Source organism: Typopeltis vanoorti, chromosome 9 (genome assembly GCF_054136105.1).
Source record: "Typopeltis vanoorti isolate ZY-2024b chromosome 9, IOZ_Tvanoo_1.0, whole genome shotgun sequence".
Lineage (NCBI taxonomy): Eukaryota > Metazoa > Arthropoda > Arachnida > Uropygi > Thelyphonidae > Typopeltis > Typopeltis vanoorti.
The window spans coordinates 101,318,308-101,390,396 of NC_143557.1; the positions used below are offsets into that span (position 1 = coordinate 101,318,308).

Below are 72,089 nucleotides of genomic sequence, written 5' to 3' on the forward strand. Positions count from 1 at the left end.
TATGCATGATATAGCACTGCCACACACATTGAACGTTCAGTACAGCGCCTTTTACGTCAGCATTTCAGTAAAAGAGAGTTATCAGTCAGTGTTTTCCGATGGCGTGGGCTCCCGATCCCCGAACATCCTTCCATGTGACTTTTGGCTGTGGGGGTATTTGAAATCCTTTGTGTATGTTGGTGGCGTTCGCAAACTTGCATGTCTTGAAAGAGAACATAAAACGGGTTGTTATGAACATCTAATCCGACTCCTTACGCTCAGCTGTAGAGCATGCCGCACACCGGATGCAATTTGTTGTACACAAGAAAGGTGAGCACATTGAAAATCGTGTATGTGGTCCAGGGGACCCTGATTCTGATGAATAAAACATTATTTACTGTGAGTTCAATCACTACATTAATTTCTGTGTCTCTCGCAAGTTGCTGTTTTAGTTTAATTATTATTATTATTATTATTATTATTATCATTCTAACGCGCCATATATCCAGCTGGAATGAATGACGCGGCTGTCGCCTACACCATCGAAATGTTATTATTCCATTTTATCTGCGTTTAATGCAATTATCCGCTTGTTTTTCGGCTCCGCCAGCGCCAAAATTTACTCTGTCGGCGATTTTGGTGCTAAATCTTTTTTTTCGCGGAAATCATCTCCTCATGCATTCAAAAGTCTCAATATAAAATTTGGCCTCATTCCGTTTATTGGTTTTTGCTACAGATGCCTCCAAAGACGGAAAGTTATTTTATGGCCACCCTGTACAAATATCATTCAAGAAAAAATGATATTTTGAAAAAAAAATTGAAAACAAAATGAATTCAAACTTGCAGTTTGAATGCAGTAATCACACTTTATAGACTCTGTGGCAGACTTTGAAGACAACATTAATTTTTTATGTCTGCTCTTCACATGAGAAATCTCGTGACCAATAACACGAGAGTGCTGTACGTGGTTATGTGATTAGGAAGAAAACAAATTAATGGGGTTGACGAAATAGGAATTTTATTCGGTTGGAAAGTGGATGGAAGAAATGGAGAGGAAGGGAGGTTGGTTCGTTAAGTATGAAGAACTGTACATGGATATTGATCAGCAATTGCCTTCGTTCATATGAGGATTCGAGTAAAGTGCAATGATATGTAGTTCAGTGAAGCAGAGTTCATATAAATACCTATAGGAAAGACATAAAATAGATACAGAGCGTCCATGGTAAAGGAATGAGACGAAATCAGTGAAAGAGGGATAAATCTATTACACGAATCTGAGTGCCACATTCCACAAAATTTAGAGTGCTATAGCAAATGTCAGCATGTACTGCTAGGAAAGAAGTGAACAAACAGCCATAATACTCACTTAATAAGATGTAAGAACTCCTTTCACTGAGACGAATTTGAATCAATCCAACGGGGCATACTTTCCACAAGAGTACGATATCGATCAATGGGTATTTTTAACCATTCTTCCTGCAATCATGTAATGAGGTCCTGGACTATTGTGGGGCAGACGTTCCTTGATATCACCCAGCGCTGCAATTCCTTCCACAGATGTTCAATAGGGTGAGATCAGAGATCTGTGGAAGCCAGTTTTCAAGTGTGGTAATGTTCATGTCCACAAAGCACGCATTTACAGCAGCAGCGTTATGACGCAGTGCATTTTCTTGATGAAAGAGACAATGGTCAGTTTCGTAGAAACGCCATCAAGTAGGAAGAATTCTATTGTCCAGAATGTTCAGATACCTCTCGGAGTTCAATATTCGTGACACCACAAACAGAACTTCCAGGCCAAACCAAGAACCTCCTAATTTCAAAATTTCAAAATTGGGGTTACACATTGTGGTGTGAGAGAGAGTCACCAGGCATCCACCACACACACACACACACACACACACACACACACACACACACACACACACACACACACACACACACACACACCTTTCCATCTACTCGGTAGAATGGGACAGCGTGATTCGTCGCTCCACACAGCATTCTATGCTTCCAAGTGCCACCAGGGCCGCGCCAACCCGAGCGACACCCAAGCAACACTGAACCCGGGCGATAACATGTATAGGGCGTCATTTTATGTAGCTAATATCTAATTTGGATTATACAATCTAGTAAGGTCACATTCAGTGATGAGTGTGGTGGGTCGTCCACTGTGGATAGCACTTGCAGTTGACTCTCTGCGCTTTCATCACAGTGTGGTGTCACTGATTGCCGTCCTCGGATGGCCATATTTGTCACAATTTTCCGAATACATAGGCTTGCAAGATGGTATCCTCTCACAACGCCAATTTCAAACTCCTTCAGTTCCATTCTCGCAGTCATTTCACCCGGACACAATTGAAGTGACTTATGATCATCCTATGCCTCCAATTTTTAGCGGTTACAAACACAGAACTCGCTACATGGAACGAAGCACCTTGCCCAATGGTATATCCGTTGACTTCTTTTCAAGCAGTGTATATTCTAAGTTGGTAGATATGGAATAAAGAAACTGTTAGCAATTGAGGCTGAAGGGTATATTGACGTGATATGTTTATGCCACGATAGGCTACATAAAAGTTCAGCCCAAGAAGAGGAAACTGATCTTAGGTGGTGAGGAGTGTTGTATCAAATGCGAGGGAAAGTGAAGCATAGCCTTTCTTCTGGAAAATAAGCCAAGATTGTCTTTTGATTAAAGTTTACTAAAGGTAGTTAAAGGTTTATTAAAATGTTAATTAAAAGGTTACTAAAAATGTTACTAAAATTTACTAAAAGATTATTAAAGCTTAATAAGTAATATTCGTTCTGGGTGAAAATAGCTAGAAGATTGACGTTTAAGACGCTGATCAAGATCACGAAGATCAATTGGTCTGAGTACCACAAGGGTTTGTGAATAAACGAAGAGGAACAGGGTATATTATCATCAGCAAAACTACGATCTTCCCGAAAGAAGATCGTTGACGTACAGGAAAAACCACATACGAGTACACAAATTCGGCATTAATTGAAAAATCAAATCAGAAAGGAATTCTGCACCATGAAGCGCAATATTAAGAAAGTAATTTGGCGATTCACTTGCAAAGGGCATGGACACCGTAGGATGGTATATTCGTAAGACGGCTAAGCTTTCAAATTCGATTAAATTCAGTACAAATATCAAGAATGAAGACACGAGACTTTTCAAATTCTTAACGGCCAGTGTCCGAAGGTGAGGAAGTTTAACTAGGAAGTCTCTTGTAGAAAGAAAATGACTTCTTCGTTGTAGTGAAGAAGCTTATTGTTGACGACCGTCTTCATCACTTTTGAGAGTATTGGAATAAGAACAATGGGATGATAGTTTGATCACTTTCATCTTCCTTTTAATGAACAAGTTGGATAAGAGATTGTTTGTATGGTGTTGAATAGATGCCAGATGAGTTGTACTTGAAAAAGTGATACAGTGTGGATGTCAGTGCTGGAGCCGAAGTTCGTTGCAACAGGAGTGATATTATCTGGACCAGAGGATTTATTAGTCTGAAGGCTATCGAATATTTTTCTGATATCCTTCTGTCGAAAGATCAGAGAAAGCATAAGCAGGCGGTTTATGAAATAATAAGATATGCCTCGATCGTGCACAGAAGAGTTGGAGGAGAAGATTGGTGCTAAGAGCCCTGCCTTAACGTTTTGAGATGTGATGTTACCATTGTTCCATCTAGATGAGAGAGAGAGAGAGAGAGAGAGAGAGAGAGAGAGAGAGAAAGAGAGAGAGAGAGAGAGAGAGAGAGAGAGAGAAATGGAAAGACGTTAGGGCAGAAATTTCGCCAAATATCCTTAGCAGAGATAAAAAAAAAAGTCGATTACCATTTGAGCAAAAATTCCAAGTAATGCATTTAACTCTTAAAGGCTGCTTTAGATGTCATGATAATTTTTTGCATTTGCTTCAGATTGACGAAAGCTGAGTAAGCAGCTGCAGTCTTTTTCTTGAGCCACTGAGTATATTCTAAATGATTAGCATTGAAAGAAGATATGACCCATTAACCCATTTATTAGAAATCGCTCTTGGATGAGGTTGGAGACGTTGAATGAATTGGGTAATACTTTATGGGGAGCATGCAACAGAATAATTTAATTTATTAGATTGGATCACGTGCTTCGATTAGCTGAGCAAAAGCAGTAATCGGACTATGGACAGAGATATATAAATCCCAATAGCTCGCTAGTAGAAGAATAATCTTCGGACTCGAGAGGAGAGCTAAGGTCAGTGGTGTATTAGGCGAAAGAGCTGGTTAAAAAAAAAAGGTGCAAGTTATTGAGAGAATGATGAGGATTATTGACGTAGACTCTTACAGCAAGAAAATGCCCAAGTTCGCATTGTACAAGGATGGTTTGAAGAGCATTCAATAATTCCGTGGGTTCCTTTGTGTGCCTGATTTTTTTAAATCTCATCAAGCATTTGTGGGATCATATGGAATGTAACATCTGCCCGTCGATGCCAGTACCTCGCTCGGTTGATAACCTCCAGTATGTTATACTGCCTAATTGGTCCAAAATAGCTCAGGACAATTTCGGTCTAGTGAAGTCATTGCCAAGATGGATTCAAGTGTTTATATCTGACAGATCATGGACAAGTATTAAAACATTCCCTGCTAGGTAGGAGGTTATAATTTGGCTTATGAATATATTTACTTTTCATATAACATGGACAAAGTTACGAACATAATTTCTTATAAATTATAAGACAATCTTAATTAAAAAGAATATTTTTCCATTCCTCTAATATGGATTATTGTGCTCAAATCCTCGTGTCAAGGATTTGGAAATGATGAAGAGGGAGTACAAGAGGATGCAGAGACGGTTGATGAAAATTATTTCGGACAGTCAAATGTTAAAGGTACGAAGTTGGATTGAAGGCTTATCTGCTGGATTTGGCTGATGGAAGACGAAGAGTTATATGTGTGAGATGTTGAGAGGTATTTACCTAATGACAGAGCAAGAGAGAGACAGGGACAAGGACCACAGGCGATTCGTGGAAGTTATAGAATGTAGCAGCGAATAAGAGTGTGTTTTTTTTTTGTTTTTTTTTTGCGTGTAGAGTTGAGCAAGTGGAATAACATAAATCGAAATTATTGTGAACGCTGAGTGAGAAATGAAGGATCAATAAAATAGATCGCTATATTCTAATGAATTAACTAGTATTGTATTAAAATTCTTCGTTTTAGATAACTTCTTCTGAACATTGAGTTCAAAAGAACTTTTTCATAATATAATAATAATACACCATTTTCTATTACGTATAAAAATAATTTAAATTTTCTGGTTCAGAAATTTGTATACTGCCCGACAACAGATGCGGTAGTTTCCAACTGTTGTACAAGCAAAATAGTTACTACTTAATAAACTAGAATTTTCATATAAAAAAAGTCAATTTTCCTGAGTATAATAATAAACACTCATCATTGATTAACCTATTATCAGAATATATTCGTATTCTTCTGCCATACGCAGAAGTGTCGAGGAATCGCGTATCTGTGGTTGAACAATACCCTGTACAATCAGGCATTATGATTGCAGTGATGGATCGCCTTAATATCTTTACAATGCTGTAGTTTCCAAGTTCAAATTATACCTGGAAGTGATTCCCAAGAAGTAAGCGAAATGAGGTAGAAAATTGATGAAATGCATGCCTAACAATAAATCAAGAGGTAGGATGTAAGTCTTTTGCATATAAGACTTTACAATCTCCCCAATCATTGGGAAACCTAAAACAGCCATAATTCATTAAGTTTGGTGTAAATTTTAAAGCGGACGGAGACTTTTACGAATATGGTAAACAACTGTTCTTATTTAGAAATAGCAATGGATTTCAGAAAACTGTAAATAAATCACACGAAATTCACAAATCTATGTTGAATGCAGTGATGTACACGGGGAAGTAAGTTCGCATTCACGCAGGAATATACATCTTTGTAAAGAACTCCATACACTAAAATAATAGTACATACATTCATGTGTCAGTCTTTTCTGAGGATTTCACCGAATTAATTGTTTCTTTACTTGATTGATGCCATAATGATTTATAGATTGTATCCAATATTATTTTAAAAAAATAAGTACCCTTTAAGAACCTCCTGCATATACCTCTGAACTGATGTCGAACATCAGGTGAAAAAATACTCATATTAAGGTCTTCTATAAAGAATCAAGTAAGGAAATGACAAGACATAATAGTTTTCAGAAAAACAACAGAGTTTGTCAGATAGATAAATAAAATTCATATCCCTGCTGATCAATTTAGATGTTAAAATACACTGCTTGGAAAGAAGCCCACGGACATCCCACGAGAGGGGAATATATGTTCTCAAGTCAGTTCAACTGTGTCCGGGTTAATTCGCTGTCAGAAGGGGAACTGAAGGAGTTTGAAAGAGGCGTTGTGACAGGATACCGTTTCGCAGGCCTATGTGTTCTGCAAATTGTTGAAAAATCGGGCCATCCCAGGTCAAGAATCAGCGCCATACTGAGATGGAAGCGCAGGGAGTCAACTGCAAGTCCTACCCAGAGTGGACGAACTACCACACTCATCGAACGTATCCATAGGATGCTACGAAGAATAATATGTAAAAACCACCTTCATCGGCCGACGTTGAATGCGGAGTTCCGGACATCGACTGGAACACGAATCTACATAAAAACATTCAGAACCAAGGCTCGCAACATGGGTTCCATGATAGAGCAATTGATTTCATTCCACAGCAATATGCAAACCCTGCATTACCAGAACCAACATGCAGAGTCATCTTCAGTGGTGCAAAGAATACGTATGTACAGTGGAACGTGGAAGCTGGGAAAGCTGTGTTATTCGTCGCTATGAAGCGACAAATCACGCTACATCCTCTACCAAGCAGATGGTAGAGAGAGAGAGTGAGTGTAGCGGATGCCTGATGAAGATCTCTTACCAGAATGCGTAACTCCAATTATGAAATTCGGAGGTGGCGGTGTGATGATACGGTTCTGTTTCTCCTGGGACTTCTGTGTGTGTGGTGCCACGAACATTGAACTCAGAAAGGTATCTGAACATTGTAGACAATGCATGCTTCCTACTTTGTAACCACGCAGTTGCTTTGTAACCTCCACAAAGCCCTGATCTGAACCCTATTGAACATTTGTGGATGAACTGGCGCGTCGTGTTCCCGACGCCCCAATTCATCCAAAATATTATTATATACGAAAATATAACAAAATAGAACAAAATATTATTATTATTAATATTAATATTATTATTATTAAATATTATTATTAAAAATATAACTACGACATACCATTGTAAAGTAAGATTTGGAAAAATAATCCACTGGCAAGAGACAGCAAAATACCTAGGAGTACACCTGGACAGGAAACTAAACTTAAAGACACACACACACACACACACACACACACACACACACACACACACACACACACACACACACACACACACACACACACACACACACACACACACACACACACACACACACACACACACACACACACACACACACACACACACACACACACACACACACACCGACTATGTCACCACCAAGGCCAACCAGACCATAGCACAGCTGTACCCACTCCTAAATGGAAAGAGTCCCCTAAACCAAAACAACAAAATCCTCATATACAAAACAGTAATAAGACCCCCAACTAATCTATACCTCACCAGGGGGGACAGAAAGAAAGAAACATATAAAACGCCAGAAAGAAACATAAAAGAATTGCAAACAACTCAAAACAAATGCCTCAGAACGGCACTAAATGTTGCCGTTTGTCAGAAGCACTCAACTTAATTGCGATATTAAACTACCAAACATCAAGACACTCATGAAAAATGTCGCAGAAAAATTCTTCGCAATAACAGAAAACCACCAGAATCAATTACAAGATAGGCATTTGTTTTGAGGGTTGTCATCAAACGACAGCCCAACAGATCACTTCAAACACAGAAGACTGAAAACCATCTTAAAGTAAAAACCAATACAAAAGCTCACAAAGAGCGGGTGTAATACCCACACAACAACTTCAACCTCAAGTAAAATAGAGATAAAGGGATAAAGAGCGAAGGGCTCATTCCATCTGCCACAGAAGTTAACAGTTAACAGTTGTAAAGTAAAAATTGTTAAATAATGATAATTTTCTGTCAAATTGTGTGTTTGTTGTTCGGATTTGTTAACACAAGGTTTCATTTTTTCAATGATTAGTCGTCGTGTGTCTTACTAATGTCTACGTGAATTTGAATTATGTTTGTTCAACTGTTGTGTAAGCAATGTATTAGGTCAGCGATAGATTATGTTGTAAATTTTAAGTTTCTAACCAATCTCCAGCCAGATCTCGAATTTTAGAACTATTTAATTTAATCAAACAGCAGTTGCAAACTCTATTCACTTGCAGAAATGATCATCCTTATCAATATGGGAAAAATATAACTTTCAACTTGGTGATAAAATAACTGCTTCGTTTGGTAATTTATCATTTTAATTTATAGAAGTAGTTTGCCAACAATTGATAACTTAAAGAAAATTGACAAATTACGCTTCATAAGTAGAACTGTGGACAATAGCACAAGTATAAACATTTCTTTGTAAGAGCTTCGGTCTTCAGATACAATGAAACATTTCCTTTTAGATATAGGTTTTAATAGGTTCCATGAGCTGAATGAGATTAATTTATTAACCTCCGATATCAAAAATTTGCAAAGAAGCTTCTATGAATTCAAGATGTGGCATGTGAAATATGATATCTGGCTAAGAAGGTTAACAACTAAACGTGTTTTAAACCTTATTTAAAAGATACATATAATTTTCATATACATTATAATATAAATTAATTATTTATATTAATTTAATATAAAACACTAAACATATTCTCAGATAATTCTTTCTAATTCTAAAATTACTTTATATATATCAAAATATATTAATACACCATTTTTTATTTTGTATACAATATTTAAAAATAAGTTGTTTTTCTCATTTTTTCAGTAATTCGATACGATACGATATGATATGTTGGAAATTTTTGGCGACTCTTGTATATAACCGAAACGAAATGATTTCTAAATTTATCCTATGATTTATGCATCGACCCCCATTTTACTAAAATTCTGTGTGGCACAGCAACAAATCATCTAATTGTGCCCATTATTAGAAGTAGAGCGTGGTTTGAAATTAAACTTGAGCGAGGTTATTATCATATGTAACTATATCAAGCATCAGATCGTGCGACAGCAACACGATTAATGCTTGCGAAATCAAAGGTGACTTTGTTAAATTTCTGAAAAGTAATTGGCAAAATAAACAGTCACGTAGATGACATAAAGTGTAAAGGTGAAGAATGGTGTCGAAATACTTTGTATATTATTCCCAATGCGTGTTAGTGGACTTTCCTCAACCACTTTAAAGTGTCCACAGATATAATATTATGTCATAATATCACGTGCTGGATGTTTGTAATTATTTTTAAGCGAACGATAATTTCATCTGTCGGTGTGAGACTACCCTCCTGCTTACTGGATTGCTGAGGTGGCTGGAAAAGTTCCATGTTTGGTTTCCAGAGCAGGTTATCAGGATGATGTATTAATAAATAAAACATATATAAAAATTACTTAAATATAAAGAGCTAATAAGCTTCATTTCGGCGATGTAAACATTATTTAAATTAAGGGGATATCAAATCCCACTGATGAAGCCTCAAAAAAGGCTGAAACCGGTCTGGGTAGTGACCTCACCACCATAATGTAATAACAGCATACATTTCCTAGGAAATGTGTTTTTACATTATGGAAAATACCTAAGAATAGCGATCAGAACTTTACCACCTTTGCTACGAGTTGTCCGGTATTGTACTACGTACTAGGGTCACTTGCATTAGCTCAAGCTAGTGGTCGCCGATACTTTATAGTTTACTATATTCAGCATGAAACTCTCTGATTCCAATCCTTTAGTTTCTTATTCGGTTTTAAAACAATGTGGGATTTAATATCCCCTTAATTTAAATTATATATAAAAATAATAACAAAAAACAAAAATAATAACAACCTTCCTACAGTGATAATGCATTGTAGATTTGCAGGCTTTTGTGGGTGGGAGTCATATAAACTCCCCAACTACAGTTAGCATGGAAACAGTGCTGTTTTAAAGTCAGATATGAACTCCACACTATACTCGATTAAAGACTCGCATACTGCACGACCTTCCTGACTAGACAGGGGAATGTCAAATAGTTATGGTATGATGTGTTAGAATGCCAAACAGTTACGGTATGAAATGTCACTCTTGGAAGTGTTTAGAGATGGCGACTGCCATTGGACCACTGGTAACTAGAGTCTATCATTCTAAAAAGGATGATACATTCTCGTTAAATCATCATGAGACCACAGCTATTATTTACTAACTGTAGTCGCAGTGGCTTTAGTTACAGTGTATGGATGCTTATCCTGTTTTCAACTAGGATCATTTGTTATGGTATCAGAGTGGGGGGGGGGGGGAATATCATTCTAGACAAAGGTGGCAATTTTGTGTTTCCTAAATTGTGTTTTTTTATAATAACGACTCAATTGAGTAACAACAGGATAATGTTTCATATCATACTCTATGAGCTGCGTCGACATTAATGAAAAACTTCACTTGAAAGCGAAAACAAACATGGCCTAATTTCAGTATAGAAGTCATTACTATTTTGTTTGGTGAGAATGAGTCGAAATGGTTAAGAGCTAGACTACCTGAAAATCCTTAAAAATCACTTTGTTTTTCTCTCTTTCTTTCCTCTGGTTCTGTCACTGAACTCCCTTGTTATATATATATATATGTGTGTGTGTGTGTGTGTGTGTGTGTGTGTGTGTGTGTGTGTGTGTGTGTGTGTGTGTGTGTGTGTGTGTGTGTGTGTGTGTGTGTGTGTGTGTGTGTGTGTGTGTGTGTGTGTGTTAAAGATACCAAGCTATTTTAAACCTGGTTTTACTCCATTTCCCAAGTAAGCAAACCGACAAGTAAGTTTGCGCCTGCAAGTATTGCAAGTCTAGGTGACCCCATATGCAGTGCAAGTCGAGAAAATTCGTGGTAAAGGTGGATAAGCTCTGATCACTATTCTTAATATTTACCCCTAATGCAAAGCACATCACCTGGAGAAGATGTATGAAGCTATATATTAAAGGCAAGGGACCACTACCCAGACAGGTTTCGACCTTTATTGAGGTCTCATCAGTGGGAGCCAGGCTAGAAATACCAAGATTTTCCTTATAATCCTTATAAGGACTGGGGTAAAGGGGCGAAGCAAGAAAGTTTTTCATCTTAGCCGTTATCTGATGTGGACAGTGTATGGATAAGGTGTTATTGAGCTATTAAAGCTCTGATTATGGCAGGAGGGTAGCAGCAATAGCCAAGACTCAGTTAGAATTTCATTGGTTACAGCATTGCCATCCATTACCCTCCAATGGTATACAGCATTGCCATCCATTACCCTCCAATAGTATTAATCGACCGCATCTCACGGTCGATTAACTCGCTTTATGCTTCTGCCAAGCTATCTCTCATGGTCGATTGATTCTTCAACCTCCTAAAATCTGTCAAGATATTCTTAAAGTTCTTAAAAGAACTGGGAGATGGACTGAGTCCTTGACTCTTAATCCCGTCATCTGAATGAAGAAAATCTGTGTGGATGAGGTGTTATTGAGCTAAAGCTCTAGTCATGGCTGGGTAACTGCAATGGCCAAGCCTTAGTTAAAGCTTCATTGACTACAGCATTGCCATTCGTTACCCTGGAAGTCCTAAAAAGGAATTTTCTTTCTCTGCCCACCCCTGCCAACATATTAGTAATACAGAACTCATAAATATTTTACCAGAACAAGTTACCATAAGGTGTTTTAACCTTATTAAATAAAAATCTCAGGATGAGAGAAAGATGTAGAAAGTATTTTACCTTGGGTATAATAAATGTTAAAGATACCAAGCTATTTTAAACCTGGTTTTACTCCATTTCCCAAGTAAGCAAACAGACAAGTAAGTCAAGTTTGCGCCTGCAACTATTGCAAGTCTAGGTGACCCCATGTGTAGTGCAAGTTAAGGTAACTCGTGGTAAATGTGGATAAGCTCTTATCACTATTCTTAATATTTACCACTTAATGCAAAGCACATCTCCTGGAGGAGATGTATGATGCCATGTGTTAAAGGCAAGGGACTACTACCCAGACCGGTTTTGATCTTTATTGAGGTCTCATCAGTGCCAGGCTAGAAATACTAAGATTTTAGTAATACAGAGCTTATGAGTATTTTACCAGAACAAGTTACCATAAGGTGTTTTAATCCTATTAAATAAAAATCTCAGGATGAGTTGCCTTGACTTGCACTACGTGTGGGTCACCTAGACTTGCAATACTTGCATGCGCTAAATTTACTTACTTGTCGGGAAATGGAGTAAAAACAGGTTTAAAATAGCTTGGTATCTTTAACATTTATTATACCCAAGGTAAAATACTATATATATATATATATATATACATATATATTTGTACATATGCATATATATATATTTGTACTCTCTTCCCTTGTAGTACGTAAAATTATTAACATGAACTATGCAGAGCAACAACAAGTATATTTGCTGCAATACACATATTGTAAATACATATTGTAAATGTTAAACAAACACATGTTAATGAATACACCAAACAAAAGTATTAATATTTTTTGCTAATAATATGTAAATATTTTAACTGCATTGTATTTTCTGTCATTGAGGAGTTATTTTGCTTGTGGAGATCCTAAATTTAGCCGGACGGATCTTCATCTGGGTTTCAAAAAGGGAATACGTGTGTCCTTTCCATTCCAACCAGTCCACTCCATCACCAAATTTGGAGTGATTTCCCTTCAAATATAACCCATTGAGATTGGAATAATGGCAAGTAAAAAACCACCAACCACCATGATATGCCTGAGCACAGTGTACAGTCTTGTGACTATCATTCTCTCTGTCTTTTGTGGAGAATTTGGACCCACTATGAGCACTGAAGGAATCACCTGTAAAAATAATATTTAAAATAATTTAGTCGGTTTTATTAAATTTAGTTAATTTTTAATTAAAACATTAACTTATTAAATTAATAAAAAATAGTGTTCATTAACATGTGTTTGTTTCATGATTTTCAGGACTTAAACTAGTCTAATCTGACATTCAAGCTCACACTCACCACAGATGCTTAATATGAAAACATGACATTCTAGCGTGTATAATTCAAACAAATAAAATAAATTAATAAGTGGAATTAACTATTCTTATCTAAAGAAGTTTATGTTGTAGATTAGAAAAGTCGTAATAACCTACATGGTTTCGATCCTTTTTTCGATGTTATACAAAAATTTAAATTAAAACAAAAGAGAATTTTTTTTCTTTTGTATTCAGAAATATTGAACACCGTAATACATAAACAGAATGAAATAAAAAATATATTTTTCAGTAAACTTTGCTCATGTAAAGTTAAAATAAAAATTATGACTACCTTATTTTAGTTATATAATTATATATAAATTATTATATTTATGTCATTTCATATAAGTTCTTTCTGATATGCTGAGAATAGGTTGCCATACTGCGGTACAGTTTAATCAAACTAACTTGAGACCATGCTACGGCTTGATATATTTTATCAGAGATTCTGTTAAAATTGGCAAAATATTCTGCATAAAACGTTTATAAGATTCCAATGTTTGCTTTTATTACAGACCTTCTTTATGAAACGACCACATTAACGTGATTTTTTTTCAATTTTTATTATCGACCATTTCGAGAAACTGTGATATCATTTTCTGCTCCTACAAAAATAAATTACCACCTGTTTCCGATGGACATTCGCCAGAAAGACATTGGAATCATCCTGAATCCTTTGTGGGTCCTAATAATATCTCGCTACTTCAATTTCTTCTCAATATTTATGCTAGAGAATTGACATAATCCTTCGTCGTTTTCACAGTCTTCACACTTGTCTAGCATTTGTTCTACAGCACGAAATCAAGTTGATATTCAGCTCATCATACACGCCTTCCATTCACGCAACTGTCATTGTTCTGGAGTCATTTTAATTTTAGTCCTCGATGAGTGTGTCTTCAATGTGTTTAATATATATATAATACGTAATCATATAAGGTTAACTGAATGCTTACCAGCGTTTCCTTTATAAAAACGAGTGTGTAGCATATAAGAATTTTCTTCGCTATCAATCCAAAATTCATCATACTCAGCGAACCTCGAATTTCCTTCAAAGTCCTTCAGTTCAAATCGAATAGAATTCTCTCTTTGATTTGTTAATGCGAATATGTTGTCATTTCCTAATAAAGAAACGGAAGCAGATAAAATATCATAAATCTACGCATTCTTTAGATTATGTGAAACATTAAAATTTGTTGTTGCTAATAACGTGCTTTAGAATGTATTTTTATAATAGTCTTCAAAAATAATACATTTTGCATTATTTCTATATGGTATGTATTTATTTTGCAAATTTTTATTCCATTTCTTCGTCTTAATTATTCAAAACATAAAAGAAGACTAAAAACAAGCAATAGCAGATTTATTCCACTGGCCGTATAGTCTTTGTTTCATTGGTATAACCTAAACAAAGAAATGTACAAATCTTAATCTTAGCCTTTCATTTTCTTACTAACGCTGCATACATCCACGAACATGTGTTGATTGTTGAAGTGTCAAATGACTGGATTTGCTGCTCATATTAAGCTACCGATTAATTTAAAACATTTGGAAAAGTCAATAGGCAGAGATAAATTTCCGAAGTGAGACCACCGTCCCATTAACGAATCCGGAAGTAGCTTGAAAAAGTTTTGTGTCTGGAGTTTCCGGAGTATGTAAAATAAATACGATACAAGAAAATGTAATAAAAAGTCTCTGTAACTCGCTCGATATCGACGATGCCTTTTCTATGAAACTTGGTTTCCAATTCGTTCTAGGATGCAAAGAATTTTTATTAGGACTTTTCAAGTGAATGTGGGTTTTATTTTACAACGTCGGAAAATGCAGAGAAATCGTTGATACTTTACAGCGCACCAAAAAACGTCATAACATTTGAGTATTAACTCCACTGCCAGTGCGAATTTCTGAACTTTTTCAGTTGTTCATATTACTATAAATTTATATAAAAAACGAAATGATTTTTAAACGTTGTTCACGTATTTTTTTAAAAATTACAGAATTTTACTAAAAGTACTTAAAAATCCATTATTTGTTTAATTTATTATTCTAATGTTATACATTCGTCCGCGCGGTTAGCCTAGTGGCTTTGCGCTTCGCAACCATATGCCTGGGGAAGGAGTGTCCTAGGTTCGATTCTCGTCGGAGACGTGAGGAGCTGAAGGATCTTCCTCAGCCATAGCCAAGTTAGCCGGTCTTAGGCGCGGGCAGTAGGGTTTTTTCCGCCAGTTTATCTGGTGGTTTTCATCCCGCAAGCAGCCAAACCTTCCCCTGAACACACAGGGATACAGCCAAGAATACCTTGAGGCATAGGAGTGACCATTCTATCCTCGTATTTCGGTTACGAAATCCAAGCATGCTTGGAAGGTTGTGGGCCTTAAAGGCCTGTTAAAGCCATTGGGATAGATAGAATGTTATACATTCAGTATAAATATTTCATAATATAAATGTTAGAAATTAATTTTGTATAATATATTTATTCAAATATTATCCAAACTTGAGTAATACAAACGTACATTCATATAATTATTGTCGTTTTATTTCAACTTTCCATTAGATTAAATTATTTCGATAATTAACAAGTTTGACACATTACCTAACCAGAAATCAAAAGTGATGTCTCCGAAACCTTCTTTGTACGAATTCCAATCTTGATAGAAATAATTCTCACCTGCTCCCCAATCTCCTCGTCTTTGAATAACCTACAAGAGAATCGTTCAAAATTCAGGAGGACTTATCAGAGAAGTGAACACATAAGCTACTTCGTAAACATTTGTGTTTGCAGTTATATATTCTAACGTACAATTAAAACATCGGAACTTACAGCTAAAATGTTATTATCTTGTATTATAAAAGGAAGATTTCATTGAACACTGTAATGATCACTGAAGTTCTTAACTATTCTGTCTGTTCCAACATCATTTATATTTAAAAACCATATTAAAAGTACAAACCGTCCATCCTCCACCGTCTGTTGTCATATCACAAAATACATCGATGCTGTCCCTCACCACTCGATTTCTTGGCCATATCTTGTATATTCCACTGTCACGGTGTCCTGCCTGAAGCAAATCAGCACAATCCATTGGTTTAAAATTCAAGTCGTGGTAGTCTGTTCAAAGAACATAATTTTATAGACATTAAGGTGCAAAAAATTAGGAATACATTTCATGAAATTAAATAATTCATAGATTAAAAGTATTGAATAAAAATTTGATAAAATAAAGGGAAAGATAATTTAACGTAAATCATGTAAAATGGTAGGATTTTATACAGAATATACTATTAATAAAGCTGCATATGCTTCACATATCCATCGTAAACAATTTTTGGAATGTTGCCAAAATTTATTATCAATATGCAAAAAGTGTACAGGCATCGATAGTGAATTTTGCCATTACTGGGGCAAATAATGTCGTAAAATAATACCAGATAATGTCGCTATAACATTGGGGGAATTCTAGTTCTCTTCAAGTAAAATCCGTGGCCTCAACTTTAATCTCAACAGCATCCACTACCACCTGCAACCCACGAAACTCCACCTACTCTTTTTAACCAAAACTCAAATCTCACCCGCCCCCCATCACTATTCATCTCAACCTTCCTAACTATACACTATTTAACTCCTTTCGACCTAAGGGTGGCGACTGTGCATATATCCGCTCTGACATACCCTGCCAGAGAACAACTAACTTGGAATCGCCTGACTTCGACCTTCTTTGGCTGAAGATATCCCTCCCCCACTCAGTCAAATTCATCTGCTAACTCTATCGCTCTCCTAATACGACCAATCACTCAGAGCTCTTTCCATTCCTCTCCGTAAAAGTTGATTTTCTCCAGTCCCACTCCCCAAACAGCAAAATTATCCTCCTGGGTGAAGTCAACGTCCATAACACCAGTTGGTTTTCCTCTTCCAGTCATACAGATCCTGCATGACTGGAAGAGGAAAGCGCGTGAGGTCATTATTGACTGCAAATGTACAGCATCTGACCAGAATACCAGATAACCCAAACCACTCCCCAAATACCCTAGATCTCTTCCTTACTAATGACCCTCCAAATATGCAGTGAATGTAATAAGCCACCTGGGTAATTCAGACTACAACTTAGTGCTCATCTCCTACCCCATGTAACAACGCCTACACGGTTACTTCCACACAAGAATAGTTTGGCATTATAATAGTGCCAAATGGGACAGTCTTCGAGACTACAATGCTTCATTCCCATGGTTAGACTATTGTTTCTGGTCTTCCAGTCCAGACATATGCACGGAACGCATCACCAAAGTGATCCTCGGGGGCATGAAAGCATATATTCCCCAGACTACTCAGACCTGCCTTCCCCTAACTGAACCCTGGTCCAAAAAATGTGCCAAGGCTGTACAAATGAAAAATCAGGCATACCACAACTGGCTCAAATCAAGAATCCCATCCTCATTCAATGCCTACACTGATGCCCGAAACAAATGCAAGAAAACTATCAATACTTCTAAAACAGATTTTGAACGGGCAAAAAGCAGAAAGCTTGTAACCTGTTCAAACAGCATCAGTGTATTTTGGTCCCTTGCCAAGGCAATTGGCTGTAACATTTGCCCTTCACTATTCCCACCTCTATCATACCCAGATGGCTCATTTGCAACATCATCCATAGAAAAGCTAATCTCCTGGCATCACACTTTGCCTCCAATGCACACATAACTGTCAATGGCAAATAGCTTTCAGTCATTCCAACTGCCTAACATACAATGCCCCCTGTATCTTTTTGCCAAAAAGACATCACAATCCTGCAGTCTAAATTAGACAAAAAAAGTCTCCTGGCCCTGACGGAATTCCTCCAATTATCCTGAAGGTCTGTGCATCTGAACTGACTCCTATCCTATGTCACATGTACACACTCTCTTACTCCACTGGTATATATCCCAAAACCTGGAAACTGGCCTATATCCAACCCATTCCTAAAATGAGTGAAAATCACTGCCATCTAACGACCGCCCTATCTCACTCACTTCATCTAACTATCTAATTATCTATCTAACTGATATCTAACTAATAACTTGATGGAGAAAATCATCAACTCTCAACTCCTAATCTACCTTGAAGGTACCCGGCTATTACGGGACCACCAGTACGGATTCCGCCAAAGCCGTTCAAAAGGCGATCTGCTCTCATACATCACCCATCACTGGACGAACGCTATGGAGAAATTCGGCCGATTCCAAGTAGTTGCACTTGATATCTCCAAAGCCTTTGACCGAGTCTGGCACAAAGGCTTACTAAGCAAACTCCCATCATTTGGACTGCCTCAGGACTTCTGCAGATGGATTGCCAGCTTCCTATCTGGAAGCACACTATGTGTGATGATAGACGGCTCCCTATCCTCTCACCATCCAACTAATGCCGGGTCCCTCAAGGCTCAGTTCTCTCACCGACCCTCTTCCTTTTATATATCAATGACCTACTTCAGTTGACCTCTAACCCAATACACAGTTTTTCAGATCACGGCGCACTACATTCCTCCCTTTCATTTGACAAACCCTACCCTACACAACTCACTTCAACCCACAGAACATCAACCACCACTGCCCTTAATTCCGACCTCCAAGCCATCCTCCGATGGGGCTCAGACAACCTTGTCAACTTCAACGTTAGTAAAACCCAGTTCTGTCTTATATCTCACAAAAAAGAACCATTTTCCCCCAGCATTATATTCGATAACACTCAAATTCACAGACAAGACGAAATTTCTCTTCCCGGAATTACCTTGACATCAAGCCTCTCCGCATAAACACATCACAACCATTGCATCCTCTGCTTCCAAACAATTTGGTTTTCTCTTTCACTCAAGACGCTACTTCACCTCTAAAGCTGTTAACACTATACGTCACAAATCCGCCCAGCTCTCTAATACTGCTCTCACATCTGTAGTGGGACTCCAAAAAGCTCCCTCAAAATGCTTGACTCAATACAGAGGAGAACAATTAGACTAATAAATGACCCATCCCTCACCAACTCGCTCTCCCCCACTTTCACATAGACGCTTGGTCTCTGCAATCTGTATATTCTAGAAATATTTCCACGGGAAGTGTTCATCTGAAACAGCATCAATAATTCCCCCACCCTGTACTAAGCCCATTGGAACACGTACAGCTGCCGCCTAACATCCTTTTACAGTACACCTCGAAACCCACAGAACAAGTTTTTTCTCCTCCTCATTCATCTCTGCTACTGCAGTACTGTGGAATAGTCTTTCCCCAGACGTATTTCCCAAGGAATACAATATATAGGCGTTCAAATCAAATGTAAACAAGTTTCTTTTTTCACAACCCATCACCCATATACGGTACTAACGTACTATAGGTTGACCAGCCAACCTCCTGTATATGGGCCTAACATAAAAAATAAATAAAATAAAATAAAAAAAGCAAGTGTATAAACGATATCCTGCATATCCAACGATTATTACATTCATATACATCGTATATTACTCAGTAATCGTGTCCATATATAGTTATGCATTTCGGGATAAACAGATTACAAGCCATGTATCACATTGATGGCACTATATTCCAGGAAATAGATGAAGCTAGAAATTTAGAGGGATGGTGGTAGACAGAGAGTTAAAGTTTAGAGGCTAAAGAGGAACAACAACTTCTTTATCTCTACATATTGCTGAGGTAGACCATAGGATTTCTTGACTATTGAAGAACACGCTAACATGTAGAGATAGAGAAGTTGTTATTCCTCTTTATAAGACCTTGATACACCCACATTTGGATTACTGTGCTCAAGTCTGGTCTCCTGGGTTTCTTGGGGATGAGGAAGCAATGGAGAAGATTCAGAGGCGAGCGATCAAGACGGTGAGGGGTTTGTGGAATGTTCTCTGTGAGGATAGCTTGAGGGTGTGTGGATTGCAGAAGTTGGAAGTTGGTTGACAGGAGAAAAGAGGAGATATGATAGAAACATTTAAGTTACTTAAAGGATTTTGTAGGATTGATGCATGGGAAATGTTTCAGCACTTGGCTTGAGGATCCAGAACAAGAGGTCATCACTGGAAGTTGAATAAAGGTATGGTCAGTAGGGGTGCTAGATTTTTTGCTCGGAGAGTTGTGAATGAATGGAATGGGTTGTTAGAGTTGGTTGTGAGTACTTTTTCTGTTAATCGGTTCAAGGAGAGGTATGATGAGAGTGTGTAGATAGTTGATGACTCCCGCGATGAGTCTTCGGACTGCTCGCAGGTGTCCTTACAACAACAACAAGAATAACAAATGTCCTTTGGTTATTTCAGATGTCTTGGTTCCTTTATGTCGTTTTTATGTACTTTACTATTTTCATATATAGACCGTAGAGTGGCTTTAATAACTTTATAAGTAAATCATAGGTTTTAGTCAAGCAAATAATTTACGTTAGTCTTGTCAAAAGTTTTTTTTTTAGTTTTAAATCTCCAAATGTTAGGCACATTTCAAAGAGTAATATTGGCCAATGAAGAACTTAATTTTCTCAATTCATTCTGTTCTTGATTACTTTTTTTTTTGTTTTGTTTTTCAATATTTTAATATATAAATCCGTTCTAATAAATGTATTCCTTTGTGGTTTTCGTAGTTATCCTCCTTTTACATTGGACTCGTATTTGCATCATTCCTGTCACTGGATATATGAGGTGGGAGGGGGAGTGAAAAGTTGTTATAAACAACTAGAATAAAAAATTGTATCAAATCAACTGATATAACCACAAGAAAGAATATATTAAAACTCTTTAACCCCATGTTTCATCAAATTATAATAATTTGTTCTTTTTTCAGGATATATAAGAACAGTTGCTATAATATCCTTGTTGTTCTAGGTGTTTATCAGAACTTTTGGCCTCCTCCCTCCCTCATATTACCGGGAATGGTTGATTAAATAAATAAGAAATTAACGAAACAAACAAACAAATAAAGAAAAATTCGATACAATTTCATCTAACTTGCTGAGGCATTTGTAAATTGATTCTTTCTTTATTTATTTTTTATGTGGTGCTTTCTGATTGCATCTGCATGTGTTCTCTAGTAGAGTGGGAGATTTTCGTTGATCATCCGGAAGATAATTCTCTTCTCCTAGACTGAAGCTTATTCATTTATATATTATTATTACTTTGCTTTGCAGTCACAATAGCAGATAGTAACAGATTTTTTTTATAGTAATTTTTTTTATGGTAACAGAAATTTGTCAAGTTAATCTTATATACTAAATTTATATATGAAATTTGTGGGTGCATTAAATTCTCTTTCTAAACTGCTGCAATAGATTATAAAAGAACGTTTAGATATTAAGGAATCCTTCGAATAGCAGCGATTTCCAACTTTTCATAGATTTATAATCCTTATAACACTCTCTGTACACTAGAAACCTTTTTATTATGTTTTGTACGAATGATGAAACACTTCTTCAGTGTTATCCTTAAATAAGGACTGTAAGTGATATTTTTCCTAATTACAAAATAGAATCCAAAATTCATAAGAAATGTATAAGAAATAATAAATAAATTATGTTTTACCTTTAGATAAAACATCCGTTATAGTTTTTAGAGAAACTTCAATGTTTTGTTTAGCCTGTATTAATCCACACCTTTTATCAAATGATTCTTGTGAGGCACTTATAAGGAGTAAAGGAAAAATTATAATATGCAATATAATATGCAATACAGTTGATTTATGCGCCATCTGAAATAAGAAATATTTTTTTCAATCACTTATTTACTTTAGAATGAAATACATTAAAGTAGTACAATAAATAATAATACTTTACCTGTTCATCTGGGAAATAAAAGAAAGAGTGAACGACAACAATGATATATATAATAAAAAATATATATTTTATTATTGATAAATATTATATTTATAAATATATATTTATAAATATATATTTATAATATATATATATATATATATATATATATATATATATATATATATATATATATATATATATATATATATATATATATATATATATATATATATATTAGGGGTGGAAGGGGTGGTGAAGCGCAATACATAGCCTCTCTCACTCAAATGTCAACCTCACCTTCCCGTGGTCCATCCTGTTCTAAAAGTACAAACGAGGCACTGGCGACCGAGTATGGGCGGTATAACCTTAACACCCTAACAGAGTAAATGCTGTTAGATCTGCCTGTCCAGAGGCGTTAGGTAGCAGCCCTACCACTGGACTTACCCAGCGACAGTTTAGTAACCTGCCCTGGGGAAATTCAAAATACTTTCAAGTTTCATGCAAAGAAAAGCCGGACGGACTGTCAGGGAAAAGACCACAACCCAGGAAACGGTAAACGAAATTGGAAAAAGGAACACATAATGAAGATTGCAACATGGAATGTGAGAAGCATTGCACACAAAGAAGAAGAACTTGATAAACAACTAAACCATGCTAACATAAAAATATGTATAGTAACAGAAACAAAGAAAAAACAAAAAGGTACAAAAGAAACAAACAACTATATACAAATCTACAGTGGGGTAAAAAAAGAAGAAAGAGCAAAAGCAGGTATAATGATTATGGTACATAAATCCCTAAAGAACAATATTGTATATTACAACTATTTGAATGAAAGACTAATAGAAATTAGACTCAAGACATTAAGAGGCCACATAACAATAATTGGTGCATATGCACCAGAAGAGGGAAAAGAAGAAGACAGTAATATATTTTATAAAGAATTACAGAATGCCATAGATAAAACAAACAAAACTGACTATTTACTGCTAGCAGGAGATTTAAATGCCAGAATAGGAAACAAAAAATACAAAACAAACATAGGTAAATTTGGCGAAGATACATGTAATCAAAATGGTCGCAGATTGCGCGATTTTGTCATTTATAATAATATGAGAATAATGAATTTAATGTTTAAACACAAGGAAATACATAAATATACTTGGTCAGCCAGAGGATACAAATCAGTAATCGACTACGTTATCACAAATTTTAAATTAGCGCAGTTAATTTTAGACGTAAGAGCATATCGAGGCTTTGAATTAAACTCTGATCATTATATCAGCAAAAATTCGTTTTAAACCAAAGTGGCTAAAAACACATAGAATTGAAAATTCTTACCAGCCAAGCTACAAAATTTCTTCATTACAGGATCCTCTAGTTAGACTACAATATCAGAAATGCACAAACTTAAAAACAGAAACCACACATGAATCAAGGGACATAGAAGATGAATGGGAAAATTTGAAACAAATTCTCACAAAAGCAGCAACAGAAACCTTAGGAATAAAGCACAAATGGATTAGAAAAAGAGGACTACGAGACTGGAACAAAGAAATAGAAAATATAATAAAAACCAAAAAGGACAGTTACCAGAAATGGCTAAATTCCAAAACAATAGAAGCAGAAATAGAGTATAAAAGAAATAGTGCAATTGCAAAACGAGAAGTAAGGAAAAAACATAGAGAAAGATGGAACAATTTCGTAACAGAACTAGAAAAGGATTTATTTAAGCCACAACCCAAAACCTATAAAGTAATAAAATGCATGAATAAAGAAATAAAAGAAAAGATAAAAATCCAAACAATAGATTTAGAAAAATGGGTGACCTATTTCCAAAATCTCTGGACAGATGAGAACAATGAATTAAAATTTTATAAGACAAAGAATGACCTAATAGAAAATATCACAATGTTAGAACTGAAAAATATAATAAAGAAGATGAAAAATAGGAAAACGCCAGGAGAAGACAATATAAATATAGAACTCTACAAAAATGCAGGTGAAAAATTTAATGAAAGACTTTTGAAAATTTTTAATATGGTTTGGATGTCCGGAAAAACCCCTAACTCTTGGAAAAAAGCACTGGTCATCCCAATCTATAAAAAAGGAAATAAAGACAATTGCAATAATTATAGGGGAATTAGCCTGCTGAATACAGGATATAAAATATATGCAGGAATATTAAAAGAGAAACTAAGCAGCATTGTAGAAAACAAATTACTAGAAGAACAAAATGGCTTCCGAAAAGGCCGATCCTGCATAGATACAATTTTTACTTTAAAATTATTAATTGAAAAGAGAAGAGAATTTCAAAAAGAAACACATGTGGCGTTTATTGATTATGAAAAAGCTTTTGACAAAATTAGTCGACAAAAATTGTTTAAAATATTAACCAATTTAAACATACCAAACCAACTTTTACAATCTATTCAAGAAATATATACAGGAAATAAAATAGCAGTTAAATTAGAACACACCTCAGAATGGAAAGATATATCAAGAGGAGTACGACAAGGATGTACCCTCTCACCTCTGCTTTTCAATATATATATAAATGAAATATTAACAATCTAATAACCCATTTGGTATACAAATGACCCCGCAAATGAAGATAGATACACTACTATTTGCAGATGAGCAAATAGTATTAGCTACATCAGAAGATGACTTACAAAGATCATTAAAATCATTAAATGATATCTCAAAGCAATATAATATGACAATATCCAAAGAAAAAACAAAAATAATGGCATTCAAAGGAGAAAACCCAATAAGAAGTAAAATAGTGATAGATAATAAAATACTAGAACAAGTAAACACTTTCAGATACTTGGGATGTGATCTATCATACGAAGAAGAAAAAGACATAGACACTAAAATATCAAACTTTGTCAAAGTAAATGGCATAATAAACAGTATATTTAAGCCATCCCTGGTACAAAAACACACTAGAATCAGACTATATAATGTCTTGTCAAAACCAACTCTACTATACGGAAGCGAAACATGGACCATGAAAAGGAAAGATGAAAAACGAATTCAAACAGCAGAAATGAAGTTCCTCAGAAAAACAGCTGGATATACCAAGTGGGACCACAAAACAAATGAAGAAATCTTACAATCCCTAAAAATCAAACCAATTAATTACTACATAAGACAGTATAAACAAAAATGGCTAGAATATTTAAATCGAATGGACAACAGCAGACTACCAAAAATATTATACAGATACAAAATAAGTGGAAAAAGAAGAATCGGAAGACCAAGAAAGAGATGGCATGAGACCGGAACAGGCCACATGGCCTATATTCCATGTTAGGAAGAAGAAGAAGAAGATTTATAAATATTATAAATATTTTATTATTTATAATATATATATATATGTTTAAAAATTATATGCTTTATAACGTATTGCGAATAGGAAATTGGTAAAAACTAACAAAGCAGGAGTTAAATGCTTAACTTAAGAGGTCAGTGATTAGAATCAGGAATGAAAAACTACAGTGCGTTGGAGAAAAACCTTCATCGTCTGTATGAGACCGGCTAATATTTACATTCACTTGAAAAGCCTTTAGAAATGTTCTTCTCCCGGAAATTCTTGTTGCCTCACCGCAAATCAGAACAATAGACTGTAGATCTCACACTGTCAGTCAGCCATGCCGTTTAGGGTTCGTAACGCTAGATGGCTTAAATGGTTTGCATGACTTAGTGCAGTGTTTCTCAAACTTTTTTTCGACTACGGAACACTTCACAAATCCTGAAATTTTCACGGAACATCTTGGTTATTTTGTGATGTATAAATTAATAATTAATTGATAATTTAGCTGATTTTTTTATTATTAATCAATAATTGATTAATCATTAATTAATAATTAATTAAACATCAATTAAACCATCATTAAATTAATTTGTGCTGACAAATTTATTTAAAAATGACAAATTCCAGAACTTCTCGGGGAACACCTATTCATCTTCAGCGGAACACCAGTGTTCCGGGGAACACCGGTTAAGAACCACTGACTTAGTGTAAGAGTGAAATATTGGTTACGCCTAAAGGTGGAAACTGGCTGCAGACCAATTCCCAGAATTTAGTTAAAGGTAAAAGATTTTTTAATTTTTTCCTTCTTCTACTTTGGTAATAGCAGGAAAGCAGGAAGGAATTTAATTCTTTTATTTTTGATATTGGAATAATAATCTAACTGTGTGGACATAAAGAAATATACAAATATAAATGATCGGCTCAAAAATATAAATCACTTCTTGATTAAACAATTGCAAATATTGAACTATCTGAAGTAATCCTAGATTACTTCAGATAGCTTACTGATAGCTCTTTGAATCCTAGATAACTTATTGAGGTTTCGGATTAAATCCAAATCATATAATAGCAAAAATCGGAATTAAAATCAGTATGTCCAATAATAGAAAATGGCAATTCACAATTGTGATATTAATCGGCCCGAATCAACAAAGCCGACGAAATAGGATGGTTAATAAAAATATGAAAAGCAACTGGCTAGGAATTGCTAAATTTCATTTCAAGAAAGGCATAATACTGTTGCAAAATAAATAAATAAAAAATAATGATAATAACAGTGTCGGTAATAGAAATAAAAAGGTTATAACGGAATCACAACTGAAACCTCAGAAAATGAAATTCAAAAAAAAAAAAATAAAATAAAATAACAATAATGTAAAAATTCAAGCAAAGTGACTCAGAAAAGTGGATAAAATATTTTCAGAATCGGCAAATTTCGGTAAATTTAAATCAGAATTTCGGTTAATTTTCTAAATTAACCGAAATTCTAAATTAACTAAATTAACTAAAGTGCATCATTGTCAAAACCAGGTTAATCGGAAGGTCAAATCTCATATGATCGCTACAGTTCTAATCGTACTAATTTATTAAAAAGAAAAGATTAAACAATACGAACATTTTACAGGGATTTTCTTAATGTGCTACTAAATCTTTTATGACTGTTCTTCAGAAAAGGGTTAAAATTGAGAGAAAAATCTAGTGATGAAAAGTGCGTTTTGCCAGACAGATGTTGCCAAAACCAGATTACCTTCAAATATCAATTTGTCTACAAATTCCACGAACTCTCACTTGATATCCAAACTTTTTATTAGAAATTATGGGAATGTAATACTCCGTTTGATCTCGAGAAAACTTACAATGTGATGCCAAGGAAAAAGGTTGAAAATACCAAATCTTTATGGTTGGAATGGAGTCATATATACATAGCGATGGACAGCAATAGAATGCTTGTACTGACCATCAGGCCTTTTTTCCTAAAAAAAAGGCCTGCTTGCTCGTTTGAGAAAAAAATGTTTCTCTGTTAAGACAAGTATAGTCCGAGTAAATGGTTCCAGAAGTCCACACAGCAGATTTATGGAATTTATTTCAACTGTTGCTTGTGTATTTTCGCCAGTTCCATAAATGTCCTCGTGACAGGTATTTATTCGGTCCATCTCAAGTGAGCACCAGGATTTGAGCATCCGACGACAAAAATTCGTTCGCAGCTTATAACCAATTTCGAGGTACCATATTTCGTGACAATGGAATGCAAACGTTCTTTTACTTGAAACGACTTTGAAAAAGTCGTTTCAAACAATCTAAGACATGAGGTTATTCTCATGGTATTTGTTGTAGGACTACGTTGTACTCTTCTGAGGACGCTATTTTTAACTTGGTGGTTAACTTCGCATTCATATACAATTTCAAATGATTTAGTTTTCGCTGGACGCTGTAGTCCATAAATAAAAAGTCATTGTAAGTTATTAGTGAGTTCACCAAAAGCTTTCAAAAAAAGTTGAAAAATTGTAGTTACACCAGTGAGTGGCTAACAGGATTTAGTTTTAATAACGACGATTGGAAATTGCTTATATTAAGTTTTTAGCATGAATTGGATTCTCCTTTTGGTTACGATCTGTAACTGTGGCGAAGGAAGAGAAACAATGTAGGAGGAGGAAGAGATAGAACCTAAAAGTCATTTAAGGACCATTCCATAACCTACACTGAGACAAAATGACATGGTTTCAATTACAAATTAAAATATTACCCAGGATTTAGTAGGCCGTTGCAGTTTCACATTATTCTTGTTTTATATATCGAAGTGTGAATCGACAGTATTATTTCAATAAACTAAAAAAGTGTATTATTTTAACGCAATATTAATTTTTGGACTGCACTTATCGATTATTAATTTTAATTTATTCCAACCTTTAATTTTTTTAAAAAAAAACTCCAATTAAACAGTAATCTTTTTTTTAATTAACTAATATAGTATTACGACTAAAATAATAAATTTTAATTTTTTCTAAAAAAACCAGTTGTCTTCCAATATTCAATTATCAATACAAAGATACAAGCCTACCTTCATATAAAGATCCCTGCAATAAAATGAATAGCTTTTGACGAACTTAAAACATATTCTGTAACCGGAATGACATCACTTCGACGATTATTTTTTAAATTTTACACTCCCTGATCCCAGTGGAATGCAGTCGCGTGAGTTTCGAAGGAAGTGGCGACTGCTGTGGCAAAATCTCATCGAACACGCCTCGCTAAATGTCAACCAGGAAGAATGATTAGCACATATCTTCTTTCAATCACAGTTGCTCGCAAAGCAACCCACGGTCCAATAACAGAACTTGACCTTTCTGCAAGAATTTTAAAACCCTTTCTTTAGAGGCTAGCCAAAGTTTTCTTTCTTATATATGTTGAAAGTTTTTTACCTTGGATATAATAGATCATAGATGCCAAACTATTTTAAAACTTAGCTTTACTCCATTTCCCAAAGTAAGTAAACAGACAAATTAATCAAGTTTACATGCAGGCGCAAACTTGACTTATTTGTCTGTTTGCTTACTTAGGAAATGGAGTAAAACTAGGTTTAAAATAGTTTGACATCTTTAACATATATATATATATATACATATTTAATCGACTTGATAATTTTTAAATTTTCTAAAACAAAAAAAAAAAAAAGAACGAGTGGAAGAAAGAAAGAATAAACTCTATAACATAACTGCCCTTGGAAGCGATTAATATTCATAAAATAGTTTCGACAAGATTTTACGTATATTTAAATATATTTATTAACAACTAAAAAATTATTTGGCCTGTATTACTAGTTAATCATTTCCCTGGTGATGAGTAAGCCGATCTCATATATATATATATATATATATATATATATATATATATATATATATATATATATATATATATATATATATATATATTTGACCACTGATATCAAGTCGAGACTAAAAAAAAAAAAAAAAAAAAAAAAAAAAAAAACAGAAGAAATATAATTCACACAATAATAGGCTAACATTGACGAAAATAATAATAATAATAATTTCACTAGAAGGCCTTCTAAAAACAACAACAACAGAAACAAATCCGATTTATTTACTCGAATATACTGTATCTCGCGTTCGCGTATATCTCGCACCCCTGATTTTACTTAATGGAAAAATAAATTAAAACGTTTAGCATATACCTCGCACACGAAAAAACTTTAAAACTTTAGGGGGAAAAAAGTTTAAAACTTTAAAACAGATAATGCATATTGTTATGATAATTTCAGATATTTTGGAATTCGGTTGATGAGAATCAGTATTTCAACTCAACAATCGTTGGCTTGTCAACCAATAGAGGGAACGTGTGAATGAGGTGAGGTTACGGAGGAGGTGATTTCGCCACAAAAAAATGTCAAGAGTTTTTTTAAAAACCGCCATATCTAATGCCCTGGATGAGAGAGAAGATGATGCTATTTCGGTAGATGACTGTTTGCTTTAATTTAATTACAGAAGCATTGTCGCTGAAGATTCAAATATATCGCGTGAAGAAGATGAGCGGTCGATCCCGTAAATAACGTTGATAATTAAAATTTAAATGTATTCATTTCATAAACTAAGTGAGCAATTATAAATTGTAATGAATACTGAGGATTTAATTATAAATGTCTATTTAGTTGTTGTTGTTTTTTTTTGGAAAACTTTAGTTTCCGAAGATCCCCGCATATATCGCGAACCACGGGTTTTTAATTTTAATCTTCGGGGAAAAAAAGTGCGAGTTACATTCGAGTAAATACGGTACAAAAAGGAACAGCAAAATACCGATATGTGCGCTGGAAATATAAACCCTTGCATGACCAATTTCTTCGAAATACTGAAGAAAAAATTGATTTAAACAAGACGTGGCAATTGCTACAATGTGGATATATTACGAAAGAAACAGAAGGATTTATTCTATCAGCTCAAGAACATGCATTACAAACTAATGCAATGAAAGAAAAAATTTTGAACATCAATAATAACAGCAAATGCAGATTATGCGATCAGAAAGATGAGACTGCAGAACATCTAATCAGCAAAATAGCTAATTATACAGCATGTTCTACAGCAAAAATAGCTCAAACTGACTATAAATACCATCATGACCAAGTGGTCAAAATAATTCATTGGCATCTATTTAAAAATAAGGCTTTCCCATTTCTAATAACTGGTGGCAGCATAAAATAGAGACAGTATTGGAAATCAAAACAGCAAAAATTCTCTGAGACCTTAGAATATAAACTGATCGGCATTTGGATGTTTATATCGAACAATTTATCGAACATCGACAAGTTTGGATTATTGATATTGCAGTACCCACTGATAACACCAACAAAAAAAAAGCAAAAAAAAAAAAACAACTAAATATCGATGTCGGCCTACTGTGGCTTAAACACACTAAAGCCATCCCAATAGTGCAATTTCAAAGAAACTGTCAAACTACTCGTATTTGCAAAAATTAATTATCAACGATCTGATCTACCAAAACGGCATTACTTGAAACAGTCCAAAATTTTAAGGCGCTGGCCTCCGTAACTCAGTCGACATCGACGAAACCCTGTAGTCGGAAAGACATGGGTTCGATTCCCGTCCATGACAAGGGGAACCTTTATCTGGTTTCTTTCTACTAAAGGTGAGATAAGCAGCGGTCTCTCATACGCAGGTAGAGAGTTTTTCGTCCCTCAAAACAGACAAAACGGCCCAGTAACCATTCACGTCTTCAGTCATAAAATATTAACTGGACATGGAAGGCAACCGAAAACCACCTTGTTCCAAAATCACTTTTCTTTCTAAGTAACATACTGCTACCCTACCAACCAATAGATTGATAAAGACAACACACACACACACACACACTGATAGACTATTCTTAGATTCTTGGGTAGAAAATCTACATTGCTCTGTATTGCCAATTTGTTGTTTGAATGATATTTTGTTTAGACTGTGTTTCAGTTGCGTGAATAATAATAATAATAATAATAATAATAATAATAATAATAATAATAATAATAATAATAATAATAATAATAATAATAATAATAATAATAATGTAAATCAGAATCAGCTACTGGTACTACCGAAAACTTAGAACTTGAAATAGAGAAAGTGAGGCAATTTAAATATTCGTCAGTAACAATTACAAGACAACCAAATAATGAAATGGTAGGAATGCCAATTCGAATAAAGAAGGGATATCACGCTTTCTATTCAATCTCATTTTCTTTTATCCCTTCTTATTCAGCTCAAAAGACATCATTGGAAAAACAAAGATTCGAATAGCCAATTCGAGAGTTCGTCCAATTTTACCTATGAATGTCAAACTTGGATGTTTTTTGTGAGGGTAAAGGATTTTATTTCATCTGTTAAAAGGAAAAGTTTAAAATATTTGGTTCAATGGATGGAGATGTTCTGTGGAAGATCTAGTAATATTAACTCTATGAAGAATGTACAATATTTAGTTTAATCAAGTTGAAAAAAGGAGCAGTATGTGTGTGGGGGTGGGCGCAGGACATGTTCTTCGAATGCTAAATGACGGTATTTCTTAGAAGACTATACATTGTAGCATTAGACCGAAAGAAAAGCCAAAACCAAGAATAAGATGGTAACATTGCATTGCAATATTCAAACTATGAAAATTCTCTTAGGTTTTATTTAATATCTGATGAGTTTTTATTCTGTTTCATTAGTTTTTCTTGCTTAGTCTCCTCGTGTCTGAAGACTTGCGCCCTCAGCCACTACATCTCTCCATTTTTTTTGTCTTTTGTTGTAGCAGTGGCCAACTCCAGTAAATCTGGTGATCATTTTAATCTGGTCCAACCATCTTGGTCTTGGACGTCATCTTTTGCTTTGTACTTCCACTTTGCCTTGAATGATAAGTTTTTTCAGGTTGGGATTTTCACATCTTGAAATTTCACCGAAATATTTGAAAATGCTTTCATTTACAATGTAACATAGTCGCCTCTTGATTTCAGTTGAATTATTATACTTTCCTTTGACCTATTGTCTATCCAGGAACTTCTCAACATCCTACTCCAGCCCCACATATCGAAGCTATTTACCTTGTCCGTATCTTTCTTGCTGATTTTCCAAGACTTAGAACCATAAACGAAAATCGAAAAGGCCAAGCTATTGACTAGTCTTATTTAGCGGTGATAGAAATGCCTCTGTCCTTCCATATTTTCCGCAGTTGCACCATTGCTGACCTTGTCATGGTAACTCTTCTTTAAAATTTTGGTTGACATCTACTCTTTGTACTTATTAGAGCTCCTAGGTAAATGAATTCATCCACCTTCTCGAAGTCTATGTTATTGTCATTTTCATCTGTGACCATGTATTTTGTATCCGTATTTCAGGCTTTCCCATTCAACTCTTTTAATGAGGGACTCCAGTTCTCCTTTGCTGCTGGCAATAAGAACGGTATCGTCAACATACCTGAGATTGTTTATCATTTTACCACTTGGCAAACCACTGTGGTGTCCGTTAAGTGCCTTTCTCATAATATATTTGACAGTAAAAATTGTATAGATCAGAGGAAAATACATCCTAGTCTCACATATTTCTCGACATTGAAATGTTTTTCCATCCATTTTCACAGCAGCCTGATTTCTCTGGTGCAGTTGTCTTAAAAGGTGTGTCAAGTGTTCAGGGATGCCCATTTTACTTGGTATTTTCCATAGGCCCTTCCACTTGACAGTTAAATTCTTTAGCGTAATCAGTTAAGCAATTCTTGAGTCTTTTCAACTAAGTGCCTTAGATTAGAAATTTAATCTCTGGTTTCACGTCCTTTTCTATAAAACCTGCCTGTTCTACAGGTAGTTGCTGCTCTTGTTTAATTCTTTCTTTAATAATATAGAGAAGAATTTGGCTTACATGTGACATCAAGGCTATAGTTTCTATAATTACTGCAATCGTTGACATTTCATTTTTGTGTAATGAGATAAAAATGGATTTTACCCAATGATCAGGCCGATCTCCTGTCTCCCAGATTTTATCACAAATTTTCTGATGATTTCAATTCCTACGAATCCTAGACATGCGAGAAATTTGCTTAGTATTTGGTTGTTTTTCCCTTTTCTCAGTTTTTTAGAGCTTCTTCAAACTCTTCTTTTAAAATGCAAGGTTCTTTATAAAAGTCTTTGGTGTTTTCCTTGTGTAATGAGAATGAATTCTCTTTGTATAGATTTCAGCAACAGTTCTTCCATCTGTTAAAGATGTCCTTTGGATCAGTAAGAATACGATTATTGAAATCAGCTATATTTGAATATTTTGGTTTAAATTTTTTATTCAAGAGCCTTATTTTGCTAAATACGTATTTGGTTTGATTTTGATTTGAGTGATCTTCAATTTCTTTGTGCATGTTGTTGATTAAGTTGTGTTTATCTTTAATGCAAAGTTTTCTGATGAGTTTAGATAACTCACTATAGATCTGCATCTATAATCATCTTCCGTTGAAAGTCCTTTTGACTTTATTTCTCTTCTTTTTTCGACTTCTTTCATAGTTTCAATTATCGAGAATGTGTTGATTCTGGATTTTTTGGGCAACGTTGACTTTGCAGTTTCCAGTAATATTATGTGTTTTTATCCAAAATTCTTCTGCGGTCGTTTCATCAGTGTAATTCCCTAGTTCAAGATATTTATTTTCCAATTAATGCTGTATGTTTCAGTAATTCCTGTGAAATTTAAGATTGGTGGATTTATTAATTTATTTGTTTCCAAACGTAAAATCAAAATTGCTGTGAACTGAAACAAAAACCAAACCAAAACTAAAACTTGACGAAAAATTCGCTTGTTCGGATTAATTTGTTTGTTGCCCTGTGTCCAGTTTCCTGTATGTAGTAGTCCTTGTACATATCAAGAAGTACCAATACGTGCAATTTTCCTTAATTGGTGCTTTTTGGTCATAGTTGGATTGTGGCTTAGAAAGGTATCAGTTCTTTGAAAGCCATAGATTCTCAGCAGGTGTCGAGATTGCCACGTCAGTCCATTGCCACGTCAGGTGTTTCACTCATCCTATGAGGTTAGAGACGTTGGTTTGATTTTTTATCCATGTATTCCTTCTTTGATCCAATCTTGTGATACCAAACATACTTCTTTCCATACTAAATTGTGTTGTTCTTAATTTTTGAATTTCCTTTGCATTCAATGTCCATGTTTCACAGCCATATATCAATATAGGAAGAATACACTGGTTAAAAACGTTTCTCTTTAGTCATATTGGTAGTTGGCTTTTGAACATTGAATGTAATTTTCCAAATGCTTTCCACCCAAGCATCGTGCGCCTTTTAATTTCGTCCATGATATTTTGTTCAATTGATATCTGTTGTCCTTAGTATATGTAATAATGATCTACTTGTTTCATTTCCTCATTATTGATTTTTATTATTTCTGGTTGAACATAGCTATTGAACATAACTTGGGTCTTCTTTAGGTTTTTCTTCAGGTCAGCTGTTTTGTTAGCAATTTGGAGTTCGTGAATGCGAGTCTGTAATTCATGCGCAGTTGAAGTATAGATAACTATATCATCTTCAAAGCGTAAATAGCTTTAATATCTTCGATTTATCTTCAGCCCTTTTTTTTTTATCCCAATCAAGAAAGTTGAATATTTCTTCTACGCCCGCTGCGAATAATTTTGGAGATATTGTGTCACCCTGTCTTATACCTCTCTGTATTCCCACAGTAGAGATGTTTCCATTGAAATGAATTTCCATTGAAATGTATTCCCACAGTAAAGATGTTTCCATTGAAATGAATTGCTGCTGTTGCATTGGTGTATGCTGGTTTGATGGTTCTGACGTATGGCTCCTCCACTTGTTGGTTTCGTAATGCTTTAAGTATTGCACGAGTTTTAAGTGAATCAAAGGGTTTCTCATAGTCAATAAAACCAAGACATAGTGGTAATTGATATTCATTACACCGTTCAATAATCTGCTGTACGACTTGAATATGGTCCATTGTACTAAAGCCCCTTCGAAGGCCTGCCTGTTCTTTTGGTTGTGCTAGGTCTAGAGTCGCACAAAGCCTTTTGTAAACACTTTGTAAGCCACTGATAGGAGACTGATAGGTCGGTAGTTCGTCAAGTCTTCTATCTCACCTTTTTTGTGTATCAGAATTAGAGTAGCCTTCTTCCATATTGTTGGTACATCAGTTGGTACTACAGAGTTTGTAGATTATTTCTGCACCTGTTTTTAGAAGTTCAGCTATAACTCCATTCTCATCTGCGGCTTTACCATTTTGCAAGATTTGGATGGTCCACATAACTTCTTCTGGTACAATCTGTGGTACTTCAGCTGTATGGTAGTTGTCTTCTTCTTCATTTATTCATCTTCCTGATAAAATATTGAGTAAAATTCTTCAACTCTTTTTGCTACAGCATATTTATCTCTGGTAATGGTTCCGTCTTGTAGTTTGACTGCAACCATCTGTTTATTGCTGTTCATCAATTGCTGTTTGGCGTTTTTGAGATTACAGTTGTTTTGAATTGTTTGTTGTATCAATTTACAATTGAATTTTCTTATTTCTTCCTCGATACTTTTTCTGATCGTTTTGCACATTCAGTGTATTAAATTTTATTCTGCAGCTTAATTGATTGTTTCATTTCTCTTCGTTTCTTCATAAGCTGTTTTGTTTCTTAAGAGATTTTGTCTTGTTTCTATTCTGTGATACCAGCTATTTTAAGTGAGCATTGTGAAAGGATTTGTGTAATTATGTCATTACTTTCTGATAGATCAGCATTATCATCTATAATAGGATATTTAAATCTATTGTTTAGTTCGTGTAAGAATATATCTTTTTTAATGTTCACTTTGTGTACTTCTATGGTTTGCTTTGATCTCCGAAATTATTTCTTCTTCCTTTTTGGCAGTTTATTTGGATTTTACTGCGTACCATACGATGGTAACTTCCAATGTTGAAGGTGTTTATGACAGCGCAGTCTTGAAAGATTTTTACTTATTGCTCAGGATAAAGTCAATTTCACTAGTTTTTCCATTTTAACTTTTCCATATCCACTTATTCTTTATTCAATATATTCAGAGCTGCCCTAATATATCCAAAGGATGGTACTCAGGGTTTCACCCCATCCGCCACCGAGGGGGGGGGGGACGCGATCGGAAGCCCGTGGGAGCCCTGAGCTATATATATATATATTATTTTATATTTAAAATCATTTTAAACCCTTTTTATATTTAACATCAGTAGTGCTTTCTTGCATATCTGAAATTATGAATGGAAAATTATGACTGATCATCGCTTGAAGCAGGAAAGTAGAAAATATTCCCAGAAGCCAAGTTAAAAATGTTGTAAAACTTCAAGAAATAAATTACAAAAGGCTCCTCTAAACATAAGCTTACCTATCATAATTAATTAAAAATTAAATTTGCTGAATAATTTAATAAAATTTATTTATCTAATAAAAACAAATTTTATCATAAATTTTGAATTTCAATAAAAATGACATTTTATTTAATTCTACTCTAGCTAAAATGAAGTTTAGATATGCTTTCAAACACCATACTAAAATTAATATTATGAAAATACTAGGATATTCTCTCACGCATTCTTTGAAGTACAAGGTCAGACACTCACTCAAGCTTCCTATCACCAGCACTGACCGTATTGCATCAACATCACCTGCTGAGATATATGACATTATTAAAAATTTAAAGAACAAAAAAGCTCCTGGACCAGACGGCATTACTAATCGTGTGATTAAACTTCTGCCCCGGAGGGCAGTAGTGTACCTGACCAGTATAATACATGCAATTTTAAGATTTCACTATTTTCCTTCCACATGGAAACTGGCTGACGTAATTCCCATACATAAGCCAGACAAAGACTCACACCTACCCCAAAATTATCGTCCAATCAGTCTCATCTCAAATCTGGGTAAGGTTGCAGAGAAGGTCATCCTCTCACGACTTCAGACCTCAATAAATGACCTAAACATCCTTCCAAAAGAACAGTTTGGTTTTAGGCAACACCATAGTACTACCCAGCAAATCCACAGAATTGTTGAATACATCACAACCAGCTACAACTAGCGCCAATGCACAGGCGCTGTTTTCCTAGACTTATCCAAAGCATTTGACAAAATCTGGCATTTTGGACTCCTGCACAAGCTTATCTCAGCCGGCATCTCACCTAAAATGGTTCATTTAATCCACTCATATCTTCAAAATAGATCAATGCAAGTAAAAATCAACGGTTCTACATCCTCCCAGCGCCACATCTTTGCTGGAGTGCCGCAGGGATCTCTACTGGCTCCATTGCTGTTTTCTGTATACATGTCAGACATCCCACACAATCCGATGACTTCCATTTTGGCACTGTATGCGGACGGTGCGGCAATACTAACCAGATCTCTCAGACCCCGTTTCATTACCAGAAAGCTTCAAGAAAACATTCTAAAGCTGGAGGGTTGGTTCTCTAAGTGGAGATTGGAAGTCAACCCCCAGAAAAGCTCAGCCGTTCTTTTCTCAAAAAGGCCAATGTCTCCTGTAGGAGATTTGTTACTATTCAATACTAAAGTTCCCTGGCAGACAGAAACAAATTACCTGGGTGTAATTCTCGACAAAAAGCTATCTTTCAATCAACACCAAGTCTGCATGCACAAAGGCATCTAAAGCCATAGCACATATCTATCCGCTAATTAATAGAAACAGCAAGCTCAGCAACAGAATCAAATTGCAACTATACCAGTTGACGATTCGTCCTATAATCACCTATGCCTCTCCTGCCTGGAGCCACACCTCTAATGCTAACATCATCAAAATACAGCGAGTGCAGAACAAGTGCCTGAGAATGATTTTGAACGCCCCGTGGTATGTTAGAAACACTCAACTCCACAGAGACACAAATATTCCCTATATTTTCTCTTTTCTACGATCCTTAGCCACCAAGTTTTTCCTAAAGACGTCCACACATCCCAACGATTTGGTTCAACAAGCTACAGCATACGATCCAACGCAATGCTCTAGCTTGTTGGTATCGCATTGGTATCGCAATGCTGTAGCCAAAGCAGAAGAAGTTCTTTGAAGTATCTTCATTATGTCATAGAAATCCGGTGCAAGGTCTAAATAAACATGTTTAGACCTTCCTTAGACCTTAAACAACAAAAGTAACACAGTAATACTGCATTCGTTATTACCCGAATTACATTCTTCGTCAGTCATAGCCACGACAATGTTTTTTGTCTTTGATCTTTGATATTTGATATATATTTGATCCTTTTAGACATTTTGGTGTTGCATGGAGTTGAAGTAACGTTTCAACAATAAGAACACCAATCAAGTAATCGGATAATTGACGAGAAAATTTCTCATCAAGGACTTTAATCAAGACAAGGGACAAAATCTCAATTCATTTAGCTTTGTATTTAAAGGCTAAGTATTACCACTAAAAGGTCAACAACCCAAGTATTAGTCAAAGTGAAGCTGACTAATTTTATACAACGGTGTCCAAATCTAAGGAACGAACACCATTTCTGAAGATTACAACCAGCAAATTCACTGACGATGTTGAGTAGAAAGCGGGTACACATTCAAATTTTCGCGCGCAAATGGTCCACGTGTTAGCAGAATAGCGAGAATGTTCTTGAAAGGGATAGATGGGGTGATGCTGGGATTACGGTGTGGGGAGGCATTATGCTTAATGGATGTACCGAACTACAAGTGCTGGAAAAAGGGACAATGACTAGTGAACATATTTCAATGAAGTTCTTGAACGTCACCTTCGATTGTTCTGTGGTGCTGTATGAGAATTCATTTTTATGACTGATAATGCCACATGACATCCTAGACGACCAGTTTAGTCTGGAGACCGAGGATATTAATCAAATGTACTGGCTAGCACGCTCCTCAGATTTTAACCTCAACTTTCACGTCACATCAGGTGTCGCCTAGAATCGGAGGAAAGACTAAAACGACTCTCCTGTAGAAACTACATTAGCCCATTGGTGTCTGGCCCAATTTTTATGGATATAGCAGCACTGAAAATGCTCTACTACGATAGCGTATCTATCCCTTTCAAGAACATCCTCGCGATGGCGTGGATAAAGGGACGCAGAGTACAGGTGTATAAGCCTAATTGTCGCAGTCTTGTCACAATTTGTCAAGATATCCGCATAGCAGCGCTTAAATGGATCCGACTTGCAAACTGACCTACAATGGTGCGTCGATTATGTGTTGTTGTTGTTATAACCAAAAATCTGTCTTCATGCTCCGTGGTAGAGCGAGGCCGATCTCTTAAACGGATGGAACACATTCCATTGGTTCGAAACGCTGCCCAGAGCATGGATACAACGCTGTGTGTGAGATTCCAAACTCTCTGGCAATATTAGTAATTCTGCGGACTTCTTCAAGTTTTCCAATAATTCTTCCCTGCGTTAAATCATCTGGATGATGTCTTTGAAACGTCACAAGACATCCAAATTCGCAACTTTAATCCTTCACGAAAAGAGCTTCGTTCAAATACAATTTGCTCAGCATGGTCCTTTGCCTTTTATCCTGGTGAGTGCTCCCACAATCGTGACTACTTTGTGCACGATTCGAAAATTTGAATTTGAAAATTCCACCCTCTACTGTTTGGTTTTTAATTTTTTGTTGGAAATTGGTTTTAACATTATCTTCTTTAGGCTTCTTCAAGTAAAACTTTAGGTCTTTTGTATGTTTTGCTTTTACTTCACTAACATTCTGTGCTTTTAATTAATTTTGGCAAGATAACTATCTGAATCAGAACAAAGTCCTCTAAATGATCTCAAATCAATGATTCTTGAGACAGATCTTGTTGCACTTGATCAACATGAATAAATGCCATACCATCGGGAGGAGATCCACGTTCTTTTGTGGAAGTGTTTGTGAGAAAAGCATGCAGAGGGTATAATCTTATTTTCACTTACTCATGGAATAGTTCAACTTTTTTTTTTACCATTAATGTAAGATTGGAGTATGCAATCGATGTTTTCCATTTGTTCCTTTATATATTTATATCATTCTGTCCAATTTTTCTATTGAAATCTCCAACAACGATTCTGATATAATTAGTTGTTGTTGAATCAAGATTATTTACATAGATAGCCTTTTTTCTTTTTATATCACCCTTTTCTTATTGCCAAATTAGTGTTATTCTAATTCTTCCGCGATCAAAAAAATAAATAAAATAAAATAAATAAATAAATAAAATAAAAAACGTGAATTAAACAAAAATTTCGATATTTGTTCGGATTCAACTGCCATTACTTTAATATATATCTATGAATTTCTGACATGAATATATCAAGTACTCGTCTTATATAATGTCCTTGTATTACATGTTCCAAAATCTTAATCCAATAGCCTGTTCAGAGCACCCATTCGTTCTCTGCAGTTTGGAGCTTTTTCTTTCCGACTTCGTTAACAAAAAGTAGTTTTTGCCATCTCTACCTTCCAACCATCTCTACATTACGTGAAGTATTAGGATTTATACTCCTAATAATTGGGTGGCCCAGTTATATTCCCATGCGTTCTGCTACCTGGTTCACTGTTTTTTATTCAATGCATTTGAAATAACTAACAATGCAGAGATTCTGAGTCAGCGGTGTCCATTCTCTGCTATCCGGAGGAAGGTAGGTTTCACCTCACCTCCAATCATTTCTGAGGTAATCAAAAATATTAATTTTATCATAAATATTAAATTTCTTTGTTTTAATTAAAACGGAATTATTACTATTATTTCGAATTTTTTTGTCTGTACAAAAGGCTCTGATTTTAACCCAAATTTGTGGAGTACACGTACATTGATTTGCCATTCACAGAATGCACGTACAACATAATAATTATGGAAACAACTACCGTGTTAGAGGAAAATTTTAGTTTAATGTAAACCAAAATGAACATTTGACGTTTCGACCATCACATGAAGGTCATCATCTGGGGTATACACATATATATATATATATACAAAGAAACAAGCTTAACTACAATCTATATAGTATGCTAAAGTTACTGACCAACCGTTACAACTATTGTCCTGACCTCTGGTGAAAAAAAGAAGAAAAAGCCTTTACTGCATTAAAGCTAGAGTCCTATTATTATTATTATCTATTAGGTTAAAAAATTAAATTAAGTTGGAGAGGCAACACGTATACAAAATATAAATAAATAAATAAATAAGTGAATAAATAAAATAAAAATAAAATACTTATAAATTTCAATTCAACAAATTTCAATATGATTTCAATTCAACAAATTTCAATATGATTTCAATTCAACAAATTTCAATATGATTTCAATTTTCAATATAAATTTCAATTTCATCAACCAACTAGTATGGATAGTGGCCAATAAAAACTGAAAAATTGCTTAGAGTGCTAAAGTCAAAGTTTGCTGGAAAACTAAGTGAGCTGAATATGTGCCATCAAAATTCTTGGGATTTTTATGCCACTATTATTGTTAAGATTAGAGTGGTTCATCAAAATTTCACAGGCTTCTTTGTATGACGGTTTTTGTATGATGTAACGAGCAAGTACTTTTCCAATCAATTTAGTGTAGGGTGTTAAGAGCGTGATCTGAGTGGCTTGCTTCACCAAAATTATTAAATTTAATGTGTCGTTTGTGTTCTTTTTTTTACTGATAGGGATTGCACCTCTAGTTTCCCTAATATATGGTAGGTTACAGGTGCAATAAGATGTAATGAACTCCAGGATGTGCCAATGGAGGGGGGGGGGGAGAAGATCCTTAGAGGAGTTGAATATATTTTCTAATTTTAAAGGTAGTTTAAAAGTGGCATTAAGATTATAATGGTGTTGGATTCTATTATTTTTTCCGATAACCCTTTAATGTATGGGATAGCTATGGTTTTACTGTAATGTGTATTACTTTTGATGAAGTTTTATGAAGAATTTTTAAGAGGATTTTTGCTAGAGCCATTATTTATAAATGTATTGCGAATAATTTGTAATTCTTTGTTTTTGTAAACATGTTGCTCTCCAGATTAATTTAATTTTGTAACCTAATAGATAATAATAATAATAATAATAATAATAATAATAATAATAATAATAATAATAATAATAGGACTCTAGCTTTGATGTAGTAAGGTTTTTTTTTTTTTTTTTTCACCAGAGGTCAGGCTAATAGTTGTAACGGTTGGTCAGTAACTTTAGCATACCATGTAGATTGTAGTACAGATTGTTTCTTCGCATATATGTATATACTCTAGATGATGACCATTATGTGAAGGTCAAAACGTCGCGTGTTCATTTTGGTTTATATGAAACTAAAGTTTTACTATAACACGGTAGTTGTTTCTATAATTTTTATGATGTATTCTGATCACCGTGTAAGAATGAAGGGAAAGAATGCACTTACAAATTAGATTTCGGTTTGTAATTATCAATGCAAAGTATCATAATGAAGTATATATAGTATGACAAAATAAACCAGTATGAAAAAATGTTTAATTTGTACTTCGACCTTCCTCATGAAATTATCAAGAGATGACCGAACATTGTTTTCTTTTCTACTCTACAAATCTCTCTCGATAACAGGCTAAAGTATAATCTGTTTCTGTCTATCGTCAGTCAGCTTCCTATTTCTATTTCTTTTCATATTTTTTCCCCAGCAACGAGTGTACTCTACCACAGCACACGCAAACGCTAAAAATTACAAAGTGTATGAATACGAATTACTCATACACTTTATAATTTCACACTGCGTTGGTGTTTACCTTGTGGAACGTAATATTATTAAATTTAATTAAATTTTATTTATTTTTTGAAATGATAAGTTAAAAGTAATAATAAATAAATATTTATTGAATTTAGGAAATGTATCTTTTATATTTAGCAATAAATCAAAAAAACAATAATGCATCAAAGATAATTAATCATTAACAGAAATAAAAAAAAAATTGAAAGCTTAAGAAGAATGTGTGAAGGAGATACAGTGATTGATTCATTCAATCCAATACCCTTGGAGGGTAATGGATGGCAATGCTGTAGCTAATGAAGTTCTAACTGAGGCTCTGCTATTACTGTTACCCTTTTGCCATGATCAGAGCTTTAATAGCTCAATAACACCTTATCCCTACACTGCCTTCTACAGATAACGGGGAAGATGAAAAGCATTATTGCTTCGCCCCTTTAAGCCAGTCCTTATAAGGACAAGAAGAATGTTGGATTTTGATCCAGAATACCCTTGGAGGGTAATGGATGGCAATGCTGTAGCCAATGAAGTTCGAACTGAGGCTCTGCTATTGCCGTTACCCTCCTGCCATGATCAGAGCTTTAATAGCTCAATAACACCTTATCCCTACACTGTCTTCTGCAGATAACGGGGAAGATGAAAAGCATTATTGCTTCGCCCCTTTAAGCCAGTCCTTATAAGGACAAGAAGAATGTTGGATTTTGATCCAGAATACCCTTGGAGGGTAATGGATGGCAATGCTGTAGCCAATGAAGTTCGAACTGAGGCTCTGCTATTGCCGTTACCCTCCTGCCATGATCAGAGCTTTAATAGCTCAATAACACCTTATCCCTACACTGTCTTCTGCAGATAACGGGGAAGATGAAAAGCATTTTTGCCTCGCCCCTTTAAGCCAGTCCTTATAAGGACAAGAAGAATGTTTCTTATACCCCGTGTGGTGGTCCGGATAAGAATAGTCCGGATAAGAATAGCCCCACTGCAGCCTATGCATGTCGTACGAGACGATTAACTTGATACTCAGGGAAGGTAATGGATGGCAATGCTGTAGTCAGTGAAGTTTTAACTGAGGCTCGGCTACTGCTGTTATCCTACTGCCATGATCAGAGCTTGTAGCGCTATATTACCCTATCCATACATTTTCTTTACAGATAACGAGGAATATGAAGAGCATTTTTGCTTCACCAATCTAGCCAAAAAAAAATATATTTGTTATTTTCAGGTATGTAAATTATTGTTGTCATAATAAAATTCATAATTCATAATAAAACAAGATACAGAATCAGAACGTCTTTTAATTTGGTTTAATTTAGCAAATTAAGTAAAACTTGAGGATATTAAAGATTCATCATCTTTTTGGTTTTCATCAGAGTATGCGGAAACATAAAAAGGGAAAATTCCCTGTATTTAATATAGAAAGTCCGTGTGACAGTTATATTTATATCTTCTTATATTCGTTTTCCTTTTTATTCATCGATTTCATTATGAAGAAACTAAGTCAGGTTGAAGTCACATGCACTCCACAAATATATATTTTCCTACTGAGGATTTGTTTCGCTGATGGAGATTTTAAATTTATTAGGTCGGATCTTCATTTCTGTTTCAAAAAAGGAATACTTGTATCCTTTCCATTCATGCCAGACTACTCCATTACCATTTTGCGAGTGATTTCCCTTCAAATATAAACCATTAAGATTTGAATGGTGGCAAGTATAGAACCACCAACCACCATGATATAACTGAGCACAATGAGCAGTCTCGTGACTATCATTATCTCTATCTTTTGTGGAAAATTTGGATCCGCTATGAGCACTGAAGGAATCACCTATGAAAATATTATTCAAAATAAATAATTAGATGAAAGTTAGTATTGATTAACAGCAAACACACATACACACTGTAATCTCAACAGTAGTCATACACCCATAGTTATAAGCATATCTTTATTTAGAGAAAAAAAAACAAGTTTGTGTGTTTATGTAGTTTCACTAATTAACAAATTCTTCGTATTTCTGCGTGCTAATGGCCAATTTCTAGTTGAAAAGGTTCTTGATTAAATATATCCTATTCTAAAGTTAATTCATTCACCCACAGATGTTTCATACGAAAGCGTGTTTGAATGTATGAAAATATGAACATCTGTGGAAACAACTGATTTTGCTGAGAGGACCCAGTTATCTAAAACATTAATGAAGAAAAAAAAAAGAAAACTCAATATATCAGACGTTTCACAAAACAGTACCTCGCCCAAAGAATGTAAAACATCCCAGCAACATGTGGATACTTCCAGAACATACTTCCAAAATTCAACAGAAATTCCAAAAGAAAAAAAAAAAAGGAAAATAAGTAAAACAAAATAAAAAATAATATAAATATCCTATTCTTATCTAAAGCATTTTATCTTTGCTACCTACATGGATTTCGTTCTTGTTTTCGATAATATCCATATCCTAAACTTTAGATAACAACATGAACTGTTTTTTTTTTTTTTTTTTTTTTTTCAATTAGTAATACTGAGCATTATAATAACCGCGCGGTTAGCCTAGTGGCTTTGCGCTTCGCAACCATATTCCTGGGGAAGGAGTGTCCCAGGTTCGATTCCCGTTGTAGACGTGATGAATTTGAGGATCTTCCTCAGGCATAGCCAAGTTAGCCGGTCTTGGGCGCGGTCAGTAGGGTTTTTTCCGCCAGTTTATCTGGAGTTTTTCATCCCGTAAACGGGCCCCGTGAACATACGCCTCTACAGTCAAAAATATATCCCCCCCCCCAAGCGGCAGACCAGGCGACGGGTCGGTTGGGAGTAGTACTAACAAGAAGTCGCATCTAAAGTAACACGGGGACCCTGCATAGGAAGCGGGAATAACGCGTAGAAGAAGAAGAATACTGAGCACTATAATGTGCAACGTGATAAAATATTTCCAATAACATCACCATAACTAAAGTAAAATAAATGAATGTCCCATTTTATTTATGTGAAATTTGTTATGAAAATAATTGTGCTGTTATCAAATTTTTGACAATAGTGTTGAACAACGCTATCACATTTATTTTTATTTTTATTTTTTTGCTTTTATTACATATTCATTTAAACACCGTAGATAACACTCAGTTGTCAAACTATCGTCTCATTTCCATGGATGTACCACCACTTATTTAGTGACCACTGGCATGGATTCTGCCAATCGCAATATCGTCGGAACTCAAGGCCATCATTACACAGTCTTTCGACTGAAGTTATGGAAAGGTTTGGAGAAAGTATTTTCATTTTTGTGAACATTTGAAGAACATAAATAGGTATTTATATCCTCATGGGTATAAATACCTACCTGAGAAATTAACATTTTATGATCTTCCTTCCACCATTTGCATGAGTTTCCAGTTTCCTTTTTGTGGAAAGTTCAGTATAGATAATTGCGCTTTCTTCATATTTCCATGCCAATGTTAGAGTAACCAAGTGCTCTGTAATTTCACAAATGCGTTTTTTACTATACATTAATAATCTTCTCCAGCTCAGCTCGAATCCTCTTCATACTGATGTCAATAGATCTCATCATCTTCATTTGAGAAACTTTGCAGTGCTCCGCCGGTATTCAAGCTACCAAGTTTTAAATTAGCCCAATGCCGGTATTAAAAAAAAAAAAACCTCTGTCTGTCCTTTTCCACTCAAGACACTGCTTCTTGAACAATTTAATCACATTTCTTACGAAAAGATGAGGAATTGGAAGGATGAGCTCTTCAGTAAACTTGCATTTCATTACCTGTGTTATACATTTAAAGAAATGAATTACGACCGTAATTAAGATACTAATATTTTGTTAATATTCTCGACATATTGATAAAAAATATGTCTGTATATCATCGAATTTCTGCTGCTGTCCTAATCTTTCATGGGTGAGTGGTAAAAGAGAAAGAATAAACTTGATAATATGTTTTTCGAACAGTTGGAGGTCGGGGGAACAATAAGATGGAGACTATCCAGAGAACAGAGGAAGCTGGAAGGAAAGAACAGGACTGGAAGTTGATCACACGGTATGAAGATCTGAAGCTTAACTGAGTGTGGATGTTGATAGTAACCCACTTGTTCTATGTAGGTTAAATGAAAGTGAAGGAAAGATGCTGACTTTCTAACATTATAAAGCACAAGCGACTACTGTCAACATATCCACACTCAAGTCAGTTAAGCTTCAAATTTTCCGATTGTCTGACAAGAATACCAATTATAGGCGGACTCTTTTCTCTAAATTCGGATATTTTCACTAAATATCACAGCAAACAAATAGCACGTAATCATATAAGTTTAACTGAATGCTTACCAGCGTTTCCTTTATAAAAACGAGTGTGCAGCATATAAGAATTTTCTTCGCTATCAATCCAAAATTCATCATACTCAGCAAACCTTGAATTTCCTTCAAAGTCCTTAAGTTCAAATCGAATAGAATTCTCTCTTTGATTTGTTAATGCGAATATGTTGTCATTTCCTAATATAAAAGTAAGAAGAAACGGAAACAGAAAAAGTAAGTTAAATCTACCATCCTTCGATTATCAAATATTAAAATGTGTCATTGATGATTGGTTAACATCGTCTACAGTAGATTGTTCTCAAATATAATAAATGCATTATTTTTATGATATTATTAATTCATTTCACAAATTTTATTATATTCCTTCCTCTTAATCATCCAAAACATAAAAGAATAATCGTAAATCATGCAATATCTCCATATAATCAATTTGTTCGTTTATACTACCAATCTTACTCAACACTAACCATTTCAAGCACAAGCTTTCAACAAGCAGCACATATGATAGAAAAGATACAACTTGTAGATGGGAATTATTTGTGATCACACAAACGCTATCTGCTCAGTAAATTGGCAAGATTTAAAGAAAATAGACTTATCGGCTTTACTACCATTGATAATAACAAAAATGCAGTATTTTTTAGCATTAGCAATCAACAAGCTAATACTCCAACTCAAGTGATGCACGCAGTATACTCCTGCTTACAGCATACGTTCAAATTATTAACGATTAACATTTATGGCATAAAAGGTGAAGCAAAATGCTTTTCATACAGCCAGCTATCTGATAGGAAAATCGTGAGTGGAAAAAGATTTGTGAGCCAATTGCTCGCCCTAAGCGGGCTAGAAGATTAGATATCGGGATTGGAGTTTAAGATGGGGCTTTTGGTTTTTTGTTTGAAGTAATCTGTTGCGTCGTAGTTTGCAGCTAGTTGGAATAATTTGTTGGGATGTACAGATGCTTTTGAAAAGAACTTTGTTGCAATTGTCTGCAGGAAAGTGTAGATATAGGGGACATCTGTGTCCCGGTGAAGTTGCACATTTCTTACGAACCATGGTGCGTTTAAGATCATTCATAGACATTTATTTTGCACACGTTGGAACTTGAGACTATTAGTATCAGCGATATGGCTCCATCCCGGAGAAACGTGAGTATAGGATGAACCATCAGTTTGTAGATGAGTAATTTGATTCTGGTGTTTAGCTTACTGGTCCTGTTGATTAGAGTATAGAGCTGGGCAATGACTTTTGATGTCTTTACACAGAGAGTCTTGATATGGCAGCTGAAAGTCAGCCTTCTGACCAGCAGTACACCAAGGTATTTGATTTCTGTTTGCCACGGGATTTTTGTGTTGAATAGGAAGATATCTCCTTTAGGAAGCATTGGGCTTCTGGAGAATATCATGGCTATGCTCTTCTGAGGATTCACTCTCAGCCTCCATTTGGCGAACCATTTTTCGAACAGTAGTAGGTTTTCTTATAGTTTCTTGATGGCTAGATGCGACTGTCGAGATCTGGCTAATATCGCTGTATCATCCGCGTAAAGGGCTTTGATAGATGTCAATGGATTGTGTGAGATATCACACATGTATATGGAAAACAGTACAGGTGCCAGTAAGGATCCTTGTGTGACTCCAGCCAAGATTCGTTTTTGTGCTGATAACGCACCTCCAATCTTAACTTGCATACGCCTGTCAGAAAGGTATGATTTAATTAAGCGAACTATTTCCAATGGTATTCCAGTTGAGATCAGTTTATGAAGTAGTCCGTAATATCAAATTTTATCAAATGTACTGGTTATGTCAAGAAAACAGCCCCAGTGCATTGATGCCAATTAAATCGTGTGGAGATGTATTCGACTAGTCTATGTATCTGTTGTGTAGTACTATGGAATTGATGGAACCCATACTGCTCATTAGGAAGAATGTTCAACTTGTGTACGGAGGCTTGGAATAACTTTTTCTGCAATCTTACCTAGATTTGTGATGAGGCTGATTGGTCTGTAACTTTGAGGCAGGTGCGGGTCTTTTCCAGTCTTATGGATTGGAATTATATTCGCCACCTTCTAGCAGGAAGGGAAATGTCTGAAGCGAAGGATGGAATTCATTATGTTGGTCAGATGGACAATAGCTATCAGTGGTAGAAGCTTTATCACCCTGTTGGTGATGCCGTCAGGTCCAGGAGCCTTTTTGTTTTTTAATTTCTTGATTATATTATATATTTCTGCTGGAGATGTGGGTCCAATTTGATTAGGCCTTTGTTACAGAAGATTGGATTGAACATCTGACATGTCGATGGATCTTGTAATTGAAGTCTAGATGGTCATATGAGAGTTTACATTGCTTATCTAAATTTTCTGCTATTACTTCGGCGTTATCTGCATCAGTGTGGATGAGGCCTAGATCCATTTGGAGCGGAGGAAGAGATTTGGTTTTGATCTTTCTGATTAGGTTCCAAATGGAGTGATTGTCAGGAGTGATAGAAGTCAATCTTTCTTCCCAAAGTTGACTTCTATGTGCTTTAAGGGCATCTCTCACCGCAGAGTTGAGTCTGTTTAGAATTCGTTTGTCTTGTGGTGCACAGGTAGTGTGAAATCTTTTTCTTTATTTTTCTCCTTGATCAGGTTCATGATATCTTCTGGCAAGTGATTAGGCCTGAGGGTAGTTACGGAAGTAGTGACTGCTGAGAAGGCTGCATTAATTTGTTGCGTCAGATCTTTAGTAGCTGTTTCAATTTCATCTTTGGATATTATAAGCAGAACGGGACCAATATGTTTTGGGAGTATTTTGGTCAACCTTTCCCATGATATGAATGAGTGAGGGGGGGACAGTTTTCCTTGGTTTCCCAACTGTAGGAGTATTAAGTTGACATCAGATGAAAGATCATTAAGTGTCATTCAGCTGTATTGGAGTCTCACATTCAGCAGTATGACTATGTCCAAGACGTCAGCCCTGCCATACGTATTATGATGGGTAGTTTCAGTGGGACCCGCCACAACCGTATTGTTGGATCCTGAGTAGTTAGCAAGTATGTGTCCGTTTTATTGGTAGTTCGACTGTTCCAGGCGAGATACTTAGCGTTTAAGTCGTCAGCAATGATGAGAGGCTCTCTGATGCCCAAGATGGCGTCTAAATCCGAAGACGGTAATGCTTTTAGTTTAGGATTGTATGCTGCAAAGATTTTAAATCTGCCAGCCGAGCTCGTGAGAACCTCTATACCAGTAATCTCTAGATTAGTAGTAGTTGGAATATTTACAGAGTGATGACTGGTGTAATTCTTGATTAGAATGTCAGTGCCGCAGTCTTTGTGGTTCAGCCTGTCAGTTCTGTACAGCTGATAACTCCTAATTTTGGGGTTGTCCGATGGTCTCAGATGCGTTTCATTTACCAAAACTACATCTGGCTGATGTCTTTGGGTGAACTCTTGGAGCTCCAAGATCTTATTTCTGAGGCGTTCGCGTTCCATTCAATAATCTGTAGTGAGGCGGGATGCAGTTTATTCCTATTCATGAGTGAGCGCTCTGATGATGATTTGTGTAGCCTTTAGGAATCTATTGGTAGAGGATGGTGAGGGGTTGGATCTGCTAAAATCAAGCAGCATATTTGCCAGAGAAGAGGTGATAATAGCCGTCAGGTTCGAGTGTGGTGCTAGTTGATCCTGTTCATAGGTTATCTGCTTAGAGCGGATTACATCCGCATATGTCCTTGTCTGTCGACTCTGAGTTATTCTCTTGAAGGCCTCTGACTGCGGCAGGTGGGCTTCTGCCAATTTTTGCTGGTCTTTGAAAGGTTGTGAAGCTGAGGCCTCTGGCCTGGGTCTACTAAGGATTGTTTCAGTTGACCCAGGTGATTGTCTGTCTGACTCTGATCTTCTGTTTTTTGGGTTTTGAATGCAACGCCATAAAGTTGGCTGTGTGAGGGCCACCGCAGTTCCCACATTTAGCCGGTGTGGTTTTCGGCTTTGTTCAGATATTGGTTGTGTGACTGTTCTCACATTTTAGACATTTAAACTCAGCCTTACATTTTCTGGACGTGGCCAAATTTTTGCCATCTGTGGCACTGTCCTGTTGAAGCCTCTTTCCTTAAGAGTTCTGGGCTGATTTTCAGTACACAGATGGATGTCAGATCATATATATATACATATATATATATTTGTAAGCTTGACTAACCTCTACTAATACTAGTGGCATGGAGGTCTTGTCATATTTGGTCATTCTCGTGACCTTAATGGGTGGAAGGTCCTGCTGGTGTAGATCAGCAGTTACCTCTTCTGTGGATACATCTTCAGACACTCCTCTGAGCACTACCTTCGGATTTGTTTACAGAATACCTCTGGCATGGATTTCACCTGTAAGTTTTCGGTAGTCTATTACTAGTGGGATGAATTTTTATGCCGTCAGTGACATTTTTTTCGTAGGTATAAGAGATCTATAGATTGGTTATGGTAGCCATTAGAGATATCCACTTTTGTTTTTCGCGCAGGATAATCGGGGGCTTCTTTTCTCTTGGGGATGTAGAGGCGTCTGAAACATGACCGTCTTCTTCCATTCCATCCTCTTTCGGTGATTCTGAGGCTGTGGCTTTGTGCTTTTTACGCGCGTGGACTTCCGTGAAGTCTGAGGGGCAGAAGATCACCAAGTCCCGCCTCTCGTCTGGTTGATCGTTGTCGTCGTTGTCACCCTCCCCGGACATGGAATACAGATTAAGTTCAAATTTTTGAGGATCTTTTTTAATATATTTATGGCCAGTACTTTGTCCAGTGACTCTATCAGGGCGTCAGCGTCAATCTCATTCATACCGAGAGAACAAGGTGCGAAATAACTGTTTAAAATCGTGGATCCCTGACTCTGCGTAGATATAACGTAGTCCAATCAGTGGTCTACCCAGAAATACATCCCACAGCCACAAAGACTGCCAGCAAAGCAAAGCTTTGGAAAAATGAGGGAATTAACAGCAATTTATAATACCCTAATAAATGGGAAAAGGAGTGTCAAGAACTCACTTGGCCACAGAGTGAAAACCTACCTCCCTAAAATATCATACATCCACCACTGGTCCTCGTTTCGGGAGGGGCCTACACGACCATCAGACCTCGTGCATTTTTCATGCAGAGGGGGAAACAGTAGGTTTTAAACTGTTGGCTTCAGTGCAAAGTGAGTTTCCCGAAAAACCTTATATAAAATAAAGTTCAATCAGGCACAGTCTAAAATAATACGTCCGATCAAGTCAAAAGTCATGAAACTCTCTGTACAATTCACGTTCAAATTCGAATTATTGCTAGAAGTAACGCCTTAAAATATAAATTTCTATTAAAAATAGATATAATGTATAAAGTTTCTTTACGTGATATTCAATGTTTTAAGCATTTAAGAAGAAATATTAAAAAATTTAATGTCATATTTAATTTAATTTGTTATTTTATTCTAATTTGAATAAAATGTTAATAAACATAACAGTAATTAATCATTTTAATTTATCCACTCACGTTTAATAAGCTATAATAAAATGTTATTGATAATAATAATATAATCTTCCTTAAAAGATTCCTCTTAGTATTATCAAAAATTTACTACTACATAAATACATTCAAATGATTCTATACACTTCATCGTAGGTTTAAATTATATTAAATACTTTTAATCAATAATTTTTTGGTACACTACCTAACCAGAAATCCAAAGCGATGTCTCCGAAACCTTTCTTGTACAAATCCCACTCTTGATCCAAATAATCTTCACCTCTTCCCCAGTCTCCTCGTCTTTGAATGACCTACATGTACACAATTAAATAAAAACAGAAGCAAGAGAATCAGTAAGAATGCTCAGGCTTCTCAAAGAATTCAACATGTGGCGAATCAAACGCCATCATGTAAACATCTTTGTCACATTTATATTTCTACCTACCAATTAAAACATCCGAAATTCTTACAGATAAAAAGGCTATTATGCATTTATATGATGACATATATTATTCTCCTATATTGATAACTAAGATAATCATAAAGTTCTTAACCATTTTCCATCTCTCCCAACACCACCGATATTTAAAATTCGTATTAAAAGTACGAACCGCCCATCCTCCACCGTCGGTGGTCATATCACAATAGATGTTGATGCTGTCTCTGACCACGCGACTTCTTGGCCATATCTTGTATACTCCACTGTTGCGGTATCCTGCCTGAACCAACTCAGCACAGTCCATCGGTTTAAACTTCAAATCCTGATATTCAACTGTTCAAAGAACATAATTTTACAGACATTAAAGTGAAAATTGAGAATACATTTCATGAAACTTAGTAATGCATAGATTAAAAGTATCTATTAAAAATGGTAGGTAGGGAAAATCATTGCAAATCGTATATTAAATATCACAACTGTTGAGATTTTTTATATAGGATATGTTAAATATATCAAAAGTAAACAATACGGAGACAGTTCCAAAGTGTACCATAGATATGTAAAAAGTGTAATATTAACGGTATTGAGGTGCCGTTTTTCTAATGATATGTGAATAGCGTAACGCAGTCAATTCTCTATATTTAGCAGTTCAAATATTTGAGGTAGGAAACACGTAATTTGCAAATATTTACAGTTTAGTGCATTTTCTAAATAACTGAGATATACTATGAAATTGGACTTACTCGATACCATGTATAACACACACACACACACACACACACACACACACACACACACTATAAATGGCATCTGTTCTTTAATCGGTCGACTATTAGGACTCTTGCATTTAAATTAATAGATTATAGTTTAAAATATGCATAAATTAATATATTACATTGAGTTAATTATGTCAAAATTTAGTTTAATATATTGTCTCATGAGGCCTTTCATTGTTCGTCTGGACGAAAAATTCTCTTCGTCTATATTGAAGTTTATTTATTTATTTATTTTTAAGTTGCAATAGTAAATATAGTAGCAGCAGCAAAAATTAAAATTTGTCGAGCAAGGCATTATTTAATAAATAATACCAGATATTAGATAATACCAGAACGTCCAGACGACAAAAAAAAGCGATTTATTCATAGAATAGGATTAATATTTTTCCTACTTGCAAAGCAAAATAATTTATAATAATTTGTCTGAAATAATAAAGAAACCTATATTTTACCTTTCGGTAACATATCCAACACTGATTTTAGCGATTCTTCAATCTTTTGCTTTGCTTGTATATATTCACACCTTTTATCAAATGATCCTTGTGAGGCACTCATGATGAGTAAAATAAAATGTAGAATATGTAATATTGTTGATTTAGGCGCCATCTGCAATAACAATGACAAAATTTTTTGTGTTGGTTGTCACGTTAAAATAAAAACACACAGAAGCAGTACAATAAATAATAACACATCTTTTTGGGGGGGGGGGGAATGAAAGAAAAATGAACATAAACAAATATATTTACACATACAAAAGAAACAAAATCACATATGGAAGACCAGATACGTTCGAAAAGCATACAATCATAACTACCATGCCTTAGCTTCGACTTACAGTATCTCAGGAGTAAAGTACTTAAAACACATTGTCGTATTAGAGACGAGTATATGATCTTTCTGAGATACTGTATACGTACATTAGTACGTGTACAGTACTAATTATAAGTGACTAATGGTTAGTTAATACACTTCTTGAACAGAAGTCAACGTACATCATGATGTGAGGAACAAATGCCCATGGTACCCACATTAATGAGGTGTAGGACCTCCTTTGGCTGCGATGACTGCAGTAATCTTATTAAGGTGGGCGCTAAGCGTACCATAGGGATCAATGGGAATTTTGGACCATTCTTCCTGTAGACCTGTAATGAGAGACTATTGTTAGGAGAACATCCCTTGTTCTCACCCGATGGTCCAGTTTATCTCAACCCTATTGGGATTGAGATAAACTGGACCATCTCAGGGCTCTGTGGAGGCCAGCAAGTGTGACGATGTTCATTTCCACTAACTACACAATAACAGTAGCTGCCTTATGACAAGGTGCATTGTCTTGCTGAAATAGACACTAATCAGTTCCGTACAAACGCCACAAAGGAAGAATTGCATTTTCCAGAATGTTCAGATACCTCTAGGAGTTCAATGTCGAACATAATTAGTACGTAAAGGATGTTTGGAAACCGATTTCTTTGAAAACTGAAACCATTAATTCTTACTTTGCTGTAAGAATTAATGTAAAATGGATTAATCCGTTCCAGAACTCCAGATGGTCGCTTATTTAAAACTTTATAACAGTACTTCATGCATGAAATCGTATACAAAAACAATGAAAGTGCATAGAATCTTACACAAAAACAATGAACACAATACATGGATACAATATAGACAAAAATTGACACCTCTTTTTTTTTTTTTTTTTTTTGAGTATTATACACATCGTTGATTTCGCCCTACCAAACTGCATAGCAAGATCCAAAACACGAACGCCATTTTCATGTTTGGATATGATTTCTTTTTTCACCTCTATCGTGGTTCTAACAACTTTTCTTTTCGCTTTGCTGCTATCACTATCCTTCTTCGTCCCATTAAAGGCACTGAAAATTCGAGCAGGTGTCTGCACTGAGAGGAGGTTGTGGCGTAACTGACGCACTCCCGCCTTACATCTCAGTCCGCGGAGCACGTGGTTGCCGGTTTGCCTGTTCGGGAACCGAGATTCAGTTCGCAAACCGGTACGTTTTTTGTTCGGAAAATATGTTTGGGGAACCGATTCGTTCTTTCTAGATGAGAGTCGTTCGACAACCGAGGTTCCACTGTATTATCTTTCATGGTACCCTACGGTTATGTTCAGTGAGTGTCGTCCACTGTGGGTTATCACTTGCAGTTGACTCCCTTCACGTCCATCTCTGTATGGTATCACTGATTGTTGACCTGGGATGACCCAATTGTCAATAATTTGCTGAACTGATAGGCCTGCAGCACGGCATCCTATCAGAACGGCTCTTTCAAATTCCGTCAATTTCCTACTCGCAACCATTTCACCCGGACACAGTTGCATTGATTGGGATAAAAAACGTTTTATTAATAACTGAATTCTTTCAAAGATTAAAATGAAAAATACAATCACGTAATTATTTTCTGTAAAAATTTTGAATAATATTTAAAAAATATCAGATACCTTTTTATTATTAATAAAATCATGCAGTCCGTGTATATTAAATTGTTAAAATCGATACAGTTATGTAAGCTTACCTTTTACAGCTACGTGGATTAAATTAACGGCGTCTGACATTAAAACGAATGGTATAATCGAAATCAAAGCACTAACGAATAGTTTTCCAAACCACATCCCTATTACAGGGGAATCACGTGATCGGTTTCTAGGTAATGATAAGGCTTGTCCAAAATTTTCCTGGAACACCCATACAAACGCCAATCCGGAAATAAACAGATAGTGTTTATTTCTCGCTCACATTTCCTGTTTCTTTTCATATCACAAAGTGAATAAACATCTCAAGAAATACGAAGTGATTTTTGCATATATATCAGCGCAATAGACTACAGTACATTAATATTCGATTTATAATAATTAGCCTGATTCGACTACTTGACATTACATTATTGTTAATTCCTGGTATAAATGAGCGTTAGGAATCCACGACAGATCTTTGACCTCTCTGGAAGCATTTGATGTTTTCTTTTTTGGTGAGCCGAAAAGTCAGTTAAAAACAGACAGATAACTTGAAATCGAAACTACGCACTTTTATTATTTTTAAAACTTCCTGATAATATGCACCGAGATTCAAAAGTTGTATTTCAAAGTCTTGTTATTTACTATTTCATTATCAAACAATTCTCTTCGAGCGATGACGCTTCCGATGTCCTCATCGCTTGTAGAGAATTGTTTGATCACTCGAGTAGGGTTCACTTTATAACTACGCACAGTATGTTGGAAATGTACTGTATGCCGATTTAACCACTAAAATTCCCAGACAGTACATTTTCAACCTTTTATGGGTGAGATTCGCATAAAGAAAAAACCGAAAAGAGAATAAATGCTTTATACAATTGTCCTTAGAAGTAACTAAAACTCATAAAATGGTTTCTAAAACATTTTAGCTTTATTAAATATGCTAATTAACTACTAAAAAATCATTTGCATTGTACAGCGGCAATCTTATTTAAGATCAATTGTAGCTTGATTTGCAAATGGAGTGAATATCAAATTTCGAGCCTCGATAGCTCAACCGGTTTCAACGATGTCCTTTAGATGAAATTTCGGCTATGGTGGTGATGAAGAACTTTCCTCCGAGAAACTCGATGGGATTAATCGACCATCAGTAAGAATTAATTAGCATCTTTAATAAGAAGTTTAGTCGTGGATCACCAGACTAAATGACAGCTGATTCGCTACCAATGTTGGATGATGAGAATCAACGCATCATTTTTTGTGAAAAGCAACCTAAACATGTGCAAAAGGATCAGAAATATGTCAGCAGCAAAACACATTCTTGGGGAATTACTGATTACGAAAGGTAATACGATGGCAAATGTAATTTATTTGATCTTTAGGGGTATATTTTTATTTATATTATTGATTGGATCGATCTCTTTTAGCACAAAATATTCCAAATTTCAAATGGTGCATTCATTTGAAGGAAAAGAAGCTTCTCTTGTATTCTCATAAAAATAATTATGAAAAGGTGCTGCAATTTATATCAAAAAAACTTATTATTATTATTATAAACTACCAGTGAGTCAGGGACTCATCGAGGAATACCACATACTACACGCACCAGCTGTCATGACTTATTCTTGAATTCATTCTCACTGCTTGCTCGCACAACATTCAATGGCAATCCATTCCAATCAAGCACCACCCTATGAGAGAAAAATCAAGCCCTCATCCCCCTTCCCAGCAGCTTCATTTTCAGCTTCCAAGGATGCTCTCTTATCCTTTCTCCACCCTCCATAAATTGGTATTTCTAAAGGATATTTCAGCAATAAATGTAAGTTTAAAATGGGCCAAAAATGCACAAGAGAAGTAATGCGAAAAGAGCACCGCAGAGGAGAACAAGCAGGTTATACCCCCTAACGAGGTTATTGGAATTGTGGAGGAGGTTAATGAAAATGAATTAACCTCCAAAATAGCAAAATTAAAGCAGATCATCAGAGAAACGACGAGGGGATAACAAAAAGTCGAGAAGCTTTTAATTGAGTATAGGGAGAAAATGAAAATTAAGCAGAAAAATAAGAAACAACAAAGCGCAGAAACAGGTAAGTCGGGAAGTCACGGAAATCAGGTAAGTGACGTTTTAATAAAAGAAAGAAGTTATTTCTTATGGTCACTCAATAATAATAAAACATGCTATTGAGGAGTGAGTTATAACTTCGAGTTTTCCTGGAGCGAAAATTAAGAATATAAAGGAAGCAATTCAAAAACAGAAAAGTGAACGAGATCGTAATTGCAGTAGGTACTAACGACTTAACCAGTGATATGTTCAGTATGAAAGGGTATGAAAGGGTTGTTAGAAGAGGCGAGACTGAAGAGTGAGAAAGTGAAAATTATCAGTATATTACCTCACCTCGATATGATAAAAATGAATTAAGGAGGGCTATGATGGTAAACGATTCGATGAGTAGGTTTTGTAGAAGGAATGGCTGCCAGCTTTTGGATGTGTGGAGTGAGGTTAAGGGAAGACTGGATTTCTATATGGGGGACGGCCTACACCTGAATGCGTTTGGTATCAGGAGTCTAGAAACACTAATAACTGGTATGAGACCTAATACAGAGTCAAGGAAAACTAAACTATAAAGGGAGGAATGGTTTGAATGTGAGTGTAAGAGCGACAATGTTATATAACTGTATTAATCACGGGTATGGGCTTTGTCATTGATTTTGTGTCCTTCCGGTTCGGACCCATCAAAAGGGTGCAAACATCTCTATATGTATAAGGCACTAGAGAAGAATAAAGTTCTGCAAGAGTTGTCCAACTGTGTCATGTAGACTGCAGAGAAGAGTATACAAAAGAACATGCAGATAGATTATTATGTCTGTTCACGAATGCTAAGAGTATCAGAAACAAAGGGGTAGAGTTTGTTGTCTTAGTCAATATGTTCGGACCTGACATTGTAGGCATTAGCGAGACCTGTCAATCAGAATCAGACCTACTAACTGGTACCGAGTGTCAAGGGTACAGTATTTTTAGGAAGGATAAAAAGGATAGGAGAGGACGGGACGTGCTTCTAATGATATCGGATGAGTTGAATTCAATAAGAGTTGAGACCTATGATTGTAGTACTACTACTAACAGTATATCACGTGGCAGTGAGTTTGAAGCCATCTGATGTGATGTGGAATCTAACAAGATCAAGTACATGGTGGGATCTTGTTACAGACTTGGTGAATCGTTTGCTAGTGATGAAGAAATGCAACACCAAATGGAGACGATAGGGGCGAAAAGAGTAATCATAATGAGAGATTTTAATTATCCAAATATTGATTGGGTAGCAGTAGAATCTCATAAGAAGAATGAAAATGCATTTATTGAGCTGTTGCGGGACAACTTCCTCAAGCAGCATGTGACAGAAGGAACTCGAGGTCAAAGAGTGTTATATTTGATTATAGTTTCAGAGTGCGTTTCAGTTAAAGATGTAACTATTCTCCAGTGACAGTGATCATGCAGTACTTACTAGAGAGTGACAAAGTTTATGAATGTTCCATTCAGAAAAGGTTACATGCTGAACTAATGCTGATATCCTATCAGTTCTTATTCCTGAATTCTTATTCTGTTTGTGCAAGAGCGCTAATACATTCTCTTCATATACTTGAGTTTCTTCATTCAGTGAATAGGTAGCAGCGAATTCAATGTTGCATACACCAAGTTGATAGTGTTTAGCAAAATGGGCACTCATTTGTTGAAAAACCTCTTCTGCATCTGCCTGCCACCCTCGCACCATCTCAATTCAGTAGAATTATTCTTTCATTTTCATATTCAATTTTTTTTTTTTATTTGCAGTATAAGTAGAATTATTTGAGGTGGTTTTTAGCTTGCCGAGTCAGTTTCCTTTCTTACACGGATTTAGCTTCCCGTACAACAGTTATGACTATTTTAACTTGCTGCTTATAATTTTCATAACGGACATCATCTTTATGCACACAATATTTCTCTCACATTATCCTTTTCTTACGAAGCTCTTGTTTGATAACATTACACATCCATTTTCCTACTATTCTATTTATTCTTCGAACTATCGGGAAACATTCTGATATTGTATCACTTAAGTATTTTTAAACACTTCCCGTATACTTCCCATCCACCAACTGATACCATTGCGCAGAATCCAGCATACTCCTCAATTGGGCGTAATTTCTGCTTTGTTGTTTAGTGTGTAACTTTCCTAAATGGAATATTCACAAACTTACCCACTTCCTAGGTGAGTACCACATAGTCACTCTCACCAACTGCAGACAGAAATGTCACGATTTAACTGAATTCCTCTCTGACACTATAATGAAATCTAACACTGTTTGACCTCGAGTTCATTCTGTCACATGCTGTTTGACGAAATTGTCGCTCAGCAGCTCAATAAAAGCATATTCATTCTTCTCATGAGATTCTACTGCTACCCAATCAATATTTCGATAATTAAAGTCTCCCATTACGATTACTCTTTTCGCGCTCATCTTTTATATTTGGTGATGCATTTCTTCATCACTAACAACCGATCCACCAAGTCTGTAACAACTCTCCACTATGTAATTGACCTTGTTGGATTCCACCTCACACCAGATGGCTTCAAATTTACACCACAGGAAACACTGCTACTAGCATTGCAATCATAGATCTCAACACTAACTTGATTCACGTTATCCGATATCATTAACAATACGCCCCCTCCTCCTCTCCTATCTTGTCTATCCCTCATTAAAATAATACTGTACCCTTTATACTCGATCCAGTTATTAGGTCTGATTCTGATTGCCAGGTCTCACTAATGCCTACAATCTGAAGTCCTAACATATTGACCAAGGCAACAAATTAAACTCCTTTGTTTCTGATACTCCTCCCATTCGTGTACAGACATAATAATCTACCTGCATGTTCTTTTGAATACGCTTGTCTGCAGTCTGTATGGCACAGTTGGACAACTTGCAGATCTCTATTATTCTGTAATGACTTACATATGTAGACATCTTTGCGCAGATATGATGGGTCGGAACAGGACAAACACAAACCCGAAATCTATCTCTCCTCGTCAACATTTCCATGACAAAGCCCATTCCCGTGATTAAGTTGTTATATAGCATTGTCGTTCTTACACTCACATTCGCACCATTCCTCCCTTTATAATTTAGTTTCCCTGACTCTCTGTGTTAGGTCTCATACCAGATATTAGTTTTTCTGGACTCATGATACCAAACGCATTCAGGTGTGGGCCGTCTCTCTTATACAAATCCAATCTTCCATTCAATTCACTCCACATATCAAAAAATTCGCATCCATTCCTTTTGCATAGCCTACACATCGAATCATTTGCCATCATAGCCCTACTTCGTAATTAATTTTTATATCATATCTAAGTAATATACTTGCTATTTTCATTTTCGCACTCTTCCAACAACCGTTTTATGTTTTGTGTCATACTGAACATATCGTTAGTTAACTTGGTGTTACTGTCAGTCAATGAAGCTTTGATTTGTGAGCATAGAAGAGAACTGTAAATGATCGGTACTTTTAACAGTGGCGATATGCTGATAAATGAGATGCTGTGGTAATTCCAGTTAATTTTATTGTTGCTGGCGAAACCTTTGTAGTTTATTTGTGATTAACAAAAGGTGAAAACGCGAATATTCATCTTTGATATATTTAGTTAACATAAATGATTCAATTCAAAATCATTTTAAAATTAGTTATTTTGTTTTAAATGAACATAAAGTACGTTTTTAATAAAAAAAAGCAAGCTTTCTCTCTTTTTAAGTAAAAGACTATATTGAGAGTCCCAGAAGCTAAGTCGGTTTCGACGTTGCCTTTTCACTAGAAGAGAGAGAGAGATCTGGGTTCGAATTCCATGTAAAACCCGAAGAACCTTTTTCACCTCTTTTCATCTGGAAGCGAGTTTGTCGATTTAATACGGAGACCGCAGGCTGCGAATTCCAACCCCTCCCCACCTTGTCTTTAAGTGGAAAATGAATTTCATTTCTCTGTGTCAGCCACCAAGCTTATTGGAATTCTGAACTGGCTTGAAAAAGCTTCATGTTTAATCTGTTACCTTTCTGTGTTATACATATATATATATAAAAAAAAAAACCAACTCTTTAGCCCACCCATGATTTCTTCTCAGAAATTTAGGACTCGAACGGAAATAAAAAAACCGACCAGATAAACAAATACAGTTTACATATAAAAAAAATATATAGATATATATTAAGTACATGAAGAGCAATATTGTATTAATATTATGGTTAGGAAAGCTAAGATACTTGGAAAAGCATTGACCACTGAACTCCGCAGTTTATTATCTAATATCTTGTATTAATTTTGTTTTCTAAAGGAGTTTTATTGTTGTCAAGTTTTGTAGTTTAGATATGTAGCATATTTTTTAGTCGACGCTGTAATTCTCAAACCAATTTACATGTTCCGGTGTCGACTACAAAAATATGCAACATTTCTAGATAACATACATAATCCTGACGCTAAATTTTCTTCAACAGTTTCCACATAATTCCCAACTTCCCAGAAGAAGAAGAGAGCAGTCGAGTGTGATTATTTCAGGATCTCTGGAGAGAAAAATGATCATTTGCATATTGCCATTACCAATGAAAATTATGTCCAGACAGTGTCTGTTAAAATTTCGAGTTTTTCTTTGATGAAAATTGAAAAAAATGATTCACACAAATAACTGAATAAATAATTCTTATAAAAATTTATTTTTCTTATATTTTAATATTTAATTGTTTATAATATTTTATAACATGAAAAATATTTATCTTCTTATTGTTGTTAAAATTTTAAAATTTATTTAAGAGTTACTAAAACACCAATTATAAAATATTATAAAGTAATTTCATATAATTAGGTTTCTAGCAATTGTTTAGATGAGTTTCTTTTCTTCGCTTCTTGCATTATACCTGAAGATTAGAATTTCGTCCAGTTCATCACAAATGCTTGATATGATACCAAAGGTATTCAAAGCGGAGTTCCGTCTTCTTTCACTTTAAAGGAAGACTGTCTGAAGTTAGTTGGGCGGATCTTCATTTCAGTGAAAGAAAGGGAATAGTAATGTCCCCTAAAAGTTTTCCAATCAACGCCATTAGCAAAACTCGAATGATTTCCTCTGAGATAGAATCCGTTAAGATTGGAAGAATGGCACGAGGAATACCACCACGCCCCATTAAACACCTGTGCACAATTTTTGTCATATGTGTCATGGTCTCTGTCTTTGGTAGAAAATTTCAGTCCGTTGTGTCCACCAAAGGAGTCCCCTAAAACGATAAGATATAAAATTCAGATAAAAATCAATGAACAGTATAAATTATTTTTGTAATTTAAATGATCGTCTAAAAATAATTTGTGATATGTTCATAAAATTGTATTTTATAATTAACAGAACAAAAAAGTAATAAATTCATATAGTTACAAAATATATGTTTTGTTTTATTGATATATTAGTTTACTATATTAATTGACTATTTTTCCATTCTGTTTTGCAGGAATATCTTCATTTCAAATAGTGTTCAGATTTATAAATATTACTTTCAGATAGATTTTTATTATATTTATATAAAACACAATATCAGGAAATGTTTACATTCTTCTAATAATTCATTTTAAAATTCATATAAAATTTTAATTTTGTCCATACCAGCATTTCCCGTGTAGAACTTGACAAACACAGTGTAGAAATTCATTTCATTTTCAATCCAAAACTGATCGTAGATAGCAAATGTAGAATTTCCATCAAAATCTCTCAAATCAAATCTGATTGAATTTTCTCTTTGATAGGAAAGTGCGTGGATTTTATCGTTACCTGAAAACAAATAAATAGTTGAAAATTATGTATTTGTATGTAACGGCCTGTTATGATGTGTGGTTTAAATATAGCTTATTTTTTGAAACAGATAATGAACTCTCAGCATGAAGAACTAAATGAAAGCAATGATGACATAAAAATTGGAGATTGGCGCAACAGTATTCAGGAATAGAAAAAAATTTAATAAGACAAATGCTAAAGTATTATGATAGAATTATATACAGTGGATTTTCTATTTAATTTAAAGAATTTTGTTAACAAAATAAAGAGTACTCTCAACCCATAAAATATCTTTGATAGTATTAACTTATTTTGTTGAGTTTGCAGTATCTCATGTGCTTAATTTTGGATAGGGGGAATCAATCGACCGTGAGAGCGGTGATTGATTCATTCAATCCAATACCCTTGGAGGATAATGGAGGGCAATGCTGTAGCCAATGAAGTTCTAACTGAGGCTAGGCTATTGCTGTTACCCTCCTGCCATGATCAGAGCTTTAATTGCTCAATAACACCTGATCCCTACACTGTCTTCTACAGATAACGGGGAATATGAAAAGCATTCTTGCTTAGCCCCTTTAAGCCAGTCCTTATAAGGACTATAATATTCTTAGATCATCGGAAGAATTAGGGGGTTTGAGAGCTAATCGACCGTGAGATGCGGTGATTAATACCCTTGGAGGGTAATGGATGGCAATGCTGTAGCCAATGAAGTTCTAACTGAGGCTCGGTTATTGCTGTTAGCCTCTTGCCATGATCAGAGCTTTAATAGCTCAATGGGGTATGATTTATACCCTTGGAGGGGAATGGATAGCAATGCTGTAGTCAATGAATTTCTAATTCGATAATAACTAATATTTAAGGAATTGACAGCGTATACTAGAAATATAGATTAAATAAACTTTAATATATACTTTCCGATATTTCGCCGAACGTCACGTTGCCATCTTCTTGGGAACTTACTATAAAGACACGTGCACACAAGTACTAATAACAGCAAATGAGACTGAAGCTAGGAAGCTAGCGTTTTACTAAAGTCCTGATGGTGCCCCTGGCGGGCTATATTGGTAGTTCTTGGCATTTGGGCTGAAGTTCTTCTGATAAAAGTTTCCCAAATTTGGGGCAGTTTCATGCATCCAAATTTGTTGCGGTTTGGCATGTTCCTAAGGGCCGAGGCTGATTCCATGAATAGTCTTTCATACTTGAACTTGCTGCGGTGTATTACTGTGGCTTTCTTCCATCTTATTCTGTGGCGAGTATCCAGAGCGTGGTCTGCAAGCCCAGAGTGGCTGTACTGGTGAAATCGGATGTAATCCTTGTGTTCTGAGATTCTGATATTTGCTGTCCTGCCTGTTTGGCCAAAGTAGGACAGTTTACAGCTGCAAGGGACCTGGTATACACCAGGTAGGTCTAGGGGAAGTGGTTGGTCTTTGGTGGAGCGGATAAGGGATGCCAGTTTTCTATGTGGTCTGTAACATGTGGTCAAGTCATGTTTTTTTTAAGATTTTATTGATTTTTTCCGAGGTGCCTCTGATATAGGGAATAGTGATGGATTTAGAGTAATCTTTTTTGTGAAGGGGGGGTGGGTGGAGAGTTGTGGATAACTGGGTTAAGTATTTTTTGGAGGGGGGAACCGTTGGCTGAGAAAGTGTCACGGATGTGATTTAGTTCAGTGGTTAGGGCTTGATCATTAGAACAGATTATTTTTGCCCTGTTGAATAATGTTTTAATAACTCCATATTGTTGTGAGGGGTGGTGGTGGGATTGTTGGTGAATGTATCTGCCTGTATGGGTGGGTTTTCTATAAACTGAGAAAACCAAGGTTACATCAGGTTGGCGGGTGACTAGTGTGTCTCTAGGAAGGGGAGGTTATTGTTTTCCTCTTTTTCCAGGGTGAATTTGATTCTAGGGTGTTGGTTTTCAAGTGTGTTAGGAAGGAGAGGAGTGAATCCGGGCCATGTGGCCAAATAGCGAAAACATCATCAACGTAGCGAAGCCATATGGTAGGTTTTTGTGGGGCTGAGTTTAAGGCTTTCTCTTCAAACATCTCCATGAAGAAGTTGGCCAAGGGTGGGAAAAGTGGTGAACCCATGGCTGTCCCCTCTATCTGTTTGTAGAATTTTTCCTGCCAAACGAAATAGCCTGAGTTCATTGTAAACTGAAATAGGGCTGAGATATCGGGAGGAAATTTAGCTTGGATTAGCTCTAAGGTTTCTTTGAGGGGGACATTCGTGAATAGGGAGAAGAAATCAAAACTGACCATTATGTCATTATGTTGGAGTGTAAGGTTTTCTATACTGGCTTTGAAGTGGGCTGAGTTTTTTATGTGTGATGGTGTATTGCTAGTATAGTGTGAGAGCGCTTTGGCTAAATGCTTGGCTAGTTTGTAAGTGTGGGAATCAATGCCATCCACTATGGGACGTAATGGCACATTTTCTTTGTGTATTTTTGGGAGCCCATATATGCGGGGGGGGTCTAGAGTTATAGGGTTTTAGTCTGTTGGTAATCTCTACAGGCCAAGAAGTGACCTTCTTAAGGAGCCTATGGAGTTTTCTAATTTGTGAGTTGGTGGGATTGTAATCAATGGGGAGGTAAGTGGAACGATCTAATAATAAAGCCTTGAGCTTACCTGTGTAGTCTTTAAGATTGAGTACCACAGTGGCGTTCCCCTTATCCGCTTTGGTGATCACGATTTTTTTGTTTCTCTTCAATTCTTGTAGTGCCTTGTATTCACTAATGGATATGTTGGATTTTGGAGGTTTTGCTTTATTGAGAACACAGGCTACATCCAATCTAATATCGTTGGCGATGTGGTTTGGAAGTTGGCGAATCCCGCGTTCAATTTGAATCATTAATACCTCGGCCGGTAATTTCCTAGGAGCAATGGCGAAGTTGTGATGTCTTCTCCCTATTCACGAATGTCCCCCTCAAAGAAACCTTAGGCTAATCCAAGCTAAATTTCCTCCCGATATCTCAGCCCTATTTCAGTTTACAATGAACTCAGGCTATTTCGTTTGGCAGGAAAAATTCTACAAACAGATAGAGGGGACAGCCATGGGTTCACCACTTTCCCCACCCTTGGCCAACTTCTTCATGGAGATGATTGAAGAGAAACCCTTAAACTCAGCCCCACAAAAACCTACCATATGGCTTCGTTACGTTGATGATGTTTTCGCTATTCGGCTACATGGCCCGGATTCACTCCTCTCCTTCCTAACACACTTGAACAACCAACACCCAATAATCAAATTCACCCTGGAAAAAGAGGAAAACAATAACCTCCCCTTCCTAGACACACTAGTCACCCGCCAACCTGATGGAACCTTGGTTTTCTCAGTTTATAGAAAACCCACCCATACAGGCAGATACATTCACCAACAATCCCCCCCACCTCACAACAATATGGAGTTATTAAAACATTATTCAACAGGGCAAAAATAATCTGTTCTAATGATCAAGCCCTAACCACTGAACTAAATCACATCCGTGACACTTTCTCAGCCAACGGTTCCCCCCTCCAAAAAATACTTAACCCAGTTATCCACAACTCTCCACCCCCTCCCCTTCACAAAAAAGATTACTCTAAATCCATCACTATTCCCTATATCAGAGGCACCTCGGAAAAAATCAATAAAATCTTAAAAAAACATGACTTGACCACATGTTACAGACTACATAGAAAACTGGCATCCCTTATCCGCTCCACCAAAGACCAACCACTTCCCCTAGACCTACCTGGTGAATACCAGGTCCCTTGCAGCTGTAAACTGTCCTACTTTGGCCAAACAGGCAGGACAGCAAATATCAGAATCTCAGAACACAAGGATTATATCCGATTTCACCAGTACAGCCACTCTGGGCTTGCAGACCACGCACTGGATACTCGCCACAGAATAAGATGGAAGAAAGCCACAGTAATACACCACAGCAAGTTCAAGTATGAAAGACTATTCATGGAATCAGCCTCGGCCCTTAGGAACATGCCAAACCTCAACAAATTTGGATGCATGAAACTGCCCCAAATTTGGGAAACTTTTATCAGAAGAACTTCAGCCCAAAGGCCAAGAACTACCAATATCGCCCGCCAGGGGGCACCACCAGGACTTTAGGAAAACGCTAGCTTCCTAGCTTCAGTCTCATTTGCTGTTATTAGTATTTGTGTGCACGTGTCTTTATAGTAAGTTCCCAAGAAGATGGCAACGTAACGTTCGGCGAAATATCGTAAAGTATATATTAAAGTTTATTTAATCTATATTTCTAGTATACGCTGTCAATTCCTTAAATATTAGTTATCATGTTTAACCACCGTATGAGCCTCTCAACAAGAATAATGAATTTCTAATTCTTATCATCAAATGAATTTTTTTAAGAAAAAATTTATTTGATGATAAAAAACTGGAGATGCGGTGATTAATACCCTTGGAGGGTAATGGATGGCAATGCTGTAGCTAATGAAGTTCTAACTGAGGTTCGGCTATTGCTGTTACCCTCCTGTCATGATCAGAGCTTTAGCTCAATAACACCTTATCCCTACACTATCCTCTGTAGATAACTGGGAATATGAAAAGCATTCTTGCTTCGCCCCTTTAAGCCATTCCTTATAATAAGGATTCATTTGATGATGTACAATCTTCCTTCACTAGGTAAAACACATTCTTTTTCAGCGAATTTTTCAGAAGTGGTTCGCCTTTAGATAAACTTTCATTTTATATTTTTCGATACTGACTGGCAAAAAACAATAGTTAATTTTATACGCTTCTATTATTAATATCACGTATTAAATTAAACAACAAATATGCATTAGGAAAATAAAGATATACTAGACAGCAAAAATATATTGTGAATGACAGTTTTGAAGAGAGAAGGAGAAAACGTTCACTATGAGCTTCAAATATGACTCAACTACTTGCCATGATTATTTTTCAACATTATCTTTTAACTCCTGTTGTGAAATCAGTTTATATTTACATGCTTTAAGTAATCGCAGTGGGATAAAAATTGAGGTAAAGTTGGAACTAGTGGGTCAAACAGGCTTCATTATTATCTTATATATCAAAGAACAATTATATTTTCTTTAAGTTGAAATTGCCTGTGTAAACTAATCCTATGTATTTGCCCTTCTTGAAGTCCAATTTAAAAACAATAATAAATGAACCAGATCGCAAATAAGACTGGTTCAAGATTAACCATTATTCGTAACATGCTATTTAAGTATTTAGTATTACTTAATTATATACAAATAATTATAGCGAATTCATACTTTCTGAACATAAATGAAAAAAAGTCATTGTTTAATTATTTAATGCACAAAAAACTATTCACTTCATCTATGGTCTGTATGGGGGAAGCTCTGCATGCTATATGATGTGGAGTTGCTGTGGTTATGTGTTCTTGAAAACAGTGTATTAAATAAAAAAAAGGAACATGTCTTCCAAACTTTTCGCACAATCCTATAAAAATGGCAGAATGTTAAACCTCTGACGAGATGTTTAATTACGATTTTGAACATAAGTTGGTTCTGAAGCGGATTTCAGATCAATTAATTTTTATATAAAAGTGAATTTTAAATTAATAAACCCTGTACAAAATTCATTATTTAATATATTTGATTTATATTAGTTCTAAAAATAGTATATTAATAATAGTATATTAAACAGTAGTAGTAGTAGTATAATAGTAGTATAATAATAGTATATTAAAGCATTAGTAATAGCTATATTTAAAAAAAGGATAAAACAAAACTTGTTTTATCTTGTTTTATCTTGTTTTATCATGCTTCAAAATATACAGCAGAATACTTAATGAAAAAGTAAAAATATACAGTGAAAAAATATTATTAGAATGTCAAAATGGATTTAGAAAAGGACGCATTCAATGGATGCAGCTTTCTGTTTAAAGCTACTTATAGAAAAAGAAGAGAATTTAATTTGGAAACTCATCTTTTGTTTATTGATTACGAAAAAGCATTTGACAAAGTAAAAAGGTATATACTGTTTGATATATTACAAAGAATAAATATACCTAATATTTTACTACATGCAATATTGAATATTTACAAAGATAAGGAAATAAAAATAAAAATAAATGAAATGTTGTCTGAAAAACAATCTATAAACCAAGGAGTAAGACAGGGATGCCCTCTGTCTCCAGCACTTTTCTATATTTACATTAATGAAATACTAATACAGTGGAACACCTTAAACAATCCAGGTATAGAAATTTCCCGAAATAACAAAATAAATACGGTATTATTTGCAGATGATCAAATAATAATATCAGATAAGGAAGACAATTTACAAAGAGCAATATATAATTTAAACGTTATAGTAGAATAGTTTGGAATGAAAATTTCAATAGATAAAACTAAAACAATGGCATTTTGTGGGAAAACTCCAGTTAGAAGCAAAACAGTTATTAATAATAAAATAATAGAACAGATAAATACTTTCAATTATCTTGGATGTGAAATATCATATGAAGGAGAAAAAGACAAAAAATTAAAAACTGCAAAATTTGTACAGATTATAAGCCTGATAAATAGAAAAGTCAATCCAAATATAGTACAAAAAGAAACACGTTTGAAAATATACAATACTTTAGCAGGCCCACATTATTATATGGCAGCGAAATTTCGGCAACAAATAAACAAGATAAACAAAGAATAAATAAACAAGATAAACAAAGAATAAATAAACAAGATAAACAAAGAATAAATAAACAAGATAAACAAAGAATAAAAAGAAGTGAAATGAGATTTATGAGGAGAACTGAAAAATGCACATTATTAGATCCAAAAAGGAACGAAGACATTTGAAAAGAACTAAAAACAAAATCAGTAGAAGAAAAACTAAACAATTATAAACAAAACTGGATTGAACATGTAAACCGAATGGCGAACACCCGACACCGAAAACAAATACTAAAATATAAGCCAATTGGAAAGAGAAGGCAGAGTAGACCTCAAAAAAGGATATGGGATGGATAATGAGACCGGAACAGACCAATATGGTCTATACCTGTAACTAGTGTTATGATGATGATGAAATTTGCACTTAGTTTATACACCAAAAATATTAATCATTAAAGTTATTTAAATATTAAAGAAACAGAGGATTGTGTATATCTTCGTCATATTTGTCAAATGATTATACACAAACGGTTTTGTAAAATGAAAAAGGTTCCCTATATTCAGGGCATGTAACAAACCGTAACATTAAATTGCATAAATGCTTATTCGCATATAATATAATATTTATTTGCATATACGAATAAGCAATTTATGCAATTAAATGTTCCTCAGCTTTATCTTTATAATATCGATCTATCCAGTTAAATTCTTCAGAAATGTTTCTATTTGTTGGTTCGAATATGTTTTTCAGACATAAATACTGTACATACATACATAATAGAGTACAGTTTACGTATCAACGCTCCTACATTGTGTAAGTGCATGTTAACAGCAGTTACGAGTGGCACACAATTAGCTGCACTTTTCTTAAATTAAAAACACTGAGCTCGAAGATCAAAACATATTTTTAGACATTTTATTTTTACTCAATGATATCACGAAAACGGAAGGACTACTCTTATGAAAGGAGTCACTGATGTTGTCTCAAAATAAAATAACAACGAAGTATTGAATATCACAATTGAAAGTATCTCGGATGGGTTTATTTATACTGCAGCTACGCTAAAATATTTGCGTTTAATAATGTTTTTTTTTCTTTAAGAAATGAAATTAATAAAAATTCTGTGCGAAAAACTCTTAACTAGGATGCAGATGTACTAGACAACATCATGTAGACTGATGGTTACGTTGAAAGCAAAATGGAAGTT

General features: G+C 35.3%; 3 protein-coding genes across 4 annotated transcripts in view; all 3 read right to left on the reverse strand.

Moving 5' to 3' along the window:
* Positions 1-12,561: 12,561 nt before the first annotated feature.
* On the reverse strand, positions 12,562-28,466 carry LOC150103311 (techylectin-5A-like). Its single transcript, XM_090398022.1, has 6 exons — positions 28,330-28,466; positions 21,717-21,882; positions 16,140-16,297; positions 15,782-15,887; positions 14,145-14,309; positions 12,562-13,004 (listed from the first exon to the last, which is right to left on the reverse strand). Exons 1-6 carry the CDS (start codon positions 28,333-28,335, stop codon positions 12,718-12,720), a joined length of 888 nt encoding a protein of 295 aa, XP_090254148.1. The 5' UTR covers positions 28,336-28,466; the 3' UTR covers positions 12,562-12,717.
* A 15,795-nt stretch (positions 28,467-44,261) lies between these two features.
* On the reverse strand, positions 44,262-56,520 carry LOC150103312 (techylectin-5A-like). Of its 2 annotated transcripts, none has more exons than XM_090398250.1 (6): positions 56,475-56,520; positions 54,401-54,554; positions 53,345-53,505; positions 52,939-53,044; positions 47,289-47,453; positions 44,262-44,800 (listed from the first exon to the last, which is right to left on the reverse strand). In XM_090398250.1, exons 2-6 carry the CDS (start codon positions 54,552-54,554, stop codon positions 44,514-44,516), a joined length of 873 nt encoding a protein of 290 aa, XP_090254376.1. In that variant the 5' UTR covers positions 56,475-56,520; the 3' UTR covers positions 44,262-44,513. The 2 variants fall into 2 exon arrangements, with proteins under 2 accessions (XP_090254376.1, XP_090254375.1); XM_090398249.1 differs by having other exon boundaries at positions 53,288-53,505.
* A 6,699-nt stretch (positions 56,521-63,219) lies between these two features.
* The window catches only part of LOC150103313 (techylectin-5A-like), a 14,830-nt gene continuing 5,960 nt past the window's right edge, over positions 63,220-72,089 (reverse strand). Inside the window, exons 5-6 of the mRNA XM_090398129.1 lie at positions 64,089-64,253; positions 63,220-63,708 (exon numbers count right to left, since the gene is read on the reverse strand). Of these exons, the coding sequence (XP_090254255.1) occupies positions 63,413-63,708; positions 64,089-64,253 (461 nt within the window). The 3' untranslated portion in view covers positions 63,220-63,412. The remainder of the gene's footprint in view (positions 63,709-64,088; positions 64,254-72,089) is intronic.

What these genes read in the sequence shown, in the direction of transcription:
- LOC150103311 (XM_090398022.1), bottom strand. An exon ending in CAGACGGTGGAGGATGGACG is followed by an intron (nt 15,888 to 16,139) that starts GTTTGTACTTTT and finishes ATTCTCTTGTAG; the next exon opens with GTTATTCAAAGACGAGGAGA. An exon ending in TTTTTATAAAGGAAACGCTG is followed by an intron (nt 13,005 to 14,144) that starts GTAAGCATTCAG and finishes TTATTTTTACAG; the next exon opens with GTGATTCCTTCAGTGCTCAT.
- LOC150103312 (XM_090398249.1), bottom strand. Translation starts at nt 54,554, where the DNA reads ATGGCGCCTAAATCAACAATATTACATATTCTACATTTTATTTTACTC. An exon ending in GTTGGATATGTTACCGAAAG is followed by an intron (nt 53,506 to 54,400) that starts GTAAAATATAGG and finishes TTCTTTGAACAG; the next exon opens with TTGAATATCAGGATTTGAAG. An exon ending in GTTGGGAGAGATGGAAAATG is followed by an intron (nt 53,045 to 53,287) that starts GTTAAGAACTTT and finishes GTGTACATGTAG; the next exon opens with GTCATTCAAAGACGAGGAGA.